The 59,947-nt window shown below is 37.8% G+C and overlaps 3 protein-coding genes across 25 annotated transcripts; all 3 read right to left on the bottom strand.

The window, feature by feature from the left end:
- Nucleotides 1-1,497: 1,497 nt before the first annotated feature.
- On the bottom strand, nucleotides 1,498-4,314 carry LOC103717712 (chaperonin 60 subunit beta). The gene is made up of 2 exons (XM_026808687.3): nucleotides 3,919-4,314; nucleotides 1,498-1,797 (listed from the first exon to the last, which is right to left on the bottom strand). Exon 1 carries the CDS (start codon nucleotides 4,228-4,230, stop codon nucleotides 3,946-3,948), a length of 285 nt encoding a protein of 94 aa, XP_026664488.2. The 5' UTR covers nucleotides 4,231-4,314; the 3' UTR covers nucleotides 1,498-1,797; nucleotides 3,919-3,945.
- A 1,536-nt stretch (nucleotides 4,315-5,850) lies between these two features.
- LOC103717711 (ruBisCO large subunit-binding protein subunit beta, chloroplastic) lies at nucleotides 5,851-14,640 on the bottom strand. 3 transcript variants are annotated; one of them, XM_008806196.6, is made up of 14 exons: nucleotides 14,431-14,640; nucleotides 14,190-14,315; nucleotides 13,331-13,468; nucleotides 13,023-13,118; nucleotides 12,455-12,697; nucleotides 12,145-12,379; nucleotides 11,814-11,983; nucleotides 10,696-10,773; nucleotides 10,510-10,581; nucleotides 10,335-10,439; nucleotides 7,803-7,895; nucleotides 7,584-7,676; nucleotides 6,545-6,740; nucleotides 5,851-6,361 (listed from the first exon to the last, which is right to left on the bottom strand). In XM_008806196.6, exons 1-14 carry the CDS (start codon nucleotides 14,557-14,559, stop codon nucleotides 6,348-6,350), a joined length of 1,788 nt encoding a protein of 595 aa, XP_008804418.1. In that variant the 5' UTR covers nucleotides 14,560-14,640; the 3' UTR covers nucleotides 5,851-6,347. The 3 variants fall into 3 exon arrangements, with proteins under 3 accessions (XP_008804418.1, XP_038987988.2, XP_088571454.1); XM_039132060.3 differs by having other exon boundaries at nucleotides 12,145-12,282; nucleotides 12,538-12,697; XM_088715328.2 differs by lacking the exon at nucleotides 10,510-10,581.
- A 2,324-nt stretch (nucleotides 14,641-16,964) lies between these two features.
- Nucleotides 16,965-48,672, bottom strand: LOC103717709 (Tetratricopeptide repeat (TPR)-like superfamily protein). Of its 21 annotated transcripts, none has more exons than XR_015975081.1 (18): nucleotides 48,405-48,672; nucleotides 41,368-41,407; nucleotides 41,218-41,278; nucleotides 41,057-41,114; nucleotides 39,820-40,013; nucleotides 38,096-38,203; nucleotides 35,464-35,646; nucleotides 32,509-33,019; nucleotides 32,276-32,439; nucleotides 31,713-31,808; nucleotides 31,269-31,448; nucleotides 29,745-29,972; nucleotides 25,229-25,372; nucleotides 24,826-25,014; nucleotides 20,355-20,474; nucleotides 19,371-20,265; nucleotides 18,631-18,793; nucleotides 16,965-17,484 (listed from the first exon to the last, which is right to left on the bottom strand). XR_015975081.1 is itself a non-coding variant. In XM_088715320.1 (18 exons), exons 3-18 carry the CDS (start codon nucleotides 41,379-41,381, stop codon nucleotides 19,864-19,866), a joined length of 2,541 nt encoding a protein of 846 aa, XP_088571446.1. In that variant the 5' UTR covers nucleotides 41,382-41,407; nucleotides 47,139-47,216; nucleotides 48,405-48,655; the 3' UTR covers nucleotides 19,146-19,863. The 21 variants fall into 21 exon arrangements, 18 of the variants coding, with proteins under 18 accessions (XP_088571446.1, XP_088571445.1, XP_088571442.1 ...); XR_015975082.1 differs by lacking the exon at nucleotides 16,965-17,484 and adding an exon at nucleotides 47,139-47,216 and having other exon boundaries at nucleotides 18,390-18,793; nucleotides 48,405-48,655; XM_088715320.1 differs by lacking the exons at nucleotides 16,965-17,484; nucleotides 18,631-18,793 and adding an exon at nucleotides 47,139-47,216 and having other exon boundaries at nucleotides 19,146-20,265; nucleotides 32,509-32,849; nucleotides 32,961-33,019; nucleotides 48,405-48,655.
- Between the last annotated feature and the right edge of the window lie 11,275 nt (nucleotides 48,673-59,947).

Below are 59,947 nucleotides of genomic sequence, written 5' to 3'. Positions count from 1 at the left end.
AAATCAAAATTGGAATAAAATTTGAATATTGGAAAAGAGTAGGGATTAGTTTTGGGGGATTGGGACATTTTCTATTTTAGAAATGGTAATAGAATTTTTCTCAATCAAACGGCTGGAGTAGAAATTATTTATTTTTATTTTTATTTCAGAGTTCAACTCTTCCAATCAAATATACCCTTAATTCTTCCGATAATGACATCAGAGAAGTATGCCATCTCATAATTTGAAAAATCAAGACTCGAATTGTTGCAGGTATTGCCAAGACAATTAGTTCATTTATTATCACATGATATCCCAGCCATACGGTTTGCCTATCTTTTCCATATCTAGTATACTGGCGCATCGTTAGCGAGTTATATTTGTGTCTCATATCCGAGTCCGTGCTTCGCAGAGGACTGTTACACGCGATGACAAGAATGGTGCAGTTGGCTTGCTCTTTTTATTACCTATTATCTGCCCTGGTCTTGTTATGGATAACGATTGTGAGAGAGGCGAATTGGATTAAAGACGGTGAAGGAATGGAGATGAATGAGACTTTTTTTTTTCCCGGAAAAGAGAGGAGGGGAAAGGATAGCAGCAAATCTGTTCGACGTAGTGCCCAGAGCTGTGATCGTTGGAAAGTGGCAGAGGCAGAGAGTTGCCGACGGCGATGTCGATGGTCTCCCCGAAGATGGGGTACCCGCCCCTGCTGTAGGCGCTGACAATCTGGAATTAGCTCAAACTACTTGACTTAAGGGACCTGGAATCCCGCCTCAGACAATCTGAACCATTTTGGAGGGCAAAGACGGTTCACGCCAGCAGAAGATACTTTGAGGCTTTGAGCTAATGTTGGTAAATGATGAGCCAGCTTTACTTCGAAGTAAATATGATCGCCTCTTGTGAAAGCACCAGCCAACTAACATTAACGTACCACAAGTGGTTCCACAAAAAATATGTTTATTTTTGGTTGGTCTGAACTAATATCGGCGACTGAAGTGCCGACTATTGAGTTAATTCGTACCACCTGCACGCTGCCCGTATTACAGCCTGACAATGGTCAAGGTGTATCATGGTGGAGGATTAGGTATAATGGTGACATGTGGTTAAGATATCAGCAGATCTAGCTGCTTAAATAAATCACCAGGAAACCAAGATAATCACAGATTTGGTTCCACTGCCACAACATGGTCTGTCGATACCTCTATCAGAAACGCAGACTTTTATAAAGCATCTGCAAGGAGTTGCATAAAAAATTACACTTACTAGAGCACTTTTCATTGCACGATCATGCAAGGCATATAATCATCCAGAACATGATATAAAGCCTTGTACAGCCATGCGGATGAAAATTATCATGATTCAATGCTCGAACATAGCATTACACACTTTGAAGCAATTTTTGAATGTAGCATGGTAGCATAACCCAAGAGTTGCATAGTTGATTCAAAAACAGATCTTCAAACTGAAGATTAAGCAGCATAAAAAACAATTTTTCTACAATGTGGCATCTGTAAGGAGTTGCATAAAAAATAACGCTTACTAGAGCACTCTTTATTGCACAATCATGCAAGGCATATAATCATCCTGAACATGATATACAACCTTGTACAGCCATGCTGCTGAAAATCATCATGATTCAATGCTCGAACATAGCATTACACAATTTGAAGCAATTTTTGTATGTAGCATAGTAGCATAACCCCAGAGTTGCATAGTTGATTAAAGAACAGATCTTCAAACTGAAGATTAAGCACATCAAAAAATGCAATCTGTTCTGCAAGGCCCAGAAGGACAAGACTAATCAGACGTAGGCTTCTCCTGCAACAAGAATTGCAAATTCCAACTTAGAGAGGCTGAGGTATGATTGAAACAGTAAATATATCGCCAATAAAACAGAAAAAAAACTGAAGGACCGAGGATTGAGAGGAATAGAGGATTTAACCCTGTAAAATTATGCATTTAAAAATGAACATCATGGAAGACTTGCATCTATTAGAGATTAAGTGAATATGAATGGTTTGATGTGTAGGCAAGTTTTAAGGGTAGTATAGGGCAACAAAACTATTAATGATGGATTTTGCCCACTAAGCATTATAAGTTTATTTCATCTAAAATTGCATGAAACTAGCATCCATCAGAGGCATGGTACGGCCACATGCATCTTGTAAATGCTAAAAAACGATCATCTGCACCCTTTCTTTAATGAAGCTTTCTGCTTTAGCAGATCATCAAATATGAGCGATCATAAATCACCTGATAGACATGGTAGGCAGAGCCTTCTAGACAGCACAAACACGATTTCATGGTTCTCTTCCAAAAATTGCCACAAAATACATATAACACCAAACTGAGATGGACTAAATTATGTACAACTCATCACCCCCTTCCACACATGTACATATGAAACAAACAAGACTGAATACAATGGACAAGGAAATAAAACTAGGTGGAGCGAAAATAAAAACCTGATGGGAGGAACGCATCTATCGCGGTTTGCGCCTCAAACCCTCTAATAATTCACCTTATGTAAACAGTCTCTTGAAAAGCAAGCAATAGATGTTGTCAGCAATGTTACTGCTCAAGGCAAAGAACATTATTTCTTACAACTTCACAGAGATGCACTAGCTCATCAGAGATCTGTAGAATCTAAACCACCAGAGATGTGCTATCGAACAATTTCTTCCCTAGAAATTTACAGAAAATTTCATTTTCTGATCAAGTTGCCAACCATAGCCAAAACTAACATTCCCCAATTCTTGACTTTAAAACTTACCTCTCAAAAATCTTCATACACACTTCTTATGATTCATCTAGTGACAATGTATAACTTAGTTCGGTCCACCACTATCCAGTCTCCCTTGCATAAATAACCAAACTCTTCCTATAATTGACAATATCATGTTAGGTCCATTTTCATTCAGCACAGCACCATTCTGGTCTGATCTTCTTTAGTTTAGCCAACTATTTTTCACTGATTGGATAGTTCTTCTTGTCCAATTCACTTAACCATGAAATTAAAGACTATTTTATTACATGCATACTTGGATTTATACTCTCAACTTTCACCACACAAGACATGAAATCCATAATGGACATGCATATGAAATGATAGTCCTAGCGCTGTTGAAGCAACTAAAGGAAGTAAATATCGATTGAAATCAGAATGAACCACTGCAAGGGTGAAGACAAAATTTGAACTTACTCCAATACCAAATGAATCAGTTATGAACCATCGATTCTGATATCCTAGCATGCGCTAACCAATAGCTAAGTCCTCAAAACTTACAGCTAACCTGTTTCTTCAAGAATCTTATAAATCCTTAAATTAAAGAGGACACCAAGTACAGAATTACTACAATCGTAACTGTCAGCCTTTATCAAGTTATATTTGCATAAAATCAACCGTTCACTTGAAGAATCTTATTTATCCAGTGGCAAGGATAAGTCCAACTCCTTCAGCTGCTGCTGCTTCTCTGAATCATGACAAATCATTACCAACTTCTATGCGATCACAGTCCCCCATTCAAGAAACTAGAGAAGCCACACACACCAATGAACAACAAAGTAACATCAAAGAATTCCCTCAAACGCCATCAAAACTTGGATGCTCTCCACTAAAGAATTGATATAAATTGTCCAATGGAAAAACTAAAATTTATGAAGAAAACACACTCCTCTTTCCAAAGAACAGTCAATGGATTATACGACACAGTAGCGAATTGTGTCTAAATGTTGTTTCTTGCATTCGCTCCCGTCTAACGAGTTGGATTGAAAAATGAAAGCCCAAAAAAAAGCAGAAAAACAGCCGCATCAAAGAATTCCAAATTTCCAAATCCTCAATTCCGTCAGCCCACAACCGAAACCATGAAAAGATTTAAGAAACTCGTCATCATCGAGCCTAAGGTCCAATCAATCGAGTCAGCTAGAACCATGACTTACTTTCGCCTTCTGGGCGGGGGATCTCTTTTAAGAGATGGCTTGAAGAAAAGCGGCGGAGCAGAGAATGGTGGCGACGAAGGCGAAGATCCCCAACACCAGCATGAATGAAATCCCCGCCACCATCACATCCATCGCCACCTGGAGAAGCGCAAGCCCCATCATGATCATCATCATCTTCTTCTTTTTCTCTTCTTCACTCGATGCAAGTGAGGCAAGCAAGGAGGAGGAACTGGAGCACGTTATTCCATAAATATATATAGGTCTGGTGATGAGGAGGGATCGAAGAGGGAAGAGGCCAGAGACAAAACACATGGCCACCTACGGAGGACTGCAGCAGCGGATCCCGCGAGGCCAGCCGCGGGCCGCATCTAGAAAAGGATCGATGCCGGATTTTTTTGCACCTCGTACTTCGTCGGTCACAGCGGCCCCTTTTTTTACTTTTTTTTTCTCCTTTATTTGTCTTTTTTCTTTCTAAAGCAGTTTACGTTGTACTACATGTGCTAAGAGTCTCGCACTTATAAGGCATTACTGCACCTAATAGACTTACTAATTAAAGATGGCATCTTGGTAGGTTTTTTGGGATCCCCCGTACGTCTCAAATCATCTATATCCCAAATCCAAATAGAATTTGTTTAGCAAAATTATGAAAAAAAATAAAATTCATTAAAATTTGGGTCATGTTTGGAATTTGGCCTCTTAAAATTCGTTAAAGTTTGAGATTCTAACTATATAATATATATATTTTTTATAAAATTTTATAAACATATATATACGATAGAGGGATGAGAGGATTTGAATATGTGCTGAGAATCTTGCACATATAAAGTATTAATGCACCTAATAGACTTACTAATTCATGACTATAATATTTTATCATACGTAGAAAGAGCTCTAGTATATTTAAAAATTGTAGATGGCCAAATTTTTCGAACATCCAATATGCCCCACATTCTAATAAGATCGGATATCTGATTTGTCGCAAATCCTAATAGAAATTGTTTAGCAAAATCATATAAAAATTAAAATCCGTTAAAATTTAGAACAAGTTTGAAATTTAACCTTTTAAAATTCGTTAAAATTTGAGATTTATCCCTCGGATGTCTGTTGTTCAAACCAAACTATAATATATATATATATATATATATATATTAAAATTTTATAAAAAATATATATAATAGAGGGGTGCGGAGACTTGAACATGTGTTAAGAATTTTGTACATATAGAGTATTAATGCACCTAACGGATTTACTTATTAATAGCCACAATATTTTATTGTGCATAGGAAGCGCACTAGTATGTTTAAAGATAGCCGCTGCGCAAGTTTTTTCAGATATGCGATATATCTCAAGTCCTAATAGGAATGGATATCTCACCTATGTGACCCTTTAAAATCAATTAAAGCTACCCAAACCTGACTATATAAAATATATCTTTTATAAAATTTCATTAAAAAATATATACAATAAAGGGGCGAGGGGATTTGAACTGGACATGTAACTTTTGCCTTTACTAAGCTATAAAATCTATTTGATGTATTATTAATTTTTACTTCATATTAGTTATATTCAGGTCACTGTGAAAAGTCGCCGAAAAGATTAGCGTGTGATCTCTTCACTCCTAAACTCTTCTAACCCTTAGGCGGAAAAGAGAGAACAATATGAGAAAAATCCATAAATAGTTCCACTCTCTAACCCTTGCGTATGATAAATCTAGGAAATGAGATACAAAAGAAAAAGGGCAAAGACTGATAACCCATTAAAGTATTATGTTTCTTGCATCAAAATAGCAGTGTGTCCTGCCTATAGCTTCCTTAATTTCCATAGATTTCAATACTAAATATCGCCATAATATCTACCCAAAAGTAAGCAAGCAACAAACATGCAGCAATCTCCATACCCTAAACAATAAATTCATACGAAACACAGTCAATATAAGCTTATAAGAGGAGTGTAGAAATCATGAAGGCATTACCCAACATAATATAATGGATGAATAAGACAATGATACATCCCAAGCTCAAATGGTCCTATTTTAACCCTTCGTCGGCACAGATCATGAGTCCCTAAAATTGTTCAGCTTATACACACACAGACATTTGGCCTCACCATGGCTTTCCTTCATGAAGAAGTGTACCATGGTGACTGCATTTTAAGAATAATCACAAAAGCTTCTAAATTTTGAGATTGAAACCTCATCTGTATTGAATGTTATTTCTCAGGTGGTTTGTTGGAAAGATTCTGTGAAAGTATTGTGAGTCAACGCACATTGATGAATGACAGCAAGTCTCATTGGCCATATTTCACTGAACCAAAATACGCAGATTAGATTGCCTCTTCCTTTCGATTGACATCTCAACCACTTGTAAGTATGAGTCATGAAGGGAAGAGAGAATGGAACAGCAAGTAGATGAATGACTGGTTAGCACAAACTAAAGTGCAATACCTGCAAACATAAGTCATGAGAAAGAACTAATCAGTACATTGCCATACCCTTGTTCTAGATCTTCAGCAAGATAAAGGCAAAAAAAAATAATGCAAACTTTTGAAATTCAATAGATAAGCTCATGGCAGGTTATCATATATATGCCAGTGATCTATGTAGCATATTTGTGAAGAAGATAAGCACCTGATTTTGGTGTCAGATTAGATGTTCGCATGAGATTAGAAGTTGGCATCAGATTAGATGTTCGCATGAGATTAGAAGTTGGCATCAGCCTTTGCCTACTAATGGGCTCTGCTTCCTTTGTATCAACAACGACCACATCAGATGTGAGAAAAGTCTTTGCAACAGCAGCAGCATGCTCCACACAACATCTAACAACCTGCACATGTGTGTCGAGTTCATGAATGCATGAAGCAGGATAAAACTCAAGAATTCATTTGTGTTTGTTAGACATGTGAAAAAGCAAATTATAATTACATGTCCAGTATCATTCCATATTCAGAAAATTTCAGTTCAGCGAGCAATTTTCCCGAGGATGATTCATCAGTAGCAAATGGGACTTCAGTAATATCAGGTGACTGGAAAAAATAAGAAATATGGCCAGGGGATGGTTTGCCCTCCCCCGAACCCCCTCCCCTTCCTTAGGTAATGGAATGTTACAGCTGATGAAATTGGAGATCGCTACGCTGACAGCCTGACACTTTCCTCTCTTGTCTCCCTTGAGAATTGGGATCTTTAAGTTGCAAATCTAGTGACCACTAAGTATCTTCAGCAAGAGATGATGTTATTATTTATAATTAAAAAATCCCCTATTTTACAAATAAGATTTCTAGTGTTGTCTTGCTGGGATGAGATTCATATCAATAAATTTTTATGGTATATTCCTGCACTTGACCCCAAATTCTGTCAGAATCAGATGATTAAAGTGCATGAGAAGCACTAGCAAACTACAGGTAGCTCATAAATAGCAGCAACTCATTTTGCTAACTCTGAGAAAAAGCCGGAAAAAGGTACTTTACAACTAAATGACATAGTCCATAAGATCCTGTTTTTCCTCTGATATTATGTAAGATAATTCTTGAAAGTTTCCTCACACATACTATAGATAGATGACTAACGAGCATGCAAATGAACACGACCGGCAAAAAATTACTTCTATGAAATTATTGAAGATAAAAAGAAAGTAGCTACCATTAACTATTCATGTTTTTGAAATAGATACCTTCGTTGGGTCTAAAATCCCAGCCGCCATCAAGTCCTCGTAACAATTTTTAGCTGCATTGTAGCCATATCTTACGTCATTAGAGGACAACACCTGAAATAAAATATCAGAAAAATGCATTAGCTTGGATTTTGTACTCCACAGGGACTTAGCGGGCAACCTTAAAAGAAATATAAAGAAAATGCAAAAGCTTGAATATGAATAGAATCATTCACAAACCTTCTCCACAACAACATCTCCATTAATTCCAGCATTTTTGGCTATCAATTTTGAAGGATAACTTAAAGCCCGTTTAAAGATGTCGGCACCAATCTGCAGAAATAGTGGAAGGCAAGAGAACATGATAAAGAGCAGAGAAGCAGATATTGCATTCAGAAAAGAACGACAATTATTAAATCACAGAGAGATAACCTATGTGTGTGAAGAATAAAATTTCTAATGGAAGAATACTATAACTAAATTGGTGTCACAACATACTGAATAGCCATGATATCATGCGAAAATGTGGGTACTGCCTGCTAAATAGCATTTGCATACTGTAACATCCGTACATGAAGGGTGGAAATCAAGAATAGGAGTTTCATATCACTACCTAATCAAGGAAATGGCTACATCAATTTAGGAATCATGTTTTTCTTTTGAAGGTAATTTGTGCATCAGAGATGAATGCATTCTTATATCAGGCTTAGCCTTCTTCAAATTTTCTAATTCCTTTGTGAATACCACCGACGAGGACGGCGGAACTAGTACCAGGCACCGTACCGGTTGTCCGGTGAGATGAGTCAGTACATGCCCGCACCGTGCCGTGCCAGGCCCATACCAACACATCTTCTATGGCAGGGAAGAGGAAGAACGAGAGAGGAAAAGAGAGAGAGAGAGAGAGAGAGAGAGAGAGAGAGCGGGTAAGGGAGGGAGAGGGAGAGGAGGGAAGAGAGAAGGTAGCCGAGGCCGGCCGGCGGAAGCCAGGGAGCCTCCACGTGGAAGAGGCGGAGGCTCCCGGGTCTCCGACGGCCGGCCTCTCTTGCTTCCTCCTCCTCTCCCTTCCTTCTTCACGCTCTCTTTTTTCCTCTTCTCCTTCTTTCCCTCTGGCGAGCTATCTCGGTATCAATGGCGGAACCATCCCAGTCCGTCGCCAGTTCTGCAGCAGAGGAGGAGCAAGATGCGGAGGTTGTCATGCTGCCATTGGTTAGGGCTTGTTAAGAACAATAGACCAGTTCATGGGCCAGGCTAGGCCGGGATTGGGCTAGGCTTTGCCCAACACTATTTACTTAGGCCCGAGCCCTGCTTAGACTAGCCTAGCCTTTCAGCCTACCTTCTAGGCCCATGCTAGGAAGCCCTTACTCAGGCTTTAGGTCGGATCTCGAACTTCATGATTATTTTCAATTGTTAAAAATATTAAATAAATACTTAAAAATTTAGAAATATTAAATATGAATAATTAAACATTTTTAACAATCTGCAATATATCTATTATTCAATTAAATTCATATATTAATAGCAATTATCAATTAAGTAAACAATATATCAAACATAAATAAGACTATAAAACAAAATTTTTTGGACTGGGCCAAGTTTTAATCCCCAAACCCAAGCCAACCCAAAAGGCTTTGGGCTTGAGCAAGTTGGGCGGGCTCCCTGACTTGTGAACACTCAAAGAATAGGGATCATGTCACATGGAGGCAGCGAATCCAACTGAAATTAGGGACTTTCATGTAATAGTAAGATTTCACAGGAACATAAAAGAAATAATTTAATGTGGTAGAGTTATCGTGCAACTACTTGGAACTATAGTGACAAATTATTATATAATAGCTCCTGTAGAGAGTTAGTATTACAGACAAGTTCGACATGTTGAAGTTAAACTATTTCCATTGTTTGGATTGCTAGAATGAATACAAGGACAAGTAGGGGCATGCATTGGTCAAGTCAAGCCGGTTTGGAGATATATGAAACTGAACTGATTTAAAATCGGTTTTCTAAAATCGAAACCAAAATTGAACTGACCATCTACAAAAACTGTTTGAAACCAACACGAGATATTTGATTTGGTTCGATTCGGTTTATCAAGTTGATGTTTCATGGGTTGGGCTAAATGGTTAAGGTTAAGTTAAATGGGCTGAACTAAGTCTCGGTTTATATAAAATCTCATGTGAACATTCTCCCTCCCTCTCTCTCTCTCTAAAAAGGAGCAAGTACATAGCACGTGCAAAATACTAGTTAAACTAGTCTTGATATTAGGGGTGCAACTTGGGTTAAGCTTAATCCGAATCCACCCGTCCCACCCATTCATTGGGCAAGGTTGGGTTGACTTGGGCTCAAAAATCCCAATCCGACGCTAGGTGATTTGGTTATGGTTGAATTCAACCCGACCCAAACAAGACCCTACCCAACTCCATCATCAAACCTCGGAAAAATTTCTGATATCCAAGTTTAAACTGACTAACAAAAATAGTCCCATCTCTCTATCTACTACCTAACCTTTTAAACAGGCCTTCTATGTTAAATATACCTAGGTCTGAAAAACAACCAAATCTGAAATTTGACTTTAGCTTGATGGCCAATCATCAAACATCCTCAAATTTGGATAATTCATACCTTGGTCCATAAAGTCTACCTTTGCTAATGTTAAGATTTATCATGTCATTTTTGTGATACGTATTTATCTGATTTAAAGTTCTCCTAACGTTCAAATTCTATTATCACCTTTTGGTATCAAGTCATAATGGAAAAGAAAGAAGGATAAAATAATACCATCTGCTCTTCATTATCCAGAGATTCCTTGATGCTATCCACCTTCATAGATAGCCGCAATAGGCTACATCCACCACCAACTACAACACCTTCCTCAATAGCAGACTGTAAAGGGCAAAATTTTTCATTACATCAAAATTAGCCAATAGAAAGCATCAAGATAAGCTGAACCTACCTTAGTGGCATTAAGAGCATCTTCAATTCTCAGCTTTTTATCTTTCAACTCCACTACTGTTTGTGCACCTACCTGTCATTTATTTCCAACATTAAATTTGTTGAACCTGGTGTAGTGTAACACAGAAATTATCCATATTCGTATGTTGATTTTAGAAAAGACTGGATCCAAACGAGCATAAATTACCTTAATAATTGCAATTCCACCACATAGCCTTGCTATCCGCTCATTCAATATTTTCTTTTTGAACTTTTCTTCAGAGTTCTGTAACAAACCAGATCTAAATAGATCAACTACATAGTTTGGCCATGAATATGATGGTAATGTCATTAATGTATGTCTAGAAAAGAGAACTCCAACAGGTTATGAAATAACAGTAAATGTGAAACTGAGCCTAACTGTGCTTTGCATGTGAGGATATCAAATTAGTTCAGACAATACCAAGAAGATGAAAAGTTTAATTAAAGAGACTGTACTAGTGAAAATTTATTAGAAAATGTAAAAAAGATAATGTTAAGCCACATTATGCAAAAGTACCGGTATGATTTTTGTTAGAGCCCAAACACAAATTACTATTTATAGGTTCTTAATGGCGGCTTGATAAGAGCATTACATTAACTTGAGCATCCTGCCGCTGCAGGTTGAAAATTTTGTTCATTTGTACAGTGAAGTCAGTTGCCTGGAAATTAAAAAAGTCATAGTTCTGTTGATATGTTATTTTGACCTTTTCAGTCTTCACATCTTGTAACATTTAATAAATATCAACTTACTCATACAAGACTATCCATGCGTGTATGCCTTAAAAAGTCAGTTTAACATTCCAAGACTACGTTTTCCAAATTATAAAGAAAAAACTTTTTCCATTTTCTATTTTCTTGCACAATAAAGAGAAGCAGCAATCATTTACCTCTTCCCTTTTCTGATGGAAGTAGTTCCATTTAAGGAAAAAAGGCATTCACTGATTTTTCTGTTGCTCACCAACTTCGAATTTAAAAAAGAAATGCACTAGAACAAGAAGGCAAGTCTTAGCCATGCAATGAAGCTCAAGATTGAAACAAAAAAAAAGGATAGCATGAATAATAAATAAAAGTAGCGAGATGAGGAAAACCAGATACAAGCAAAAATTAATCAAACATAAAGGATAAACATGATACTGGATATACCTTAAAATGCAAAAGTTGAGCAGGAAGCAAATGCAGCCAGATATTCATTAGTCATGCAGATGATGACTTTACTTGTAATGTGATCAAAAGATTAGAATCTCACATGCATGCTAGGATGCAACTTCAAACAAGTTCATGTACCTCTACAAGATTTCGTAATTGAGCAACCCGCTTTTCCACTGCATGCTGGGTGCTCCCATCAGTAACAATTAGCGTTGAATCCTTAGTAATTACTATGTTCACCGCAGAACCTAAAACCTCTTTTCCAGCCTTTTCAAGAGTCAGTCCCATCTCATCTCTGACTACTGTGCCTGTAAAACAAATAGAAATATGAATAGAGATGGAAAAGTAAAAAAACAAAACCAGAAGGCTATAAATAAATGAATGTTCTAAGATCATATGGTTGAGAAAAACTCATTAGTACTATTACTAATCTAGGTTTATGCATATACTTCAAAAACCACCAAACTACCTCCAGTCAAGACAGCAATGTCATCCATGCAGTGACTTTTGCGCTCTCCAAAGGCAGGAGCTTTAATAGCAACCCCCTTCAGCACACCTTTGAGTTTATTCCTAATTATTGGAGCAAGAGCTTCCTCCTCAATTCCCTCTGCAATTATCAAGAGTGGGTACTTATCTTTGACTGCACTATCCAATAGTTTAAACATCTCCTTTGCATTTGTGATTTTTTTGTCAACCAAAAGTATCTGCATAGAAAAAGTCACACTAGCAACTTTCTTTGCAGAGTAACACAATGTTAATTAGAATAACACACTAACTACCTTGCTATTTTCGAACTCCACAGACATATTTGCACGATCAGTAACAAAGTAAGGTGACAAATAACCACGATCAAACTGCATACCCTCTACAATTTGCAGACTGTTCTCAGTGCATTTTCCATTCTCAATTCTAACTACACCTTTTCTTCCGACTCTTTTAAGAGCTTCTGCAATCATATTTCCCACACTATAGTCATTTCCAGCACTAACTGCTGCAACATCAGCAATTTCATGGTCTTCAATCTGCAACAGGAGTATGTTTCTACTGTTGACATGCCATCATAAAAGTGTATCAAGAATTATGTGATAAAGAAATTATGGTGAATTGAGAAAAAAAGGTTAGAACACTCAATTTAGATAAAGAAACTTTTTTTTTCTAATGTTGGGAAGCGACTTGTGAAATGCCACAGGAAAGAGGTGGAGATGAAAAAGCAGCTAGCTTCAATCAGCTTGTAAAAAATTAAGAATATCTAGAAACTATGATAATTCCATAAATTGAGCTACCCTTTGATAACATTCATTCAATAAAAGTAAAGAATATATTAATTACAGGCTATGTCAACCTTACCTCCCTTGACATCAATTTGAGTTCAGAAACAAGAGCCCGGGCCGTCTTTTCAATTCCCCGTGCAATTTGAACAGGATTCATTCCCGCAGCAAGTACCTAATTATTAACATACAGTGAACTCTTTTACCAAAACAATAATATATATATAGATCATTCAATTCATTGCAATGTCAGAGATGAAGAAGCACCAACTGTGCATCACTGTGGAAGGAGGGGGAAATAGAAAGGGTATAATCAAAAACTCTACTCTCGCAAGCTGCATTGGAGGATGGACAGGATACTATTTAAGCATGCAACTAAGTATTTACCTTCACACCTTCAGCAATCAAACCTCGAGCAAGAACAATAGAAGTGGTGCAACCATCACCAGCAAGATCATTTGTCTTTGCACCCGCTTGTCTCACCAATTTAACACCAACATTTTCCAATGGGTCCTCCAATTCAACCTTTGGCAACCCAAAAAGAAGTAATGAGGAGCAGAAAGTTTTCAAAATGACCAAGGAGAAACACAAACTTCTCCTAAAATGGTGGAATTCTGTGTTTCAATCTGTGTATCTAAAGTTTTTTTTTTTTTTTTTGTTGAAGGGATTTGTGTATCTAAAGTTGACCCAAGAAAATAGAAACATTGTGAAAAGAAGCTTCACTTATCAATTAACTACTTTATTCTCCCACAACAGAAACCAAATGAAAATCATTTTTCTATTGAAAAGGAAGAGAATTTTTAACCAGAAGACACATGCTGTCCATTTTTTGTATAAAAACAACAAGCAAATCTCATTTTGATTAAAAAAAAAAATCTAGTTATCCTATAAGAACTTCATCAGTGCATGCATCCACCACAAGCTTAAGGCAGAGAAAAACAATACTGGAATAGAAATAGACAACATATATATGTTGATACAATGACAACTTAACAGCTGTTAAACAACGTGGTTTCCCAATTTCTAACCCGTATTAAAACCATAAATCTTCAAGGGTTGCTCCAATTCAAGAAGCACAAATCAAAATCCAAAATAAGACTATATCCTGAATTATGCAATACCATTTTCCCACCAAAAGGAAATAATAAAGAGGCCCAATGGAAGCAGAACAAAAGAATTAGAAAGGCTACAGTTTAGCAGTGATCTAAAATCAAAACAGATCAACAAAGCCTCTCCTTTATGATACCTCCTTAAGGACAGTCTCCCCATCATTAACAATCTTAGGGGGTCCATACTTGTTCTCCAACACCACATTCCTGCCCTTCGGGCCCAGGGTCACCCCAATCAAGTTTGCCACCAGGTCCACCCCAGCCTGCACCAATTCATCCATCCAAGACCCAACAGAGTGTTCAAATCAAAGTAGTAGCAAATTAACAATGAAAAGAGCAGAAGTTCTCACTTCAGCCATAGTATCGATTGAGACTGACCTGGAGTTTCTTGGTGGCCGAGAGGTCATGGTTGAAGTGGAGCTCTTTGAAGATGGGTACTGGAGGAGGTCTCTTGGGTGAAAAGGGTAGCTGGGGAAAGGTGACGGGAGATGGAGAAGATGATGCCATGGTCAGTTGGCTGCGCGCTCGATGGCGGTTGAGGCCGCAGGATAAGGTGTTTTGTAACGAATAAAGAAGCCCAAGCCCCGAGGCTTGGAGGGAAAAATATCTTCCCGAAGATCTTTTCCTCGTTATCTCGTACCAATGTTAAAATAACGGGGCCCCATAAATTGAACCAAAAGTAATGCCGCAAACTTTTGTATTAAAATAATCACTGTTATTATCGTTTTATTATTTAAAATAACAGGCTACAATCGGGAAGGTAATGACATTATTTTTCGATCCTGTTCGTGGATAAAAATATTATATATTTGGCAAACCGTATAATCTCTTTTACAGAGAAGTTTGATATAATCTAAAAATAATAATAATTTTATTTGTTATTTATGTTGTAATAGAATGTTATATCGCTAAATAAGATATTATAACAATAATTATATTTTTCTCATTGTATATAGTGTCCCTGCAGGCTCCAAACTATTAACTTGAAAATATCTAGAAATTCCTTGTCTCATTTGAAGGGTATAATTCTCTTAAAGTTAGATTTTTGTGCTCGGATTACTTCTATGCATGTCATTTCTGGAATCATAGTAATCGTTATTTAACAGCATATCAATAACCCTTTTTCCAAGAAAAAAGTTTACTATATATATATATATATATATATATATATATATATATATATATATATATATATATATATTTGTTTATTTTGTTACGAACTTTATAGCTTGATGCTATCTTTGTTGTCGGTTTGATTAATGGTAGTTATACGAGTGCGACACCCAGCTTCACCCATAGCTGTGAATTATTTTTTAGGTATCCTGATCTAGTTCTCTTCATGGGAACGGGGCATCCAAATTCCAACCACCGCTTTATTCTAAATAAAACTAGTCCAACGTTGGATTGGGTAGTTCCTTACATTATTTTTATGGTTTCTTGCAGGGTCCTTTTATCTGAGGATTTAGATTTTTTTTTTTTTGAATTAAAATCTTGATTTCAACTTTAATCCCCTCCAGCGAGGGTACTGGAAACTCAAGACAAAAAGTTGAAATATAATTGAGGGACACACAGTATTACTTCTTCCTAATCAGAAAATTACAAATAAATTATCCCTATTACACATGGAAGTTAAAATATCAAATTTAATTAAAAATTCAATTTGTAGGGAAATTGGATGATATTTAACATTAGAGTGGGGGGGGACTATATTCAAAGCAATGTTGGTAATTGAATACAGTAAAGTGGCTTACAGAACTTGCATTTTAACGATTGGAGTCATCTTTTTCCATGTTAAAGAGGTTGATATAAAAATATTTATTGTGTGCATACTCCTATTCTTATTTGTGAAAATTACGTCAATTAAAGTTTGCATTAACTCCTAAACAACTAAAACAAAGGATCAAAATAGAGATCACCTTCTCCCCATCGAGAGGGCATGGTCTGAACAGAAAATTGAGAAAAAGTTGAAGATCTAAAAAAAAGTTGCCATCAGAAGCATTTAGGGCCTAAGGCGGCGACTTACTAAGAGGGGTCTTTTTTCTTTCTATTTTATCTTTGAGGCCTTCTCTGTAGTGGGCCGGCCTAAGGCGAACTCACTAAAAGAAGTATTTTTTTCTTTCTATTTTATCTTTGTGGTCTTTCCTGTGATAGGCCTTCTTTGGGCCGGGGCCTTAGGCGACCGCATCAGCGTCTAAGGATTGGGCCGGCCCTGGTTGGCATCGAGGAGGGGTAGGAACATTATGTTTATTAATCATTATTAAAGTGGCATTGTTGTGGTGTACATGCTAAGAAGAAGAGTGTATTTATATGAAGGGAAGTGATGGACATGCACATCCCAAGGCCACATTGTTGTGTTACGTGCACTAGACATGGATGTCATGCAACATATCAAATGAGAATTATAGTGGAGGCGCGCATGCATGCTTTGTGGAAGCCTCTGCACACCCGTCTGCCTCAATCCCAAGTATCTCAACACAGCAAGATATCGCAGTTGCTCCGGCAAGAACTCGATCCGGACGCCCTCAAGCTCCAAGACTCGGCAGCAGTTTGTATGGCCAGATTTTTCAAGTTGATGGGGTTTGGAAAACTGGCGCCTGAATAACCTTCGAAGCTTACCTGTCCCGAAGAACAAAAAGAGAGCGAAGGTGAAAAGGATCGAGTCAGCGCTATGGTTATTTCTTCAGCATTAGCCTCTTCGTCCACGGAGGGAACACGACGGTGCGATGGAGTTGTTCTTCAGCGGTGGCGACTCTTACACTGTTTGGCTGGAGCAGCAGATTGGTTGTTTGAAATTGGTGATGCCGCCGCCAATGTTCGGACAGTGTCTGCTAATAATTTGGGACCGATTCGAGTTTGATTGTTTGAGGATCCTACATCAGTTATTCACTGGATAAATCTTAGATAGTTAAATAAGACTAAGGAGTCCAAATAATACCTTCCGATGAGCTATTTCGGATGAGGTCCTAAATTGTTACAAATAGTATTAGAGCGGATCCAGCTCTTGACCCATCTAGACTAAAAGACACTGCAACAAGGGCTTATTGAGACTAACCATGAGCTAATCGTGGTGCTTGAGTGAGGTCCCATATGCACATGAAGCACACCTTTATATTTCTATAAGAAGAAGAAAGCCTTTTGGCTCTCAGAACTTTCAGCTGTTGCATTGAACTCTTTGAGGTTTTTTTTAAAACTCCCAACAATCTGTAACTCGGCATTGGGGTCTTCACTGTGGACAAGATCCTCATAGGCAACCCTCTTTTCTTCAAGAATTCTTCTATCTTCTTTAGAGATCGCTCGCATGCTGGAAACCTGCAATGCTTCCATTGCAGTGTTGTGAAATCCATATTCATGCACTGAATGGGTACCAAAGGGTCGGACAATTCGGCTGGATTTTGATCTCCTGTGTACATGCTCAATTATGGTTATCCGGGCCTGACAAAATCATGTCATAAATAAATTAACCAGTTAAGCCTTGAGAATCAATAGCATTAAAATATTTGAGAACTACTTTTAAAGATGATTCTTGAAGAATTGTATTACCGCCCGTCCTTGCCGATCGTTTCACATACGTGGTGGCTGACCCGGGATCCTTCCGGAGGTCACGCTGGGCGTTACAAGTTCAAGCGAGGGTTTCAGACCTCCCCAACTGGCCGAATAGAGCTCTTGTTGGAGTTTTAATTATAAAAATAATTTAAATTTTTTTTTCCAAATTTGAGTTGTTTTAAATATTTTAAAATATTTTTTTTGTAAGATGCTTTCTTCAAAAGAGAACATTAGTTTCCGAAAAGATATGGTGTTTCCAAAATATTACGTATCCTGGAACCATCATGTTTCTTCAGTATAGTATTCTAGATAGAGTCTATAAATAGACTTCTCTTGAATTAATTCAAAAACAATCTGATCTCTCTCTTTTTCACTGGTACTCTTTCGGAAAGAGAGTTTTCTTTACTTTTTAACTTTCATCTTTTTTTATTTTTTAAGCATTTGAAGGAGTTGTCGGATCAAGGCTCCACAACAATCATGCTCACTAGAAGAGGATCAGGCTGAGTTGAATTGTTATATCTTAGGGACGAGATTGCTGCAGACCAACATGTAAGAAGCAAATCACATTCGTAGAGCATGTATATCACAAATTCTTTTCAATCTTCTGATTTTATTCTAATAAATTAATCCCTTATAATACTTTTACAGAATAAAGATATAGCATTTTTTAGACATTATTTTTAATAGATCTTGGTTGGCTGTCATTTTGTTGCCAGACCGACTTGGCTGACTCAATTGAGTTAGGGCCGAGCTGAAGCTAGGTGAGTTGGGGGGTATTATACAAGGCCTCAAGCTCAAGTAAAAAGAGAGAAAATAAAATTATTTGCAAGTTATAAAGAGAGAGCATGCAGCTCCATTAAACAATGTCAAAATAAAATTAAAAGGCTTATGCTCAAGCTAAATGCTTATAGCCTCACTCGAGTGCTAGTGAGGAAGAAAGCAGAATTGTTGGAATGGACGTCGAGAAATATAACTTGGCTAACAATTTCTTAAATATACCAAACTGCAAAAAGAAGGGTGCACCTTCCCACATACCTCTTCTGAAGATGGAAAGACCGCGGCCTTTAGAAGGAGATGAAATGTTTCGCAAACCACTTTGTCATTGTCATAGATTCGTTCCAGTAGCTTCTCTATAATGGCTAGTTTCTGGAGTTTAAGCTCCGATGGATGTTTTCGGACAAGATTTCTCAGTAACCATCTTGATCATGTAGCAAAGCAAGTAGACAAACAAGGAAAATTTATCAGCACAAAAAATGGGAATAAAAACTTGTACTAGAGATCTTCCTTTTCGTTCAGATAAAATATATTAAAATTTGTACTAAAGAATAATATTAACAAAACTAAAGACTTGAAGGTGCCAACTACCCAACCCTTAGCCGGCTTTCCTGCTTTCCCAATTCTTATAAAAAAATAAAAAAATAAAATCTTGCAACAAAGACTTAAGATGGCACAAATGCTGCAACTCCTGAAACATAGACCTAGCCGGCTCCAAAATAGACTCTCAAACTAAGAACAGCCTTGGAAATTAAACAGTACCAAACACAAAAAAAGAAAAGAGGCAAGAGGAATATTATAAAAAAAAAAATCATTGACAAGAGTACCCGATCCACACACATTCATGTGTAACAAAATTTCTTTTGTAGTTTGGAACCATAAATAGCATATTAATTGAATATGCTATGCTCAATGCAGCAAACAAAGTTACACCAAGAACACAAACTCGCTTGCTCACTGTTCCAACTTCTATGATGCATAAGAGGCTGGAAAACTGATACCTGACAAACTGGCAGCTGCCGTATTATTCTTGTGTTACTGCACATGTATATCAGCAACCCCACTGTCACTGAGCATTTGTAGGTTAAATGTGGTTTAGCTGAATTATGGATAACCAGTCCTCGTGAGGGTGCCTGTCAAACCATGTCATAAAAATTCCATGTAGAAAGAAGCTTTCATCTCCATAGCCGCCCAGATCTCATCAACCATCACGTTACAAAACAGACCAAAATCAATTGATTCGCTGAGGAAGCATCTCATCACTTCCATGTCAGAACAATCAGCAATTGACACCTGATTATTCAAATGTTAGCGGTGCCAGTTTGGTTATATGGAAGATTGAAACCACCACAGCTATCTGCTCAAGAGAAGACATCCATGAAGGACAAGAAAGTTGGAGGGATTGATATTTTTCTCAGTTCATGAAATTGCCATCTTCAATTGAAGTTAAAGGCCAATCCATTTGAAAGAACTACTATTGCAATCTTTAGAGATTCAAGTAGTCCCTTTACTGGCACCATAAGAAGAAGAAAGCCTTTTGGCCCACAGGCTTTCCTCAGGAGACCATGATATTGAGCAGCCAGTGATTGCACACCATCTCAAGTTTAATAGAGCTGTTGCAATAAACTCTTGAGATTCTTTGAAAATTTGAATAATCTGTAACTCAGCATTTGGGTCTTCATTGTGGACAAGATCTTCATAGGCAATCCTCTTTTCATGAAGAATGTTCTCTTCTGAGATCATTCGCATGCTTAGAACCTGCAATGCCTCCATTGCAGTGTTATGAAATCCACACTCTACATATGCAGAGAATGTGTACCAAAGGGTCGAAGGATCAGGCTGGATTTTCTCTCTGAGTATACCCTCAATTACAGGCTCAACTATATCAATCCGTTCCTGACAGAATCGTGTCATAAATAAATTAATCAGTTAATTCTCAAGAATCATTAACATTGAATATTCCTTACAACAAGCAAGAATACTACCTTGAAAAATGCTTCTCGAAGAATTATATTGAATAGTTGGATGTCTGGATGAATTCCTTCAGAGCGACATTGATCCAAAAGATGTAACGCACCCTCAAAATTTTCATTTGCGAGAAGTACCTGAGAGTTGCCAGGAAGAAACTTTAGAAAAGGGAGTGGATGGCTCCGTACTTCTATAAACTGATGTCTGAGCCATGTCAGCAATCATTGGTCATCCATGAGCGCAAGCTGGTTGCTCCTCAAGTAGTCATATAAGAGTGTTTTGAGGAAACGGGAAGAAAAAACAAACTACGCTAGTCCAGAAAAACCTATTTAGCAAGAAAACTTCAGACCATGCAGTCATCTCCTAGACACCAAGATGGAGATCCAATATGTTGAAAACCATCTTGGTAAATAATGCAAGCCTAAAAGACAAGCAACAAAATTAAAGGCCAAAAAGAGAGAGGAAATGTTAATGAATTGAAGAAAACTAGGGCACAAATAGAATCTTGTTAATATATGCATTAAAGATAAAACTAATCAAGTTATATCTTCAAATGAAGACATTATTTGTCAAATTGATATCTGTTTTTAACAAAGTCAATTTTAGGGCTACAAAAGTTTGTGAAATCATACAAGTCCTACATCCAGCCATACAAACATAATGGGCTTTGGACATTACCTTCCCTTTACAAACAAAGATTCTGAAAAATTTTAAAAATTGTATTTTTCAGTATCAGTTTATGTTGTAGGCTTGCAATGCATCTGGACAGCCACAAGTCATCATTTTCCACATAAAAATGTCAGTACTGATGCAAAACAACTCAATAAGAAGATTACTCTGTTTCGCCATAGCCAAAGTTGCACGAGCTCCTCTCCTATCATCCTAGATTATTTTTTTTTTACAATATAAAAGCAAACAAACCGTGTTGATTCAACTAGTTTTGCAACAGATAGTACTGTTATTGTGGATCAACTTGTGTGTAAAACCATGAATAACATTTTTGGTCAAGTTTTAAAGTCAAAGTTCCAAGCTAATTTCATGGAAAGCAGTTTTCCAATTTATCTTAAAAAATGATCGAGATGCTTATGGAAGTACTGAAGTTCCGTGAAAACTCAGAGACCATACTGGACTTCAGAAAATAATACATAACTTCACAGAAATAATTGGCTGGGATATGGAATTCCTAAAAATATGCAATTACTACATGAAATGGGAAGTACACGAATTTTGTCATCTTTCTTTCCATACAAGCTCATTTGATGCCTTTTGCTTTGAAGCAGAGCGCATCTACCAAAAGGGATTGGAAATTACAGTTTTTAAATTTAAAAAAGAAGTAAAAACCTCTTAAGCAGCCAAAATTTGAGAAGATAACTAACAATGACTCAAAGTATGCTAATATTTGCCATCTTAACCTGCCAAATCTATAAACTAGTATTGATATTGAACGATGTACTTAGAGGAATAAACATGAGACATGGAATGAGATCTATGAAATCCAATTCCAAACTTGATAAAAGAAATAAAATAAAACCCAAAAAATACATGAACTCCAGACTTACGCCCCCAACAAACTTTTGACTAGGTTTAGGCTTGGGTTCAATGTGAAATCACATTTAAATATTAAACTGCAATGAAACTTTGTTATGGATTTATGTACTGTCTTTAACATCAAGCAACCAAATGAATTAAGATGAAGAAAAGTAAAACATGAAATCATACTTTGATGGCTTATAGTAATGAGGGTGAAGGCCAGAGATATTTGTACAGATACCACAATTATATTATTTTAATTAAGCAGAAAATCTACCCTCTGCCATTAAGTAATATGAGGGCTGATATAAGATTATAAGCCTAACATGTACTAGATTGTAGCATATGCATTGTTACATGGTCCAAATTCAGCAAGGCAGCCACTGTTCTGTACTTTCTTCAGTTTATAGGCCCTAGACTATGTGGACTTTGTTATAAAACCCAAATCACATTTGATGCTTATGCTTCTTAGTACCTGGCCATCTAATAAGCACAGCCATGTCCTTTTACCTGCGAGTTCCTCAACTAGACCTCCATTTTCTCCTCATTTTACAAATCAAAAAGTTAGGTCCATACACTTGGTTAAGAATAAGGCATATACAGAAGTTACTACCTGTGAGATCCGACCTAGATGGGCCATATTGGACTGAAGTTGGCAGGCCCAGCCGACTTCAGCCTTTGACCCACAGCACGTTCGAAATAGAGGATCGTGATCGTGATCCTCTGCTTCTTCTCTCTTCTCTCTTCGGTTGAGCAAATAAGACACGATGACAATGGCTACTGTGATTTCCGCATGTGCCAGCCGTTGGGACGTGCTCATCGGCCATTGGGATCGCAGCAGATGGAACGGCCTCGAGCCTATCCCCATCCCAAAATCTCTATAAATTCCCCTCATCTTCTTCGAGTGATCCACCGATGAGCTTCTCTTCCTTTCTTCCTTACCTTCAACAACCATCGTGTCGCCGAATCCGAGCTTTACCACTCTAAAATCCTCTCCATTTTTCTTTAGTTCCCACGTCGGCTCTGATTTTTCTTCTCTCTGTCCCAAGCATCGTCGCTGCTTGACCGCCAGATCGAGCTGCCCTCGGCCGAGATCCCCTATCTCTGCTGCACACTGGTGAGTTTTCCCTCCCTTCTCTATTCTTCTTTGAGCTATCCCTTTGTTTCGGCAACCGACAACAACCTCGGCTTCTCCCTTCTCACCGGCCACCGCAGCTGCCGTCGACTCCCTGCCACCAAGGCCTCGCCGCCACCGAACCTTCCTCCCTCTTCCCTCTCCTCCTTCCTCTCTCCCTTCCCATTTTCTTCTTCTCATTTATTATTTCCTTCCCATTTTATTCTTAGGTATTAATTCAAAAGAAAAGGGATTACTTGCCTCACTGCTATTTCCTCCTTGGCCCGTAGATTAGATGCGAAAATGGCCCGTGCCATCGACAGACCAAACCTAGACCCCTAAATGAACCCAGATTGAGACTCCCTCTTCCTCCTTTTTCTCTCTCTAAGCCTCTTTCTCCTAAACCAGACTCAGGGATCATAGTTCAAAGCTCTGACTACCTTTTTGCTCAGATCCAAGTTGACTTGAGTGGAGGCCATGCACCGCCTCGATACCCGGGCAGCATACTAGACCGTACCCTTAGCCTTATCAAGTATCCCCTAGAATTCGGTTATCCTTGACTTTTTGAGCCACTTAAATCATTACTCATCTTGACCAGTTTAGACTGACCCGGGCAGTCGGGTACTGCCACCTGACCGATCTAATTTGGGCATGAGATCGTATCTTCGATAGTATTTTAATTTTTAACTTCGCTTAGCTTCTAAAATGATAATGAAATTAATTGTATTTTAAGGATAAAACAGATGAACCTGACCCGCCTACCTAAAGTAGGATTTGAAGCAAGAAGAGGTGAGTAACCTAATGCTTCAAAGTATGTTTTTCCAAATTTTGGTAAAATGATAATTAGTTTATTAAATATGATTGTTATATCTATTTTATACTTTGTCAAATGGGTCAGGCATGTTATTATAGTAAATCTTTTTGTTTTAAATATGTTATGTTATGTTATGAAATTTAGAAAATATATCTGGATAAATTATGAAATTTGTTTCATTAATATGTATTCTCCGCACGGCTATGATATGGCCCCGCCAATGGAGATTATTCACTGGCCCTGTCGACTTATAATCTGAGAAACTAGTTTCGACCCTGAACCATCGATGATTAGAATAATATTTGTATACCGAACCACCGATGATTAGAATAGTGGTATTAGGCACTTTGTGCATTCTGACCCATGCCACTAGGATACGTGGCCATAACCTGATGTTGGTTTTCTAGTATCAGTTTATAAAAATAATAGTAAACTTCAAAAGAGATATATATTATTCAAAAATTGATTTATTTCGGATCAATATCTTGCTTTTTAACTAATTATTTATTTGTCATGCTTAGACTCCACTTTGGAGTATTATGTTACTTGCTGGGCTAGTGTAGCTCATTATTTCTTCTTTTCCTATTTTTCATATCCAGATTCATGATTGCTCAGGACTTGGGGAAGTGCTCTAAATCTTCTGAAGATATTCTCAGTGATTAGAGTTCTAATTAGACTATTGAGACTAGCTAGAACATTTTATTTGATTTGAATAAATGGTTAGCATATGTTGGCTTATGTCACTTTGGAACAATTGATTGTAGGAATTATTTGTATAAGATCTTGATTAAATTAATTTTTAAGAATCATGATTGCTTTGATCTAATATGTAGCCTTGCATGCTTGTATGGTCTGCCAAGCAGGTATACGGTGTTCGTTACACTCTGGGTTCGGGGCGTGACACGACCATAATTCAACATAATGTTTTCATTTGATCAATAAAAAACCAACTTCTAATATATCCTACAGGTTATTGTTAATGCATTAATTTTGAGAGATGTGTTTAAATCAAAGAATTGTAATATAATACCTTTATGAGCGCAGTGTATGTCAATAACTGTGGACAGAAACCATCGCGCAACATCAAGGATACCAATGCACATGCAGACTTGAAACATGTCAGAATGCTGCAACATTCTATCATAATATTGTATGTAGCAACATTGGCCGGGAGACCACATGATCTCATGTTTTTAAAGACTTCAATTGCCTTGTGACTCTGCATTCCATTGAAAAGATCTTCATCAGGTTCAGCATGTGATCCAATATGAACTATATAAACAAGGACAAGGATATTTCTAAATATATCACATTAAATCAGCACCATGCTGATCTCCACTCCACCCCAGCTCACCTCCCCTGCCCAACAACAGACCCAACAACAGAAAAAAAAAGAGAAGAAAATAAGAGAGAAACAAATAATCACCACATACTTCCTTGGCCTTAACAAGTGCGTCCAGCACAATATTGTACATATCAGATTTCTGATAAGGATCCGTCTGCCAAAACATGTTTTCAGCCACATTTAAGTAACCAAACATCTCTTGTATCATGCCCTCGGCTCCAAGAGCTCTTATCTGAAATAGAGGGAGATAAAGAAGGATTGGGCTAAGCATAAAAAAAAAAAAACACATTTTTCTATAAAAAAGAAACCTTAACTATAGAAATTGAGCTTATGCTCAAAATCAGAGATCCCCAAAAGTGGGAATCATATAGAGTATGGAGTAACAAGTCAAGGAAAATAAGTACAGAAAATAAATAGCCGTGTTAACATTTAACATTGCTGAGACAAGTTGCATTAGATATGCTTCTTAGTTCTACCAAGTGCTGGGCAACCCTAAAGAACTTCTATCAGTTTTAAATTTACTTCAAGATATCATAAACTAAGAATTAAATAAAACCACTAAATACTTTTTTGCAAATGCACATAATGATTCAAAAAAGAAAACAATCAAAAATCTCGATAGTGAAAAGACCAAACCATAATGATGTTTATCTCTGTGGGTTAAATAGATGCAATTGATGCTTGATCACAAAATTTGTTTATTTAGTTGCAAGTAACAACAATAACCAGTTCCGTTGTTGCCTAGATAAGGGTTTGATGGAACACTAAATGAAATTACGTGCACTTGATGCAATCAACCAGACAAAACATGAGAAGCAAACCATGTTTATTTTTATTTATAGAAAAACTGAGGATAACATGAAATTCACACTTAACTGTAACATAAGAGCATAATACAAAGATTAATATTCGCTACGACTCCATTGAATGATCAAAGCACACTTTGCAGATGACCATGGGAAAGTAGAACCAGGAGAAATTATTTGCTCATTCGCAGAAGCATGATATACTCCACAGATTGTGTGCTGATTTTTGGATGTTGGCTGCACTCGATAAATAATTTAAATCCTCCTTACTTTTAGAGGATTGTTATGAATAATCGGGCGCCCTGTTCACCAATCAGAGGTTTCCAATATTCCTTATTTATGTATTGAGTGGTTGTTAGGTGGACAGTTCTGACAAGGTGATACAATTGTTTGAACTGAATAATTGTTCAGATAGAGAAATCCACTCAATATTGAACTATTATATTTCAAGATGGATGGATATTGACCATTTTGTCAATTCTCAATTTGTATGGCCAGTCCTTCATTTATAAACCCGGTTGATTATTGGGGCAGCAATTTCTGACCCGGCTCACCAACCTACCCAAAATAAATGGGTCTGGGCAAGGATTCTTATAAACATATCAGCTTTGGGTTACTCAAGACCAGGGTCTGCAAAACTATCCGAAACCAGGTGGTCTGAGGCATACTAAATCAGACCAACCAGGAACCGAGACTGCTAGGTCACCAATTCGATCCTAGGTCAACACCAACATGAATCAAGCTAAACCGCATGTTCCTACCGATTTCAAGCAATTTCAGGCTATTCCAAAACCAAACCATGTACGGGCCTTTATAACCCACCTCTCCCCTCTCCTAATCTTCCTCGTGTCTTGCTATCCTCTCCTCTCGTGATTGCCATCACTAGGGTTAGGGTTCCATCACTGTCGTCGCAGCCCCCCGCCTCCGATGACAATGATGATGACGACCACAAACCACAGTGGCGACAATGGCGATGACGATGATGAACACAGCCATTGCAGACGATGACAGCCATAGTCAAAGATATGCCTATCCCTCCCTCCCTTCTCCCTTGATTTCGGTATGTCTTGGGTCAATACAATATATATTGATACTGTATTGAAGTGATTGTTGACTAGTACGACTTCTGACACTGATTCGATGAACTTTGCTCAAGGCAAACCATATTTTAAATTGGTCGAGCTTTAGGGATGGCAACAAATCAGGTATGGATCGAGTAGGCCATTATTCATACCCGCCTAGTACTTGCCTCGGAACAGGGCAAGGCAGGTAGAGTCTTAGGATGGAGCAAGGCAGGTAGAATTAGACAGGGCAGGTTGGATGGATCAGTCGCATAAAGCCGCAAAAATCATTTTTTTTGGCATCCAAATCATTTTTTTGCCTCGAGAAGGAAATTTGTGAAGAGTTGTATATATCCAGGTCAAGTTTAGAACCGTTAGAACCGTCCCAAGCCGGATGGTTCGAGATTTACCAAACCGTATCAGCGGTGGATTAGGACGGTTCTAGCCTCCGGATCGAGAAATGGGCAGACGAGAGGAAAAAAGAGAGAGTGGACGAGAGATAGAGGAAGGGAGCGACAGAGAGAGTGGCCGGTGGAGGCCGGAACAGGGGCGAGGGAGGGGGAGAGAGGGCTTTCCAAACCCTCGCTCCGCCGTGCATCGGAACAGGGACAGAGCCCCTATTTCGAAATGAAACAGGGCCTCCTATATCTTTTTGAATTTTTTAAGTGAAGTCAGCAACCACTACAAACTTCACTTAAAAATTTCAAAAAAAAATAAATAATAAGTGAAGTCGACGGTGGCTTTCAAGTTCCCTTAAAAAATTCAAAAATATATATAAAAAGAGGCAAAAGTCATTGCTCTAGCGCACGGATGATGAGCCCTCTCCCCCCTCCCTCAACCTTATTCCAACCACCACCCTCTCCCTCCCTCCCTCTCTCCCCCCTCTCCCCCTCTCTTTCAGTTCTACCTCTTGGTTCACACCAAGACGGCATGGCATGGGGGCGTACTGTACCATCCTGCTAGCCAATCGGTGTAGATGCTGGTGCTGGTACTGGTACTGCCTTCCTTGTAATTTACCATTATCTGCACTCTCCCGAGATCCGCTGTAGGTCAGATAAAACTCGCCCCACTAGGGTCAAGTTGGGTCAAGTACCTGATAGGCAAAGTAAATTGCCACCCCTATCGAGCTTGTGTCTAGCCTCCACGATCGCTAATGATTCAAAAAACCTCTAAAACCAGGGCTATGCCCCTAAGATAGTGGTAATATTGCATTAGGTGATGGCCTAGTTACTCTTTGACTTAAGTAATTAGAACTGTAGTGCAGCTAATTGTTCAGAAGAATAAAAATACAATCAAGACAATATGCTTAGAATTGATCACTTCTCATCCACTTTAGTTTCTTCTCCCAGATCACTTAATTCTGATGCCCAACCCTGGATCACCTCTTCTTAGTCCTATTTTCTAATTGTTTTTTAAGAGTATACAAATGACAAGTGAAGTTTTAACCAGGTTGGCGGGTTGGATGTGTCCATATAAAATAACAGTGTCGGGCATGGATTTACTCTTCTTAACCCTATTATTGATGGGTTAGACAGAAATGGTTTAAGGGTTTTTTGACCAACCTAGACCCAACCTGACCAGCTTGACCCATTGCCATCCTACTCAAATAGTACCATTAACCTGCTGACACTAAATCCACCAGTGAAAAGCCTCTAAACATTAGAGTTTTGGTATATCGGCATTTAAATTTGGTAATCATAATCAACGATGTAGATCCTCAATTTACATGGTCCATCATGCAATTTGCATTAGTTCAAATCATCTCTAGAGGATTCTCTCATGTGCATTTGTAGGTGGAATATGTACTGTTTTGGTAGGCTGAGAACGAGTGTGCTCCATACAAAACCTTATAATGTGGATAAAATACATTCAACTTTAACAAGTGTAATTATCACAAATAGTTTCCAGGCCTGCCGGTCACTTCCAAAGACCACTAAAATCGTTATTATTTTATGGTGCGTATCATGCATGTCGCCAAAAAAAGAAGGCCAGTAATTGGTGGATGGTTGTGGTAACATCAACTCATGACAGCTCCGTAATTAGGCAATGTAACATCATATTCTTCCGATAAAAATTTGTTATGAAAAACTCCTGGATATGTTTAATAAGCTTCTCGTGTTTCTATCTCTATTATGAATAGAGATCCAAGAGGGGTGTGTTTGCTTATGAATGGACAATATCTACAAAGGCTACATAAGTACACATACAATATGTTCTTCATGTTAGGTCAATCACAAACCCATTTTGGTTATTATTAGTAAGTTGCATGTGCATTGCATGTGTGCCCCATTGCATGTGTGCCCCACTAAGACGAAAGGTGAGAAGCAAAGCAAGTTAAGGTTAGCAAACAAAACTCATTTTAGAGGAATAGGTAACAAAAAAGGGGGAAAATGAGTATTATTTGAGACATTCCACTTCCTCTTTCATGGAAGGCATTAGATGGCATATATTAGATTGTCTACATCAGATGAAATCAAGCCAAAAATATAGGAACAAAGAAAGCACCAATATGGTGATAAACTGACACCACTAGTCTAAAGTTTTCCCTCAGCATTACATGCATGATAAGGGGCAGGATCCACAAAATTGCCCAGTGCTGGACTATTCTGAAAAATGGAAACTTCACAAAGACAGTTATATGAAGATATATGTCCACATAATAGATCTTAATGTTTCTCTAGATTTTTAATAAAACAAGAAAAAAATTGTCAAAAGAAGAAGAAAATGCAAGAATTACCAGATTCTGCATAGATCGATAGCTGTGTCGCATACCATTCATCATCATATCCATCTCTATAGTCTTTATCCTTTTGACAACATCAGCATGTGAAAGCATATTTCCCTTCTCATAAGGAACATTGACCGTGCCAAACAAGGAAAACATAAGTTCATAGGTCCGGATATTTGAGTTTATATTTAGACGCTTCATTTTAGCCAAAACACGAACAGCTCGTTCAGGTTCATCCTGCATGAAAATTTAAAATCATTTCCAACAATCTATTAACTATCTTACATATCTATAAAATCTGAGCAAGGATAATATAAGGCAAAAGTTGGAGAAAACTTATCAAGAGATACTAAAAGATCTGATGGTACAGGCATGGTTACCAAATCTCGGTGGGACATCCTCGAGGATGCTGGAATGGGGTCTCATCCCAAGAGTCAGGATGAGAGAGTCCTGCCCTTGTCCTAGCACCCTGAACATAGCATCATAGGACATCCCCCATCCTACGTGTTGGGACAAGGAAGGATGTCGGCACATCCTGTTTCATTAAAAAACAAGACATCCCCATCCCACAAAATTTACCATGGGTACATTAACTATTTGTGAAGGACACATAAACTGGGTCCTAGGTACATCTTTTTTGTGTCTGTCATAATAATATATATCTAATCAAAATTCCAAGCCTCACCTCCCTATCATGAGGGAAATAGTCCACATGAGTGGGTTGCCAACTATGCTGCAGATCAAGGAGTTTTCCCTTTCTGGTCCTCTAACCTTCTGTTGGAGTCTCAAGATCTCATTGTAATTGTCTCTATTGGATGTACTTACTCTTGCTTAGTCTAACAATCACGGTTTAGCAAAAAAATAATATATACTATCATTTCAGAGTTATCTTTCTTTCTTGGTTACATTGCTCATGTTTCTAGAAGGGAATTTGTCAAGCTTCTCATGCATCATATGCATGTGATTAGCAAGACATGGACCAGGATGTGTCAGAATTCATGGTTGTGACATTAATCATTCTCATATAATATCTCCAAGCATAAACCAGGTGATCAATGTTTAGAATACTTATTTACTCTATAGCTACATTTGAAGGTTATGAATCAGAAGTTGGCAAGAAATTAGATAAAATGAAACAGAAGCTGCACCAATACATATGAGGGGGCAAACTGCACTGTGCGCATTTTGAAGGCACAGATCTAAAGCTGACTGATGCACCATGCGATAATTTGTGAAAGTAAAGGAACTGAGAATTTCTTAATGACTTTCAGTTATGCTAAAAATTGGAATTTGCCGCCATAATAACAGCTGTACATATAAGTAGCAAAATATTTGTTTTTATTTTTATAAAGTTGGAGAGTATATCAAAATCAAAGCCCAAAAATATTGGATCCAAAGCTAGACCTAGGATATTTTAAGGAGGAAATACAATGACCAAGTAGCTAACAGAAGAGAGGAAGAAAATTAAAAGCAAAGGTAGAAAAGTTGATGAAACCAATTCATGGAGTCATTTGTAGGAAGAATATGAGTTACCATGACATCACAGGCAGCTAGTAGGGCATTAAAAGGACGTATGTACTTTGGTAGATCTCCAGAAATTCTTTCCAACAAAGCCTCAGCCATATCCAGCTCCAAATTTTTGCTATGACCAACACAAAGAGCTGCAAGAGTATCATCGTAAGGCTCAATATTCTTTTTCTCCATTGATTTAATCTGCAAAATTTACGAATAAATAGTATGAAAGTGCTGCATATTATGAATATAGAGAAAATACATATAATGAATTATTAAACAAGCATGCTGATCATTTTTGTGCTGCATCCAAAATGTTGGGGTACCATCCTAGTTCCACCCTCCCAGTTTTACAAGATATCGTAATCTATAATCTAGTGAAATCAAAAATATCAAAACTTGTTTTTGATGATCTCATTTTTATTCTTATATAAAAATTTCGCAACCATATTTGAAGAGCAGTACCACTTTCATGCCATAAGCAACTCCTTTTCCATTGATAACAGCTTTAACAAATCCATCATAGGTATGCTTTGATGGTTCCACTCCGAGGTTGTGCATCTGGGCAGAAGGGAAAAACATGAACATAGTTAGATGTATGGGTTTTTTTTAAAAAAGAGCTTATGATTCTTCAATTAAATTTATTTATATACAGATAATGCTCGTATAATCCAAGAACAGACTATAAAATTCGACATTTTAATAGTTCAATTACAATCTCCAGGATAGGAAAAATTTAATGGAAATTAAAGATGATGTACAATCTGGCTCAGCTGGAAACCTACAAAACATTTTTGTGATAGAGTTTCTTCTTTTCAGCACTAAATAGCTACAGCGAGATTGGACAAATAAAAAGAATAAAAAAAATACCAACGATCATCTAGGACTCTTGAAATTATACAAGAAACAAATACAAAGAGAGACGAGAAAGTGCAAAATACTGCAAAAGGAATTCCAATATGGTTCATGTATGTGTCAGAAAAATACAATGCACATGTCTTAGAAAAATGTGCTTATTACAATGGTACCTGCAGGAACAACTGCTCAGCCAGCTGGAAGTTATTTGACCAGACACAGGCATGGAGCATATCATTGAAAGACCATCTCAAAAAATTCATAGCGAGAGGAGATGCCATTTCAGACACTCGTTTCATCTTTTCATTACTGAATTTGGTCCTCTCATCTGGCTTAACTGCAAAATTCCAAATGTCAGTTCCAATACCATCAGCAATGGCAGGAAACATCTGTGAATTGCACCTACCTCGCTCTAGACTGTTGATGAACCCGCTTCCAAGGGTTTCAGTGAACAAAAAATTTGATGCATCAGACAGATCAGGCTGATTTTCAGCAGTCCTCTCTGATTTGAGATTCCCAGTGATGTTGTATGGTAACCGGTATCCACCACTGGATATATCCATACAAACTTCTTTTAAACCCTTATCAGCTTTAGTGGAGCTTCCCTCATATAATGTATTCAATGCGCTTTCAGTGTCCAACCAATATCTCACTCCTGATGAATGATTAGTCAAGGGTATAGGAATATCTAATCTTGATGACCGGTATCGCCCTGTGGCAGATATTGTAACAGAGGCATTTTCTTGCCTAACAAGAGCCATCATGAGTTGCAAAACATTGTATGCAGATTCAAGGTCACCTAATTTAGTGAAGGAGCGAACAAATTTTCGTAAAGTAATAATGCTTGGGCTATAGTACCTACTGCAATCCTTCCAGATCTCATGAACTGCAGATAGATTTTCCTGCATAACTGCTAGCTGGAAAACATTTAAGAATCAACAAGCAAATAAATAAAGTACCTAAAGATGAATATAAGTAATAACTGAAAAGGAAAATTAGAATTACTGACGAAATAATTGCAATAGTGGGAAATAGAAATCACAGTAAATGCTGAAACGACATGAACGACATCAAAAAATTATAGAGAAGAGGGTGGGAGGTGCAAGTCCCGACAGGTAAAGGCCAAAATATTTAACAAGCATTGCCCAAAAATTTAGTTTTGCGTTCATAAAATCTTTTCCTCGATAATTCTGCTAAGACCTAACCGCAATATGGTAAAACCAAAATAAAACATGAAGTTTCCAGTCAAAGGAACTAATATGCGGCCTTCGATAATCTTCATGAGCTTGGTGTGAAAGGTTAAAATTCCAACAATTGAATTAGCTATAGATATTCAAATTCACAGTTTCTTTGTCAAGATAGAGAAGACAAAGGTTGTTTATATGGACAACATTGTGGCTACTATAGAAAGCCAAAAGAAGACTATGAAACTGAAGAAATAACTCCTATATTCTGATATCACAGATCTGCAACCATATAACACTTCCAAGAAATACTGAGGCTGCATGATTAGAAAAGTTCAGCTTCAAATATGTGCAAAACAAAACACTTGATTTGCTGAAGGATATTAGGAAATTATCCTATCAATTTTAATTAGCACCCAGAATCAAATGATGAAGCACTAGTGAAAGATAAAAAATATCACCTAAATATTGATCGCATACCAAATTCATTGAAAGATTGCTCAAATATCTCAATCATCACCAGGCACAGTCTTCATACACGACATGGATGTCTTGAATTTGATTATGTTATAAAGCAAATTGAGCTTAGTCTATGTACAATAGAAAATCTACATCATATAACTATATGTTCATTAGAAACTAGAAAGCCCAAATACTAAGAACAGCAAGATAGAGTAGTCATTACCAAGTTTAGTACAGAGATTAGGTAAGACAATTGCTCTAGTTCATGGTACCAAATCCGATGGTACAGAGCGTACTGTATCATACCAATTTGGTACCAATATATAGTAAAGAGGACGTACCGACACTCGGTACGCCGAACTAGCCCTATACCGTACCGTATTAATACAGTGATAGCGTGGCACCAGTATGGAACCCGATATCAATATGGCATAGTACCTTGCTCTAGCTACTTCTGAGATAAATTGACAAGGAACTTTATGCAGCAAATTGGTCTGAGGATGACTAAAGCAATGTGATAATCAATAAACTATTAATAATTCTTCCAACATGATATTCCATGGCACCGAATGGTTCTTCATTTCATAGAGATCCCATGTTGACATTAAGCCAATGAGCCCATATTTTTGTGAAGAATCCATTGATCCATGATCTTTTTAACAAAGAAGGAATAATGAGAAGAAAAATGATACAATGATACAAAAAGTCCAAAAACCATCAAAGAAACTATCTCAACTTTTTTAAATCTTAGTTCCATTCTTGGTAAAGGAAAAGTAATTTCTAGTTTTAAGGTAATGTTAAGGCATACATTTGTGAAAGTAATTTAATTAAATATTGCATTGACTTATGCTGTGAAATATCCTATTTCAACATTTCCAAGCATATCTAGCATAGCTCTAGACTCTATAGCTTACCTCTAGTAATAAATTTAGCAAAGTGGGACATGGGGAAGCCAAGGGCAGAAGCTTATCCCTAGAGACAAGTCATCAATGTTAGGAAGAAGCATACTATCAACCAATGCACCAGCAAGGGCCAGTCTAATATATATGCATGCAATAATAGTGGGCGACAACCATGGCAGTAAAAATATAATAACAAAAAATACAAAGCATAGCATGAATAACCAAAGGTATACATTGGTTGTTGTGATCTAGCATAAAATGAAATGGACATCATATGGATTGTTGTCATCTAACACGGAAGGTAAGTCACTAAATAGATGGTTGTGATTTAAGAAACGAGTAAGAGAGTGTAGCAACCATTTGACTCCACAAATATCATCTTCCTTCCATTTTTTTATTTTTGTTTTACATTGTATGAGTTTTTTCTTTTAGGTCATGTCATCAAATAAGATTATTGTGAAATAAGAACATCAGTTGGTTACGCATCATTGGAGTGGAACTATGAACAAGAAGTATCATTTCATTATTGTACAAAGCCATAACTCAGATCCACCATACAATTAATGAAGATTGAAGGAAGAATGAATGGATGCTAAAAAAAAGAAGTCAGTTGAAAAAAATATATATAGTAGACCAGCGAGATAGTCTGATGGTTGATGAGTAAAACTTGTCAGAAGCAAAATCCACTTACAATTTAAAAGAACAAAATACAGAAGTTGCATGGTTTATACAAGCTGCAGAAAAGTTGCTGCACTTTATTAAATAGCATTAAGTAATCATTATCATGAAAAATAGTTCAAGATTGTCGCAAACCTTAAGAAGTTCACAGTAGGTTATCTCAGACTTCCCTACAAGTTGGCTTTCCATCAGCTCCATACAATAGTCAGCATCTTCCAAGCTCTTTTTGTTTCCACATCCAGTTAACAAAATATTAAACATTGGAAGCGCAGCATTGACATGGTCATTTTCCCGAAGAGAGGTAAGCAAGTTTAATGCCTGAAGACAAAATAAAAAGATAAAAACACAAAAAGTATTAAGGGATGCATATAATCAGAAGAATGTACCAAGAATTCATGTTTTCATGAGAAGAAAAACCTTTATGATATTTGTCGATGAAGGGTGAACCATGAACATGGTGATATTCTATCCTACGTGTTCGACAATGCAAAGTTTGAGAAGTCCACAGAATGGTGGGATTTTATACTCAAGCATAAATTTTTGGGGAAACCAATGACAGAAATTTAATGGAAAATAAAAGGAAATTGTGAAAACTCAGCAGACAAACTCTAACCATTTCAGGATCTGTCCATAAAAAAGAGAGATGGTTATGAATAGCAAAGAAGTGGAAAAGAAATAACTAGTATATTGTTATAGAAGTGAGAGGTCACAATGAAAAAGGACCCTGTCCCAATTATTTGGATTTGGCTTTGACACTCCTTATTCACCAAGGTTTCCGACTTGACAGCCTCCGCCCTAGCGTTCATGACATGGTCTGCCGTACCGGTCTGTACCGGCCGGTACAGGCCGGTACGTACCGGTCTGTACCGGCCGGTACAGGCCGGTACGTACCGGTCCGGCCTGGGACCGGTACCGGATCAGCGTAAAATCCGGTACCGGTAATTTATTGTTGAAGGACCGGTACGGACCGGTTCGGACCGGTACGGGACCGGTACGGACCGGTTCGGACCGGTACGGACCGGTTCGGACCGGTACGGACCGGTACGCCACCGGTACGGACCGGTACGCCACCGGTACGGGACCGGTTTCGTACCGGTCCGGGCCGCCACCGGTACGCCGACCGGTACCGGTACGGCGGACCTTGGTTCATGATGTTAAGTTTAGATCCATTTCACAATGCAACATGCTCTTCATGACTGAATGTCAACCTAGCATCAATCCTCCACCATTTTCCAACTTGAACTCAGATTGGCAGATGCAGCATTTATTGAGGAAAAAGTTATAACTATTAAAGTTGCACTATTTGGTACCCTTAGGAACTGTTTGGTTTTCCAGTTTTACAAATACAAATAATCCCAAAAATTACATTTTGTGAATTTTACAAAAACATGTTTGGGTAGCTGAGAATCTTGTAAACCCTAAATTCCACTTCTCAAGAAACTAGAGGCCCATGTTCTTTTCTAAAACAAGGTCCCCAAAAATTGATGCCATGTAATGTCCAATGCTGATAAACGGACTCATGTTGTCCTCTTTCCATTTCTCACCCACAGCCCCACCTCTCTCATCATGGGTTCTTCTTTCAGCACGAGCACTATTCAAGGCCTGTTTGGATATTCCTATGGGATTGAGTTGAAAATCCTACAGGATTGGGTTGAAAATCCTGCAGGAATCTGGCCTATTGGCCTCTCCAGCTTTGTATCTTCTAAGGGCTTGTCAAATCCCAGCACAAATCCCAATTTTTGGTCTGCAAGATGAAAAAAAGGACCCATGGAAGTCCTTTATTTTCCTTCTTACAAGATCTAGTTTGGAAGGTGTTTGGTTGATGGAGCCATGCTTAAATGGGCGGCCCAATCCAAGAATCCTACAAGATTTTCAGCCCAATTCTGTAGGAATATCCAAACAAGCCCTCACAAGGAATTAAGACATAGTGGGATGGCTGGACATCCCACCATCAAGAGTGTCGAGATGGGACATACACCATCCCGGGTGTTGTGGTGCATACTATCCCATGGAAAAACCGAGACATTTTGGTCCCACGATATTTGGATCCTTGACTATTTACCTAATAAATCCTTGCCTTCCTCTCTTTAAAGAAAAGGGTGGGCGGGTACTACCTTCTCCCTGCCCTCACCGCGATTTCCAACTAGGGAAACAAGAAAAAGGGAAAAAAACAATGAATTCCCTCTACAGTTATAGCCACAACTAATACCACCACTGGCCGAATAGTTTCAGCTTACCCCTCCTTTTCCTTGCTTCACAAAAGTGGGCTTAAACAAACATAAAATTCTTTCGTAGCTCTTATACATTCCATTTAACAGTAACTTAATAGGACATTTTCTTGCTGCAACTTATTTAAACAACGCTAATAAAACCCACTAGCCAAGGAACCCCTTATGGTTGAACTGGTCAAAGCTTTCCTTTTAAAACAGCTATGCAGAAAGCCGTGAGGCTTACTAAAAATGGTTTCAATAAGTGCAAAAGTTTAGCTCGATTGTACTGAAGAAAGATCGAAAAGAAGCAGAAGGAATGGAGACGGTAGACAGTCATGAGTTTCTAAGACTCATTTAGGCTGTTATGGTGAAAGAGTATTCAGATATATTAAGATATTTTACTTCACTTAAAAAAACAATTTTATAAAAAATAAAAACATTAATAAATAATAATATATCTAGCAAAGTTTACGAGAAACAGCTTCACCATTTCTAAATGACTAGGGAAAAGATTCAGAGAACTGAAGTAATTATATCACAATGGAATGTTCAAGTACCTCCTTAAGGTATCCTCCTTTACTTAAGGCTTGAACGATAAACCTGCAGCTTCTCTTGTTCATGCCTACTGTTTTATCCTTCATAACTTCCCATGTCTCCATAACAAACTACACAAAAAAGATAAATATCCATCAATGCATACCAAAACCAATTTATATCTGACAATAATTCCAAATAGACTTTTCATGGCATTTATGTCCAAGAGATGAAAAAATAATTCAAAAAAAAAGTGTTATGCAGTATGCAGCTGCTGTATGTGAGAGGCCCAGAGACAGCATAGTGCATATGCAATATGCAGACCGCAATATGCCATATGCAATATGCAGTATGTAATTTTTCTAACTATTTAAAAGTAACTCTAATATATTAAATACAATAACAACAATTATACTAATACTTTTTCTGGATGGATAATATTAGACCTAACCACCAGCTTGGACCCTCTTCACCTGAACAAGCCCACAAAAGAGTGGGCTACATATTTGGCTCCAAAATGCTAAGCAAGCTCATAAATGCAGCCTCATAATACTAAACAAACTGTATATACAGCTGTACAATGCTAAGCAGACTGCCTTTTTGGTCCATATGCAGTATAAGCATATATAGTATGTGCATACAGGCAATGAGGTAGGGTAAAGGGATTACATATATGCGGGCGCAATGTTTCAATACTGGTACTACATCTCGTTCTGGGTTTTTGCCGGAACAGTATGGTACAGGAACTGACACCACAGTATAAGACTATATCCCATAATGACAGTGTACCAAAGCTGGAAACATGATGGAATGTACAGTGCCATTTATATGATCCCGTTCCAGCAGTGTTTATAACCTTTTGCTGCTGGACATATGATACCAGATTTAAAACAGTATAATGTTAGCCATCGCTGATATGGTAGAATACATAATAGTATGAACAAGGAAAAGGACTAGGTACTCAAATATTAAGAAATGGAGAAAGAAGAGGTGGAGATATCAGGTATCACCTACACAATTTTATCGAGACTATATTTGTAATTATAAAGGACTCCAAAAAAACAGAATCCTATCCTCTTAGGATCTTCATTACAACTATTTCACCTTAAGTGCTCTCTAAACAGAGTTTGTGAAGGCCAACAAAGTAGAAAACTTCAATGATTAGAATGCAACCTTACCTGGCTACCTTCACACTTAGGGGCTGTTTAGTTGCTTGTGAATAGGTCGCCTATGCTTTAGCAAAAAAAAAAATAGGTCGCCTATGAATCCATTTTCATGCAAAAGGATTTGCATTTGCAAATAAAAATGCAGCAATTCTCTTTGCAATTGCAAAAGTTATTTTATATCTGCTCACTTGTAGTTGATAATTGCAAATGCATTTGCTACTATTTATGTATGACGCCTAAAGAGGTATGTAATCCTACAAGCGATATGGTAAGCTGGATCTTTATATGACAATTAAGTTGAACAGTAAACATGAATGATAAGCTTTTGACCTTCAATACATTTTCAACAACTAAGTGAGTAATCCGATGATGCAACAAAAATCATACATGAACATGATTTTATCATGAAGGTTAAAGTTCAGAATTTCTTTCGCTGAGTAAAACTCATATTCAAAAATTTTCATTAAACAATGTGCATAAAAAAATCACTAACCAGTATCAGGATTAAAATGTTGAATCATTTGAATTTTCTACATAGCATAGTCCAACATAAAACTTAAATATCAGTTCAATATTCTTACCAGTGGATCAGGAGTTTGTGCACAGTATTCCAGAATATAAGCAAAATCATCAGCACTTAAAGAGCCATTGACATGTCCAATATTCAAAAGCAGCTTAGAGGCTTTCTCTCTATCCCCAATGCGCAGTGCATTAACAACTTGTTGCTGCCCAAAACTAGTCCTTGGACAGTATCTCCATCCAAAATTATTGAAATCTGCAAATTATGGCATCCTTCCATCATATATTATATGAATATGTGTACTAGCGAGAATGATTTCTGACATGCCCATTAATTCAGATTATGCTTGTAGGGCATGGATCACGACTTTAAAGCTATGTTGCTTGGATAATAAAAAAAAGTGCTGATATCAAATACTAATACTAGATGTCAGATGCTCTCAACTACAACAAAGCACATTGGAAATCACAAGAACACATCCATACACATACAGATACAATGTCTATGCATGCTGATGCTTCTAGAAGAGAAATAACAATTATCAAGAGCCAAATAACATTTACATCTAGAAACCATTTATATAGATAGTAGAAAAGGTGGCATAATTAACCCATAAAAAAAACATGGATGACATATTAATATGAATGATAAATCCATTAAGAATTATATCCTTATGGACTTATTGTCAAGGCCAGCCTCTTCTGCAGACTTTGATCCTGTTGCCCCTTGAGCACATTACTTTTATATAATCTTTCTAGAAAACCAACGGGTATGAGACTCACTGAAACTTGACTTGCTGTGTTTCAGAAACTTTACCATAGAAGTTGGATTGGGTACATTTTGTTGGTTGGAAAAGGCTTTTGAAAACTAAATTTTTTGAAAATTGAGTTTACAAGCTGTTTGGATGGTAAGGAAAATTAAATAATATAGAAGCAGGTTTTGAGACTTGACTTTTTCCCTTCTTCAGAAACCTTTTCCTTCTCCTTTTTTTATTTTCCACAGGTTTCTGGATATCCTAATGAGAAAAGAGCAGAAGAATACAACAAGCATAGGCATGCATTGGAGTGCAAGGAAATATCTGCCTCAATCAGCTAGAAGGATCCTGCGAGATATAGCTTTAAATCAATGTATATAATTCAATTTTGTCAATTAAAGCCAAGATTATGAAATCTACAGGTTCACTCTTGTTACAGCTTAAGAAAGAATAACATCAGCGATATTACTTTTGCAATAAAATACATCAACAAGCACTCTTCCATATTCTAATAAGATAAAAAAAGGGGTTGCTAATAATATACCATGGGAACTCTTGGATGCCTGAGATGAATGTACTCTATCTGCGCCATTCTTTTGTCCCTGAAAGAACCCGCTTTACGATATCAATTTCTTCATTAAAAAAATCTACAACTAAAAAAAATCTCTTTGGTCATGAAATAATAAATGAAGCACATCCTCTTACTCTATCACATGCTTTTGGCAAATTATGGAAATTTATTAGCAATCGACGACAATTTCTTGATCTGAAATCCGACACAGCAAAAGAAAATAATTATACTGCAATTAAATGATCTGTTTACGAGTGCAAATGACTGTGATTGAATCCACTTACAGATATCTATTCATGACTTCAGATTTTGTTGCCCATGATTCTAAAGAGAGGGAGACAAAAATAAAAGGACTCCAATTAGGATTTCAGCTGGCATTTTCTGATAGAACTGATGAGACTGCACCGGACCTCTTAAACAGGCAGAGAGGAAGGATATAGTGGGTAAATAAAAGGAAATCCAATAATTTGTAAAACCCATAATGAAGAAAAAGAAATTTAAAATATAAACCAAACTAGCCAGCACACATACCAAAAGTAGCAAGAAACAAACATCACAAGCCAACAATCACTCTCTAGTCTCTACTAGTAGCTAAAAAGCAATTGCAACCAATCTGATAAAGAACTAATTCAATCTCATTAGACATAAACAATTTGCATTAACCAGCAAAAAAATAGTAGAGCAGCATGAACAGACAAATGGAAGCAAGAAATTTCCACAACACCATTAAATATCACCGAAAACAAGCAATTTGCACTCAGAATGAGTGTCAAAACAATACCAAAAGCAATTCTCTCTGTAATTTCAAAATTATATAACTTAATGAGCAGATTTTGATGTCCTTAATAACCCCGAGAGGCTCAATGATCCATACCATGATTAGTAGTTCTTGAAGTGCCATTGCCAATAACCTATTAAACTATATGGAGTGATAACCTAATAGCCGTCCAAGAACTCCGAGGCCTTTTGGCGAGAAGGGGAGATAGGAAAGGGAAGGAAGGGAAGGAGTGGAAGAACACTTGCAGGCATCCCTCCAAACCAACTAAGCACCAAAGGAAAAGAGTCATCTGCATGCTTGACCGATTGGATCGCCTTGCACATTGTCTAGCATGTGGCTTGTCAAGATCTGAGAAGAGGGGGAAAGCCTTGATGGGGAGGGTTTCTTTGGAACCAGTCAAGGTGAACCGGCCCCTGACTAGAAAAGAATGCTAACATGGAGACAAGTGCTCATATCTCTTTTTGGACACTGCAACTTTTACCTAATAATCTCTCTGCAATGGATTTAAACCCAACTCTTTAATGCCAAGTAGAGCAAATTGGTGGTTTATTAGATACCAAAATACCAACTTTGCCCCTAATGGTTCAGAAAAACCATTAGTTAAACAAGTCTCATAAAGCAAGTATGAGAGTGATCAAGAGATCACATAGTGCAGATGCGGCATGCAGGACGTCCTGCATGCCGATGCATACGCAGCCTGCAGGACGTGCATGTTGTTACCTTTTTCCAACTATTTAAAAATAATATATAATATTAAGTACAATAAAAAACAACGATGATAGTAATTTTTTATAGATGGGCAATAATAATTTTAATAACAATAATAAGTAACAATTAGTGCTTATATTACTTAGCACCTAATACTCAATAACAATAATTATAAAATTATCAATATTTTAGCATTATTAATACGAGTATCGAGCCTACTTCAAATCATATCAAACCTAATAATCAGCCTAAACCCGCTTCACCTACATGAACCCATATAGGATTGCGCTATATATGTAGTTCCAAAATGCTCATCGAGCTCGTGTATGCAGTCGTACAATACTAAGCAAACTAAGTAAATAGCAGCCTATGCTAATCGGATTATCTTTTTGCTCCATATGCAGTATAACTGCATATGGTACTATGAAATGTGGTTCAATCACGAAACCGCATACATATATACAAGCACATATGCAGCTGTATGCACCACAGTTTAAAACACTATCAGAGAGAATTTTGAGGAGACAGAGCATTTCTTTCTTTTTCTCCGTATTGCCAAGGGCTCAACCAATTATGTGGGTCGTACATGGGGGGCCGGTTTTTTAATACCTATTTTACCCCCGACTATCTAGCAAAAACCTAGTCTAGGCATGTGCTAGCCACTAGGTTACTTGTTAGTGCATGTAGATTTAAGCATCATTTGACAACGCATTCATTTTTTCTATTTTCAGAAATAAAAAATGAAAATTATATTTTTTTGATTTTTTGAACTTTAAAAAAGTTAAACATGCTTTCTATAATCGATCATATTTAAAACATAAACCTTGTGATAGTAGCAAAGATGATGGTAGCGGCGGAGTCAGCAATCACTAGCATTGGCGGCGAAGGCAGCGGCGATGGTTGTGCCTACAATTGTGTGTCAACAACAAGGGTGACAGGGGCAGCAACAATCTGCCAGAGGCAGCAATAATGATGATGGTGGTGTGGCAATGGTGTAGGCAAGCCAACAATAGCTATGGAAGTGGCGACGATGGCGGTGGTTGCAAGGGCACAACAATGTAGCTAAGGCAACGATCATTATAGAGGTGGTGTAACAGTGGCAAGGCAGTGTGGTGGAGGAAACGAAGGCAGCGATGGGGGATGTAGTATCTATAGTGTCCTAAAAAACCAAACTACTCATCAAACAAGAGAAGGGACTAGGTCATGAGTCACTGGGTCAACCGTCCGGTCAATCCAGGACGTTATCTTAACATAATAAGTGTGTTAATTATTAATTATTCATTATTCGTATGTAGAAAAATAGATTATAATAATATATATATACACACATGTAGATAATTAAAAAAATAAAAAAAATAGCATTCTCTTAACAACTTTTGATACTCTCTCTAAAATAACAACTATTAGCATCATATGACCATATCTCATTCAAGTTCCCAAATAATGATAACTATATTCAAAATAAATATAACCATAATGGAGAATATGAGCAAAATTACTACAAGAAAAAAAAAACATGTTCACTGTACTAAAACTACATTTTCTTCTAATATGCTATAAATGATTAAGCATATATGAACTATCGATTTGGGGGCTAATTCATGGTGTAATAAAATAAATCTACAGCAGCCTGACATTTAGAAGTGAACAATTCATAACTTGACATTTAACAAATTAAACTAATAAACAGGGGAGGGAAGGTATGTTGCTAGGGTTAAAGATGAGCTAGGCCGGGTCATGCCCCTACCCAAGCTTAGCTCGAATTTTTTTCTTAGGCTTCAAACTGGTCTTAGGTTTGAAAATTTTAGAAAAAAACCAAGCCCAAGCCCGAGCCCAAGCCAACCGGAAACCCAATTGGGCTGACCCAAATTACACATTTGGACCAAAAAATGGGGCCGACCTGACTTGGCCTGGTTCGAATAAGTCCAAATCAACCATACTGTAAATGTGTATCTCGGTGGCTGACAGGCACATAAATTCACCCTTGTATTAGTAATGGGGCTTGGCTGCATCTCAGCATGAATTGAGATACATCCATATTTTTAGGGAGGGTGATCAAGTATCTGATCATACAGTTGACATTGCAATACGAAATTTAGCCAATCACATATGGACTCCAAATTTTTCCTGAATCTGTTATTTTACCAGCACCAGCTGATGCTACATGGTGCTGTTTTGGGAGACTGTAAACAAGGGGTCTTCCTCCTTTTTGTACCAAGGAAAAGGTATATATTTCTATATGCTCTTGAAAGCACTATTAAATCCCCAATTTGTTGGACTATAGGACCCTTGCAAGATAAAATATTTTAATCAAAATGCTCCAGGCCAAAGCATAGGTTTTTGTTTTTTTTTTTTTTCTGAGTTCATTTGGCACTGGCTCAATTAAAGAGCCATTTGGGCTTGGTTCAGCTAGCTAGGAAACAGAGTTCAAAGTTCAAACGAATTTTAAAGCTCAGCTTGTAAATAGCCAAGTCTGAACATCAGATGCAGAACGTATGAGTTGAGGTAATTTAGTAACATTCTGGGTAAATGAAATTGATATCTAATACAATCTGTTTTGTTCTACCCTCAGCTGCCTATTGAGACCCAGGCCATTCCCTTTGGATACTGAGCACGTAGCTAAGCTAATTCCATCTACATGTGCATGCAGAGAAACACGACGACAGCAGCTTTCCAAAAGACAGGCCAAGGGATCCCATAACTTCCCCTCCCAACAAGTCCCCTCAGGAATGGGCAGAAGCTGAGAACCACCCAAACACTGCAAGCAAACTCTCCAAGCCCCAGGCTCTGACCTCCATTGATTGGTTGGCTAAGCCGTAACATGGCGACAGTAAGCGGAGGGTGCCCATGGAGGCCCTATTTTTCACTGAAACAAGCCTTCGGGCCGCGATTGAATGCTGAGCCAGGCCAACAAGCCAGCCCAATGAGGTTGGGCCTCACATCTCTAGATCTCGCATGAACGGGAGATAAGCCAGGTAAAACATAACCTTCTATGGAGCTGAAGTTGTAAACAATTTGAGCAACTTGGATTGGCTCAATGAATATTCATCAAGGCAAATTTTGCTTGCAGATTAAATTTGAAGGAAATAAGAAAAGTTGCCTAGTTATTCTAGATGGTATAGGATTTATTCCGTGGGATAAGAGAATTGTGGCATTTGATTGGAATAAGTGACGGGATATTCTGTCATGATATTGGATGGTGCAAAAAAAGTGAAGGGGTAAGCGAGATTTTGTATGGTCCAGACCAAGGAATGCTGAACCGGCCCGTATCGGCCGGTTCAGCCCATACCGAACCAGTCCGGTCTCTGACCAGGTCGGTTCGGCCACAAAAATTGGTTCCGGCCCCGACTGGTACAAGACCAAACCGAACGGAACTGGACCGATTCCGTCTGATTCAGCCAGGATTCGGTGCAAACCGGCACTGAGTTCGGTTCGATCTGTGGCATTTAGTGCCATGGCACGCATCTTTTTGGCTGGTTCGATACCAATCCGAACCGGACCAGACCAGTACGCTAACTAGTACCAATTCGACAATCCTTGGTCCAGATAAAATTGCCTCTTAACTAGTTATTGGAAGATTGGATAAGTACAAAGTGCTTATCTTGTAGAAATTGGAAGAATCACCTCCATCTCACCCTCCTCCTACCCATGGTTTTTTTTTCTTGGACAACACTGTTGTTCCTTATTTAAGGAAAATAAGCAAATTTGCACCTCAAGTAGTAACTGGAAAATTGGCTAAGCATGTAGTCCTTATCTTATGGAAATTGGAAGGGGCCATATAGAAGCAAGGAGATGGATTGGCCAGAGCAGTGGATGCCATGAGGTGCTGCTCCTCGAGAAGGAATTATCACCAAAGAGGAGAGAGATTAGGTTGAAGTAAGGCTGCAAATGGGTCGGGTTGACCTATGACCCGACTCGGCCCGGCCCACTTAGACTCGACTCGATCTATTTTGAAGAACCCATAGGGCCGGGTCAGGTCCTAAAATTGGACCCGTTCTATTTTTCGGATCAGGTCTGAATTTATTGAATTCAGACTTGACACGACTCAACCCATTTAAAATTTGAATAATTTTGATTTTTCAATCCTACGACCCAACCTAAATCCGTAAAATTATTTGGGCCCACAGGCCACAGAGTACAAACCAAACATGTCAGCTGGAAGCCTGAAACTGGGTGCGTAAGGCCTAGCACCCCCTCTCTCTGTTTTGCCTAGACGACCCAGTTCAGGACCATGGACTCGCCTCCTGCGATTACCTCACATCAATTCATGTATCATATGGTCGAGTTCCAGTGCACCCCCAAACAATCTGATATCCTCCAATGAGAATGGAGTTCAAATCGAATCCGACGCTCAAGATGAGGTCATTGACACTCCTCTTCTCGAGAAGCTTTGCAAAGAGGGGCGCCCAATAGGAGTCGATCTTCGAGTTCGCGGCCTTCACCAGGGTACCGATCATCTCCGCTTGACCATCGGAAAAAGGGAAAAAAAGAAGGAATCGATCCTAAACAATAGCTTTAAAAAGTTGGAGGACATCAAAAGCCGAGTAGAGAGTGGGAGGGAGGGATGACCGTGATGGGGATGCCATCATCGTGGAGGAGGACAGCGGCGTAGCTACAGGCGAGCTCTCCGGTGGACAAGGTGGCGATCTGCGAGCAAAGAAGACATCCAATTGAAGGGATTCATTGACAATCCCGAGAGATATGAAGAGATGCAAGAACAAAAGAGATAGGAAAGAGAATGACAAGTTACCCGATATCTGAGATGAAGCTAGCTAGGGTTTCGATAGCAGATGAGTAGGGGTGCAAATGGGTCGGGTCGGACCGGGTCATGAGTGACCCCGACCCAATCCGATTTCTTGTTCGGGTCCTAATTTTCGACCCAGACCCAACCCAACAGAAGATCGGGTTGGGTCGGATCAGGTCCATGGCTACATTTTTTTAACCAACAAGTCATTCGGGTGCGGTTCGGTCCAAATCGGGTCTGTTTGTCCTCGTATAATTTTTTTGTGAAAATATTTCTACATATTTCTAATAATACGAGAACATGAAAAGTTTCAGAGTTTGCCAGATTTGAAGAATAAATTTGCTCTCTGTTTCTGAAATAAGATAATGGTGGACCATGAAAACATAAGATAGAGTTCAAACCACACTCAGATCATCACAGACAAACAGCAAAAACACAAAAAGGAACATCAAAGCACTGAAGAAACGACAAACTGTTTCAGCACCATGCACCAAGGAAAAAAAAAGGAAAAGAAAGAGAGCTATGATCGGTAAAGACACAAAGAAGAGAAGAGTTGAAACACAAAATAACAAACTCAAAACCATCAAAAGCTTCAGCAGAAACACAAGATTGTATCAATTCTCATGTTACCACAGAAAAATGCTTATAAGTATCATTCCTTCAGCAATGCTGCAACTAATCAAAAAGCATAATAAAATTCTAAAATTGTTAAAAAAATCACTTTTTGTTCAAAGGAACAGTACTGAAGAACAAATCAAACCGACTTTCTTAAAATTAAAAAAAAAGTGGGAAACATCCAAACAAAGACAGAGAGCTGCCAGAAATGTGGGTTAAAAATAAAAATAAAAATCCCAACTTTCTCCTCAAAACCCACTCCCAACCCGAATCTTCCCCCTATCAAAACCCCCAAAATCAAATCAATAATAGAAATCGAGAAAACAAAGAACAAAGCGAGAAAGAGCAGAGATTTCCCGAAGTCACCTCGAGATATGATAGGAAAATAGAGCTGATCGCTTGTCTCTCTCTCCCTCTCCCCCAGCTCTCCCTAAATAGTAAATATTCAATTCTAGGGTTTCAGAGGAGGGGGGTACCTTGAGAGTCGGAACGAAGTATGCCAAAGTCGCCGGACGCCGAAGAGATCGAGAGCGATTCGCGATGGGCAAGAAGATCTAGGGGTCCGCCGTCTGAGAGAGAGAGAGGTGCCCGATGGCCGACGGGATTTGCCGATCTGGGACAGCCGGACGGGTCGGGACTCGGGATGGCCGGACGGAAGAGGTTGGGAAGAGACGATCAGACGAAGGGCGAAGGCTCGAAGCTGTGGAAAATCGAAATGGTCGAGGGTGAGTCACAGACTGGGCCAGGCCTTTAAGTTAAGAGTTACTATTAAGAATCAGTGAGTCACAGACTGGGCCGGGCCTTAAGACATGGCTTGCATTCATGCAGCCCATTGGCCAAATAGTTTTGCGGATTCGCGTCGGATTAGATCGAAGTGGGTCGTAAGATTGAAAATCTAAAATTATCCAAAGTTTAAATAGATCGAGTCAGATCGGATCGGATTTGAATTTAGTAAATTCAGACCCAATCCAGAAAATAGAGCGGATTCAATTTTAGAACTTGACCTAGCCCCATGGGTCCTCCAAAACGGGATAGGTCAAGTCTAAGCAGGTCGGGTCGGGTCGGGTCATAAGTCAACCCAACCCATTTGCACCCCTACAAAAGAGAGGACGGGTCTGGGCGGCAACGGAAGGATTTATAGATGCTAGACTGACCCCACTCTCTTTGTTTAAGATTAGATTTCTTTTGGTAGTGAGGAGGAGAACTAATAAAGGGGCTTTGGTTGGGCTCCTGTGTAGGCTTCAGTAGACCGCTTATTATTTGTTGTCGAATCTTAAGCTTGTTGCAAAGTCCTAGCCCAGTTAGAGCACGAGAAATCTCTTGTATAATCCAGACTTGATCCGACATGGACCTAAATCAGACCCAATTTTTTTAGGTTGGGTCTGGGTTATACATAGACCCGACCCGATCCGAATAACCCGTTGGGTCAAAAATTATAACGGTGGATCCGATCCGACCCAATTTTTTATTAGGTTGAGTTTGGGTCCAAAATTAGGACCCGAACAATAAATCAGTTGGGTCGGGCCATGAGTGACCCGACCCAACCCGACCCACTCCTAGGCCGAAGCAAATGATGGGAGAGTCAAGGTAGATGATGACTATGGAAGAAGCTCGAGTAGGTAGCCCATACTAGTCCTCCAACTATTTGTGACTTGTGAGCCATATGGTGCTTGTTGGAGCATGGATCGTGGGAGGAGATGAGGGAGGAGAGATCAAATGAGATGGAAAGAGGCGAGGAAAAGGTAAAATGAGAAAACTGCCTTAACCTTCTTAACCTCTTGTACCTAGAAATGATAACTGAGGGCAAAAGCCTAATAGGGCAGTATTGGATTTTGCTTAATTCTGCATTATAAATTTGTTCGACCAAGTGGGTATTTTTCTGGTTTTGAATCCGAAAATGGGAGAGTGGGCTCATGATCGATCGAGAGATTTGTGCGGCGTGCCACCGGCCCACAACATAAATTTGAAGAAAAGAAAATTAGGTTCGTGTTCCTTGAATCTTTAAGAACTTTGGAGAATGATGGCATCCTGCCTCGACTACGATAAAACTTGAAATAGAAGAAAGAAATATAAAGAAAAGAGTATATCTCATTGTTGTGAAAGAGCCCTCTCTCCTTTATACAAGCTTTCTTTTATACAACCATACCTCTCTCCCCTCTTAAGCAGTTACATGTCGTGGGTAGTTATGCCCGCTAAACCTCTTTCTTGTGCTCCCTAACCATCTAAACTTTTGGATTTTAGCAATTGGAATTCTTCTTCCTGTGTACAAGTGTTCTTCAACCCATAAAGTTGCGTCTATATACTTAGGTCTATTTACGCCTTGACAATTTCTCATTTAAGCTGGATCTATCTTGTCATTGATTTAGGCTAATTTTTTTGGGCATTAGCCATTAAGTCAACACCCTATTATTCTTAGCAAAAACGATCCATCGACCCAATTAGATCCGCCATGCGGCATACATATACCTAATATATGAAGGCAAAATAGATTTAGGCCCTATTTAGCATTGATGTGGATAGTGGAGATTTTATCTATAGAGCTATGCATAATAGAGCTTTTTCTATTAAATAAAAAGTTGTTTGCTAGTTGGTAACTATATTTCTGAAGTTTTGCAGAACTTTAATATATGTTTAGAAATTGGACTGAGAAAGTGTTTTTAGCATCAAGAAATGAGAATAAAGGATATTATATGATGTTTTCAATTATCCAACTATTTTTACTACCAAAACTATTATTACGAAGTATTCTTAATTTATAAATTATTTTTTTATATTTAGCCTAGATAATATAATAGCAAAATTTAAAAAATATTATAAAATATAATAATATTTTAATATTATTACCATATAATATTATCATTATAAGATAATAACATGATATTATCATTCTAGTATCTTATGTAAGTATTATATATAATACATGATATTATCATTCAAGTATCTTATATAAGTATTATATATAATATTATATTGTTGTAATATGATTATTATAATATAATAATGATGATGATGATGATGATATAATATTATTATAAGATCATTTATAATTATTATATTATATTGCTATTATATTGTATTATCAAAAATTGCTATTAGTAACTGTTATATCTTTAAAATTCATTGCCTGGACTTGCACTTGAGTCTCTTGTTTCATTAAAACAGCATCCAGATGCATCTCAAGTAGAGATTATGCCAAGAAGCTCTAAATTGGACTTTTTCCTTTGTAGACTTTTGTTCAGCTTTTGGATGAACAAAATTTATTTTAAAATTTTTACCAAATACCTCAAAAGGCAATGCCAAACGGGCCTTATTCCGTGGGCTGAAGAACACCCGAGCCTGGTTCGTTGATATTTATTTTTGGGATCGTCTTCTTAAGCCCAAGCCCAACCGAATTTGTTTGGGCCTAGCCTATGGTCCTATCCCGAATTGCCCAGCTTGACGGGCCTCGAGTCTGGTCCTAGCCCCCATTCAGCTCTATCCTCAAAAATAAATATATCAATCATTACAATCAAAATACTCTCAAAACATGGTAGAGATAAAAATAAATAGACATTAAAATATTAAAAATAAAATGCGATTTAAATTTTATATAAAAGATAGTACATCTTATCAAATATGTGAATTCCTGTATAAGTTTCAGTCTTTGTGAGAAAAAAATGTCGATCGGTTCAAATACAATACAGACTTCATGGAGAACCAACAGAACAAAATACAGACTTATAAGAATTTAAATAAAGCATGCAATCCTAAAATCTCTCCAATTACTAATTGTGAAAAAGAAGAATCCTCCTAATCATGGATTTTTTTGACTCAAATCCCTGTTAGAATAATTTCAAAATACGGGCTTCCACTAACTGCATATTTTTGTTTTATAAAACGGGTTAAATGTAAGGCTCCTAATGGTACTATGGTTAAGACCAATATGATATGTGATCATTTTATTTTATGAGCTTTAGTGCACCTTGGATGTATAGGATTGAGTCCAATTTATTGTGGTAATTTTGGTATGTAGGCCAGAAAATTCAATTAAGATTTTGGAGCCCTTAATGAGAAGGCTCCCTTATGTTTTCTATATAAAGGCCGGTTCCCCCCTCGTCTCCATATAGTTCATAGCTTGCCCCATTGACAGCTATCTTTTGTGAGGAACAAGGAAGGAAAGATCCAGCTGTTATTATTTTAGGTGATTGAAAGAATCGTATTTAATATATTTTCCGCAGGTATATCTCTCAAACTTGAATATACTATTATTGTGATTTTAAATCATAGCATGTTATTATTTATAATTAACAATAAGCCCAATCCAAAAAAAAAAAAAATAGTCCATGGTTGCGGGTTGGGCCCTTTATTTAGTCAGGCCATGTTTATTTTATTTGCATTTTATCTTAATGGAGCAAAATGGGCTTTGGGCTAGGGCTAAGAGTTAGTAACCCATTTAATTATTATTTAAATACTGAATAATTTAAATTTGGGCCCTCATGCATAATAATTATTAAAGTGTTAAATTTTGGACATATCTTGCTGCCATATATGCCTTGAATTTTGTGATTAACATCTTTGTTTAAATCACATGTGATTTTGATTGTGATTGTAGCATGTTTGATGGTTATGTTTTTGTCACATAAACCATTATTTTATGATTGAAATTGGGCATAAAGACTATCCTTATTTTTCTATTAGGAGAATATTCTGAAATTGAAGCGGGTGGTAGCCGCCAAAATGGTACACTTATAGATATTTATTTGATTTTCTCAAAAAAAAAGGTAGCATTGCATTTTTCAGATTATTGCATGCAATATCTTATCTAAAGGTGTTATTATGTATGATGATTTGGAAAAATGCCATGAAGTGATTAATAGGATTGCATTAGCCTAGAATCATCCTTCTGCCCAAAGGTGATGGTGTTTCGAAAGTTGATGTGATTTTGTTAATCGGTTTCATGATATGTTTTAAAAGTATCTTATTGCGTGTTGTATTGTCAGCCCAAAAGTGACTCTACAATGATGCACCAAGGCTCTTATCGTAATCAGACTTATATATTTTTCAAGTTTGATTACAGACTATCTAATTAATAGTCCAAGTTGATTAGATAGATATATTGTCATCCATTGATTGCATGCATCACTTTTGGATGATATTAAATAAGATATGTTGTTTTCGTAGTTTTGAATGCCACTTTCCTTTCAAGCCAATTATTTACTATTGAAACTTTAACTGAAAATAATTATGTGAAATAGAAACGAGACATAGAAATAGCATTGGGTCTCTTAGGTTTAAATTTTGCTTTGGAGGAGCAGCCTTCAAAACCAACAGATAACAGCACTATCGAATACAAGGCTGAGTATGTTAAGTGGGAAAGAGCTAACAGGCTATGTTTGAAGATTATCAAGCGTTATATAACTGATTCTATTATGGGTGCTATACTAGACTAGGACATTGCTAAGAATTTTTTGGATGCGATAGGATAGAGATTTGTTGAGTCCGATAAGGCTGAAACTCGAGATCTAATGGATAAAATTATGAGTATAAAATATGATGGTACTTGTGGAGTTAGGGAGTACATTATGAACATGTTGCACATAAGTTCTAAATTGGAAGCCCTAAAAGTTTCCATTGCAGAGTTTTTTCTTGTCAATTATTCTCTTAATAGCCTTTCCAGCCAGTTCAATCAGCTTAAGGTTGCTTATAATGCTCAGCATGATAAATAGAATTTGAATGATTTGATTATTGTATGTGCCCAACAGGAATATAGAATGCACTGTAAGACTGTTAAAAATGTGCAATTGATCTATCAACCTTCTCAAAATAAGAGGTCTTCTCATAATCATAAGGCTAAGTTCTATAAGGGCAACAAGCCTCACTACAATCAGCAGAACAAAGGGTCTCGTGGATTGACTTCTGGTGGTCCTAAAGGAATTATGAAGAAGAATGACAAATATAAGTTCTGCAAAAAGAAGAGTCATTGGCAGAAGGATTGCCTTAAGTTTAAGCTTGGTTAAAGAAGAAGAAGACTTTGGCAGGTATCTCCTTGGCCTTGGTTTGTTTTGAGTCTTATTTGGTAGATGTACCTTTGAATTCTTGATGGATAGTCTCTAGTGCAAGTATTCATATCACTAATTCCTTACAAAATTTCGTAAGGAGACGGAGGCCAAGTAAGAATGAAATGAACCTGTGCATTGGAAATGAAGTTCGAGTTAAAGTTGAGTTTATAAGAGCAGTGAAGTTATCCTTGGAGTCTGATTTTTCTCTTGATTTGGAAAATACATTTTTTATACCGACGATGAGATGGAATTTAATTTCTATGTCGAAACTTGATCAGTTTGGATTTTTTAAAAAATTTAATAATAAAATAATTGAATTATTTTATGATTCTCGTATGGTTGGAAATGGCGTTTTATGTGATGGTTTGTACAGATTGAATTTGGCTCTAGTTGATGAAGTTTCTTGTGTTACAAAAGTTCGAAAGAAAAGGGCTTTAATTCAGGAATCATCCTTTATATTGTGGCATAAGCGTTTAGGGCACATTTTAAGGGAGCGAATAGATAGATTGATGAAAGCTGAGATTCTATCCTCTCTGAATTTTTCAGATTTTGACACTTGCGTAGATTGCATAAGGAAAAAGCTGACTAAAACTACAAGAAAGGGATCCACTAGGAGTGATGGTCTTTTGGATCTAATTCACACCGATATTTATGGACCGTTACCTTCTACTATATATGGGAACAAATACTTCATAACCTTCATTGATGATTTCTCGCGTTATAGTTATGTTTACTTGATTAATGATAAATCTCTCGCTCTTGAGAAATTTAAGATATTTAAAATGAAAAGAGAAAAGCAATGTGAGAAGAGTATTAAAGTTGTGAGATTTGACCGTGGTGATGAATGCTATGGTAAGTACGACGAGTCCAGTCAAAACATGGATGATTTTGCAAGATTTTTACAAGAATGTGGGATAGTTTCTCAATACACAATGCCAGAAACACTTGAGCAAAATAATGTTCCTGGAAGGCGTAATCGGACTCTGAAGGATATGGTTAGGAGTATGATGAGTAGAACAAATTTGCTAAAATTTTTGTGGGGTGAAGCATTAAAATCTGCCATGTACATTTTGAATAGGGTTCCTAGTAAAGCTGTTGAGAAAACTTATTTTGAATTATGGATAGGTCGTAAACCCAGTTTTGCCTATTTTAGAGTTTGGGACTGCCCAGTTGAGGTTAGGATTTATAATCTTTCTGAAAAGAAATTAGACCCCAAATCCACACCTGGTTTTTTCATTGGGTATCGAGATAGATCAAAGGGCTATGAGTTATATTGTCCTGATCGTGGCACCATAATTGTTGAGTCCATTACGAGGATGTTTCTGGAGAATGATGTTAGTAATAGTGGGAGTTCTGTGTTAAAATTTTTTTTGCTGAACCGGATCAAGTTTTGGTTCCAATTTTCGTTGTATAAGAAAGAGTTATTTCTCAGCCGATTGCAATAGTTAATGAAGAACGTGGGCATCAAGAAGAATCTTATGTTCCTCCTCCAACAGTATTTGAGTCAATTTCTGAACCACATGTTTAGAGATCACAAAGGGAAAGAAGATCTGCGTTGCCTAGTGACTATATTGTCTACTTACTGAAGAGTGATTTTAATATTGGGCATAATATTGATCCTATCTCTTTTAACAAAGCATTAACAAGACGTGACTCAGATAAATGGTTGAATGCCATGGAAGATGAAATGCTTTCAATGAAGAGAAATAGAGTTTGAGAACTTGTTGAACTTCCACCACATGTTAAGATCATAGGTTGCAAAAGGCTAGACTAGTTGCTAAAGGTTTCACTAAGCAAGAGGGCATCGACTATAATGAGACTTTTTCACCGGTTTCATCCAATGATTCTTTTAGAATTATCATGACACTTGTAGCATACTATGATTTGGAGCTTCATCAAATGGATGTTAAGACACATTTTTAAATGGAGATCTCGGTGAAAAAGTTTACATGAGGCAACCTGAAGGTTTTGTCGTAGAGGAAAAAAAATTTGGTGTGTAAGTTGAACAAATCCATATATGGGCTCAAGCAAGCATCTCGACAATAGTATTTAAAATGTGATGAAGTTGTGACTTACTTCTCTTGGTTTTGTTGAAAATACAGTGGATCAGTGCATTTATCTCAAGATCAATGGGAGAAAATTTATTTTTCTTGTTTTGTATGTTGATGATATTTTACTTGCCAGCAGTGACTTGGGGTTACTTCATAAGATAAAGAAAATATTATCTGCTAATTTTGAAATGAAAGATCTTGAGCAAGCTCCTTTTGTACTTGGTATTGAGATACCACGTGATAGGGGTTGTGGCTTGTTGGGACTTTCTTAAAAAATATATATACGACGTATCCTAGAGAGGTTCAATATGTAAAACTATGCACCTGGTGATGTACCTATTGTAAAAGGGGATAAATTTAGCAAAGCTCAGTGTCTAAGGAATGAAATGAAAAGGAAATCTTTGAAGAACATACCATATGCAAGTATTGTAGGAAGCCTGATGTATGCTTAAGTTTGCACTAGAACAGATATAGCCTATGCAGTCAGTGTCTTTAGTAGATTTCAGTCGAATCCAGGATAAGAGCGTTGGAATATAGCTAAGAAAGTTATGAGATATTTGAAAAAGACTGAAGGTTATATGCTTACCTTTCAGCGTACAGATCATCTTGAGGTGGTAGGCTACTCAGATTCTGATTTTGCAGGATGTCAAGATGATCTGAAGTCAACTTCAGGTTATATTTTTATTATGGCTAGTGGTGCTATTTCTTGAAAAAGTATTAAGCAAACTCTAATGGCTTATTCTACTATGCAGGCTGAATTTATGGCATATTATGGAGCTACGGTTCGAGCCATTTGGTTGAGGAATTTTATTTTGGGACGGAAAGTTATTGATTCCATCTCGAGATCAATTACTATATACTGTGACAATAGTGCAGCGGCGTTCTTTTCAAAGAATAACAAGAGTTCTGGTGGCTCTAAGCATATGGACATCAAATATTTGGATATCATAAATAGAGGTAAAGAAGGGCAGACAAAAATAGAGCATATAAATACAGAGACAATAATTGTAGACCTATTGACTAAGGGACTCGCACTAAAAGTCTTTAAGATACACATTGCTAATATGGGCATTGTGGAAACTTTTGATGTTTTTGGTTAGTGGAAGTTATTTATGTAATAAAACTACATTGTGGCTTGATCTTTTTTTACAGGATGCATAGGCAACCCATATGTTTTGAGTACAGTCTCTTCCAATAATAATAATATTTATCGTCTTATTTATAATTCTTTATTTTGTGCACAGAAATTATAATTATATTTGAGCATGCATTTCACATATATTTTTTATTATGATATTATTTTGATCTCGAGATATAATGCATAAAGACATGATGTGAGTCTCTTTTGAGACGTGGCTTTTTTTTTGAAGCATTTTTGAGGATCTATGTGATTTAGCATACCTTTTGATCACATTTTGGTGCTAAGTTCATACTACGTACTACCACATTGGTTAGAGGATGGGGATCTATGTCGATAAGTATATTAACATTTGTAGCTGTGTAGTGGTCTTATATCGATTAAACGTTGTAACGACTTTCATATTTGATGTTGATGTTCTTGTTGGACTGGATCATGTATCCAAAGTGATTATCATTTGAGCTATATATATGGTCATTTATGTAGTCTAACCCGAGAGTCATTTTCAAAACAAAGCTTTTAAAATTAATATGGCAATCCATGTTCGCCCAAGTAAAGGAATGTTAGAATAATTTTAAAATATGAGCTTCCACTAATTGCGTATTTTTATTTTATAAAATGGGTTAGACGTATGGCTCATAATGGTACTATGGTTAAGCCCAATATGATGTGTGATTATTTTGTTTTATGGGCTTTGGTGCACTTTTTTTTTGGTACAATGGTAGTTCACATCCTACGAATGTGAATATGGCCAACAAAATCAGAAAATAACAAAGCAAATAAATAACCCAGCACTCTGCCACGCTCCAGCCAAACGAAGCCTCCGGAGTGGTGAGCCATATAGGTGGCAACCCAATCCGTTGCACCATTCACTTTCTGATAGGTGTGTGTGGCCTGAAGGGTGCCACACTCCTACCGTAGCCTGCGAATATCGAGAAGCAACGACCTACCCTCGCCAGCACGACCCCGATCTTGGATCCAATTGATCACCGTGGCCAAGTCGCCCTTAAAAATGAGCCGATTCGCACCCAATGTCCATCGGTCAAAGGAGATGCCCTTGGTGCACTTTGGATATATAGGATTGAGTCATATTTATTGTGGTAATTTTGGTATATAGGCTAAGGAAACCCAATTAGGATTTTAGAGCCCTTAATGAGAAGGCTCTCTTATGTTTCCTATATAAAGGCTAGGTCCCTCTCACCTCTCTATATGGTTCATAGCTTACCCCATTGACGACTATCTTTTGTGAGGAGCAAGGAACGAAAGATCCAGTTGCTATTGTTCCAGGTGATTAAAGAATCGTATTCAATATGTCTTCCACAAGTATATCTCTCAAACTTAAATTGGTGCAAAAATAAAATTGCTCTCCCAAGTGCAGGAGATTCGCACAAGTAATATAACTCGGGAGTCCGAGGTCGATTCCTCAGGGAACGATCTAAAAATTATTAGCGTAATTTTTAGATGTAATTTTCAGTTGATTTTCAAAAGTTAAAAGCAGAGGATTAATAGATAATTAAACAAAGTTCAAAAATATAGAGAAGGCTGGGGATCCGGAATCCTCCTTGACAATATTACTTTCAATAAATAAACTCGGCAATTCTTGATTAAAGATTAATATGATAGAGTAGTTCTAATCATGGAGTATACAATCTGAAAACATGAATTCAACATCTAAGTATTTATCGTGCCGGTTACGTCTACGATAAATTAAACATCGAAACAATCCATGCATCAATATATATATAAACCATAAAAGATCTATCTAATAAATAAATATTCAAGAATTCAAAACATACCAATGGATATAAAACAATAAGAATAAAAGTTTAGAGTATACTTGATGAAAGCAACATGACAAGGATTCATCCATCACCCTTTGCCAACGGAATTAGCAAGCCATTACAAACATCACCCTCTCTCCCTTTTTCACTCTCTTTTTTTATTTCTTTTTCTTTTCAGAAACAGGGCATACCCTGTTTCTCGTTTCTTTTTTTTTTCTTTTGAAGAACAACCCGAGAGAGAGAGAGGAAAAACTCCTCTGTTTTCTCTTTTTTTTTTGTGTGAGAACCGCCCCCCTTCTTCAAATCGGAGCCCCTTCTTATAACAATCTCCCTCCCTCCCCAGCCGAGATGCTCACGAGCGTTGGAAAGGAGGAGGACGTGGACGGCTGGGAGGTGATCGCGGCTGCTGCGGCGCTTCATGGGATCGGGCGTTGATCGCGGGATCTGGAGAATGCCCGGATCCGAGCTGATTGCGGAAGCTGGGATGAACTGACGCTGGCCCGGAAGCATGGGATCTCGGTCTCGGGCGGAAGAAGAGGAGGCAGACGGCTGGGAGGTCATGGATGGGACGAGCCGCAGATCTGGAAGACGCCCGGAAAGGAGCTGATCGCGGACGGCTGGAGCGGCTGTGAGGCGGGATCACATGCTGAAGAACGGACTCGGAATCTTTGAAACGGTGAGGGAGGCGGATGCTTGGGAGGTGATCGCGGCTGCTGTGGAGGAGCGTTGATCGGGTTGTGAGGCTGAGAAGGGATGGACGCGTGAGCCGGTGGGAAGATGAGGGCGTTGATCGCGGGAGGCTTGCTTCGCGGACAGCTGGGAACGTGGGAGAGGCGGATGAACACCGTGGCTCACTCGCGGGAGTCGGATGGAAGCGGGACCCTTGGCTCGGACGTGCGAGGACCTGGAATGGGCGGAGAAGACGGATACGGTGCCTTGCTGTGACGCTGGAGCTTGGGAGATCTCGGGAGGTTGCACGGACGAGATGAGTTGGACACAAACATGATGCAG

Source organism: Phoenix dactylifera, chromosome 2 (assembly GCF_051530095.1).
Source record: "Phoenix dactylifera cultivar Ajwa chromosome 2, Ajwa_hap1_PhDact_Kaust_v1.1, whole genome shotgun sequence".
In the NCBI taxonomy this organism is placed as follows: Eukaryota; Viridiplantae; Streptophyta; class Magnoliopsida; order Arecales; family Arecaceae; genus Phoenix; species Phoenix dactylifera.
This window is presented reverse-complemented; position numbering and strand designations above follow the sequence as displayed.

What these genes read in the sequence shown, in the direction of transcription:
- LOC103717712 (XM_026808687.3), bottom strand. Translation starts at nt 4,230, where the DNA reads ATGTGTTTTGTCTCTGGCCTCTTCCCTCTTCGATCCCTCCTCATCACC.
- LOC103717711 (XM_008806196.6), bottom strand. Translation starts at nt 14,559, where the DNA reads ATGGCATCATCTTCTCCATCTCCCGTCACCTTTCCCCAGCTACCCTTT. An exon ending in CGGCCACCAAGAAACTCCAG is followed by an intron (nt 14,316 to 14,430) that starts GTCAGTCTCAAT and finishes GAATTGGTGCAG; the next exon opens with GCTGGGGTGGACCTGGTGGC. An exon ending in GGGAGACTGTCCTTAAGGAG is followed by an intron (nt 13,469 to 14,189) that starts GTATCATAAAGG and finishes GGGTTGCCAAAG; the next exon opens with GTTGAATTGGAGGACCCATT.
- LOC103717709 (XM_088715315.1), bottom strand. An exon ending in CACAAACTCCTGATCCACTG is followed by an intron (nt 38,204 to 39,819) that starts GTAAGAATATTG and finishes TTTTTTGTGTAG; the next exon opens with TTTGTTATGGAGACATGGGA. An exon ending in TTCGAGAAGCATTTTTCAAG is followed by an intron (nt 20,266 to 20,354) that starts GTAGTATTCTTG and finishes CGATTCTGTCAG; the next exon opens with GAACGGATTGATATAGTTGA.